Source organism: Squalius cephalus (genome assembly GCF_949319135.1).
Source record: "Squalius cephalus genome assembly, chromosome: 22".
Lineage (NCBI taxonomy): Eukaryota > Metazoa > Chordata > Actinopteri > Cypriniformes > Leuciscidae > Squalius > Squalius cephalus.
The window spans coordinates 7,204,655-7,276,743 of NC_137143.1; the positions used below are offsets into that span (position 1 = coordinate 7,204,655).

The 72,089-nt window shown below is 38.3% G+C and overlaps 4 protein-coding genes across 6 annotated transcripts; 2 read left to right on the top strand and 2 right to left on the bottom strand.

Annotated features, from left to right (window-relative positions):
- Nucleotides 1-14,994: 14,994 nt before the first annotated feature.
- Nucleotides 14,995-16,924, bottom strand: ndufa11 (NADH:ubiquinone oxidoreductase subunit A11). Its single transcript, XM_079858113.1, has 4 exons — nucleotides 16,622-16,924; nucleotides 16,216-16,308; nucleotides 15,287-15,409; nucleotides 14,995-15,192 (listed from the first exon to the last, which is right to left on the bottom strand). Exons 1-4 carry the CDS (start codon nucleotides 16,698-16,700, stop codon nucleotides 15,080-15,082), a joined length of 408 nt encoding a protein of 135 aa, XP_079714239.1. The 5' UTR covers nucleotides 16,701-16,924; the 3' UTR covers nucleotides 14,995-15,079.
- A 707-nt stretch (nucleotides 16,925-17,631) lies between these two features.
- On the top strand, nucleotides 17,632-21,501 carry vmac (vimentin type intermediate filament associated coiled-coil protein; the record flags this gene model as incomplete). 2 transcript variants are annotated; one of them, XR_013819765.1, is made up of 3 exons in its annotated part: nucleotides 17,632-18,201; nucleotides 19,803-20,685; nucleotides 21,386-21,501. XR_013819765.1 is itself a non-coding variant. In XM_079858112.1 (2 exons), 2 exons carry the CDS (start codon nucleotides 18,011-18,013, stop codon nucleotides 20,155-20,157), a joined length of 546 nt encoding a protein of 181 aa, XP_079714238.1. In that variant the 3' UTR covers nucleotides 20,158-21,501. The 2 variants fall into 2 exon arrangements, 1 of the variants encoding a protein (XP_079714238.1); XM_079858112.1 differs by having other exon boundaries at nucleotides 18,011-18,201; nucleotides 19,803-21,501.
- A 2,534-nt stretch (nucleotides 21,502-24,035) lies between these two features.
- larp6b (La ribonucleoprotein 6, translational regulator b) lies at nucleotides 24,036-27,454 on the bottom strand. 2 transcript variants are annotated; one of them, XM_079858115.1, is made up of 4 exons: nucleotides 27,292-27,454; nucleotides 27,098-27,205; nucleotides 25,326-25,539; nucleotides 24,036-25,246 (listed from the first exon to the last, which is right to left on the bottom strand). In XM_079858115.1, the coding sequence occupies exons 2-4, from the start codon at nucleotides 27,202-27,204 to the stop codon at nucleotides 24,143-24,145; spliced, it is 1,425 nt and encodes a 474-aa protein (XP_079714241.1). In that variant the 5' UTR covers nucleotide 27,205; nucleotides 27,292-27,454; the 3' UTR covers nucleotides 24,036-24,142. The 2 variants fall into 2 exon arrangements, with proteins under 2 accessions (XP_079714241.1, XP_079714240.1); XM_079858114.1 differs by having other exon boundaries at nucleotides 27,098-27,218.
- Nucleotides 27,455-29,664: 2,210 nt separating this feature from the next.
- gadd45ba (growth arrest and DNA-damage-inducible, beta a) lies at nucleotides 29,665-32,289 on the top strand. Its single transcript, XM_079858116.1, has 4 exons — nucleotides 29,665-30,862; nucleotides 30,974-31,075; nucleotides 31,179-31,398; nucleotides 31,501-32,289. The coding sequence occupies exons 1-4, from the start codon at nucleotides 30,819-30,821 to the stop codon at nucleotides 31,612-31,614; spliced, it is 480 nt and encodes a 159-aa protein (XP_079714242.1). The 5' UTR covers nucleotides 29,665-30,818; the 3' UTR covers nucleotides 31,615-32,289.
- The last annotated feature ends 39,800 nt before the right edge of the window (nucleotides 32,290-72,089 follow it).

A 72,089-nucleotide genomic window follows, 5' to 3' on the forward strand; every position in this document is an offset into this window, starting at 1 on the left:
TTAAGAGTGAAGTAAAAACTAAAAAGGTATTTTTTATTATATTACAATAAGAAATAAAGTCACATTGTGAGATATAAAGTCGCAACAGTTATGAAAAATAAAATCACGTTGTGTGATATAAAGTTGCAATTATGAGAAACACACAACACAAAGTCAAAATTACAAAAATCAGTGTTGCCATTTTGAGATATAAATTCACAATTGTCTTTTATTTATTTTTTTACTCTGAGGCAGAAACTGGTTTGAATTTGAATCTAATGGAACTGTGTTGAACCTAATTATATAGAAGAATTAAAACATGAATACATTTCATGTTTTAATTCATGAAAAGTGAAATGTATATCTATTTTTATTTAAATTTAAACTTTAATATTATCAAATATTATAAACTTTTAATTTAATATTCAATAATAATATTGATGTGCCTGCATTGACACCATTATATGAGAACTGAATTGAGCTGGACGATGACATCATGTTTTCTCCAAAGCGGCTATATATAAATGAACTAAATTAATAACTTTTTTACAACAAAAATGAAACATCACTGAACTTACTTAATCTGGACTGTGACGCTATTTTCTTCTGGAAACAAACTTTGTTGCATTATTTTCCTGTTATCTCTGTAAAGCTGCTTTGAAACAATCTGAAGGCCTATTGTAAAAAGCGCTATAAATAAATGTGGCTTGACTTGACATATATATATAATATGCATATAACATAAACATATCCAAAACAAATAAGTGGGACATGATATACCACTTGGTGCTTTATCATACAAAACCATGAGAACTTTCTAGGGAAATCCTGATTATATCTAAAGATGTTCTTTAGCTATTTTTCTTCAACAGACGTGAGGCGTCTTCAGAGATAAAGTCAGATTGATAGTGATATTGTGTTGCACAAAGGGTCAAATGGTCTGTGTTAGTCCTATTATGAACAGCATGAAACAGATGTTTTTGCTATCATTGTGGAATCGCTTTATCACATGAGAATATGATGACAGATTTATAATTATCTTAACGCAAGCCGTTTTATTAAGACATTTCTTCAGACCGAATGAATCTTTTAAACCATTTTTGGACACCAATGTAGCGAGGATAAAGAATAATTCAAATCGAACATCTGCTCTGCTTTCTGCTTTTTTTGTACCATATTCCCGCTCCTGTTAATTGACAAATATTCTGAGATTTATACTTTGTTTCTCAATTCACAGTAATATTTACATACACAGAAAAGCTCCTCTTGGCATTTTCAAAGTAAACACAAGTTTATGCTGCCAAGCAGCCAAAAGAGAGTCCAATTATATCAAACTGGCCTAGAAAACCACCCTACAGATTGAATAGGTGAGTTCCCTGCATTGAAAATCTAAATAAGCATTTTGCTCGCTTAAATGAATTTGCAGAAAGGTTAAAGTACAGATAGCGTGACTCTCCAGGGATTACAAACTGATATGAGGGGTTTTGGAGAAGAAGCTTTCCGGACTCAATATCTGCAAAATGTCCCATGTTTTTGGTCAGGAAAAGAACCCGTAATCTCACCCGTGGGGACTTATGCCTCATCATTTTCTGCAGACGTTGCATCCCAGATGTTTGTGTGTGAGGATATGTGTGTTCAGGAGGGTGGGGATTGCGAGTGGTCAAATTTGAGAAGTTTGGTTTCAGTGTATTGGATTCCCTCCACTCAGCACACAGTAAATTATTCAGCTGTGGGACTGGCTTGGTTTAGATTTTTATTAGCTAAAGACCAACTTCATATATTTCTCACTCTGAGTTTATCTCACACTAAACAAACTCATCTTTTATACTGAGATGAGGATGATTTTGGTTCTTTAGACAGATAGTGTAATTAAAAGCATAATAAATCAATGGTAGCATAACACCAAAACCCAAAACTAAGTAAAACAAGACAACACAGGCTGTACTAAATCCACAAATGCACAAGTATGCTAATGTTTACTACAGTTTGAAAACTCTGGGCACGAATGGCTGAAATTCCATCAAACAGAATCATTGGGTTTCTAACCGAGGTTGTTTTAAAGTCAACAGCACAATCTAAATTTAAAGAATGGTCATTTCTTAACAGAGCTTTCTTTTCTTATCCTAGCTTGCTCACACTGCTGCCCACTGAGTCATTCAAAACACCTCAGTGATTGTCAAAATTAAATCTTACAATGAATATGGGTCAATGGCACAACAGTATTCACGATTCTGAAAAGAATAAATAAATGAATAAATGAATCAGTTTAAATGTGCCACATTTTTAGAAACCAAAATTTTTTATTTATGTTGGTTTCATATGGTTCTGAAAAATCAAACAAAAAGCATATAAACATACTGTATACATTTTTTTTTTTTGCCTTACACCTTGAATACGGTCATGTTGTGTGGCTGTAATGAGCGCACAATGATAAAGGATTAAAAACACACAGTCTTTTAATAATAATTCCAAGAGGATACAAGCAGGAGAACAGAACAACACAACCACATTTAACTAAAATGACATCGAACAATGAACAGAGGAAACGTCTGGTTTAAATACACAGACACAGAATAATCAACAGAACTAAGAACAGGTGAGGAACAGATGAGATGTCGGCGGGAGAAGCCAGGGCGGTGATGACGATGGGAGGAGCTAGGGAGGCGGTGAGAGCAGCAACAGCCAGGTCGAGAGCCAGAGCACAGCTGAAGGCCCGGAAGTCCGTGGCGCAGGCAGAGAGGGGACTAACCAAGGAGCTGGAGGTATAAGGAAGCCCGGTTGAGCCGTAAGGATGGCGGCCCCAGTTGGAGCTGAGGTACTGAGGAGCCAAGGTGGAGCCGCCTGGTCGGTGAGCCGAGGTGGAGTGATGGGCTCTGTGGCTGGAGGCAGAGCCAGGGGATCCTCTACCAAGGCGGAACTGAAGACCGGAAGACCCGAAGCAGATCCACGCAGCAGAGTGGAGTCAACAGAGGGGGAGCTGAAGGACTGAAGGGAGGCAGCGGAGGTGGGGCTGAAGGACTGGCTGTCTTTGGTAGAGGAGGTGGGAGAGGGAGGCTGGGTGCGACCATTGGAGACGCAGGAGACTTGGAGCTGTGCGGTCCCTGCGGGGACGGGAGACCATGGGGATTTTCCTTTACCAAATCCTCATTACATTTCCCAGAGGCCATATGCTGCTCTGCCTCAGAGGCGGGAGAGTGGGCGGGGCTCCATTCCATTCCCTCGAAATCCACCAACACATTCACTGGGACGGATGATGTTGGCTCTGGGTCCGGAGTGGGGCTGGTGATATCCTTCTCAGCGGGGTAGATGGTGAAGGGAGATCCGTTGTTCACCAGCACCCACTCCACGAACGGTGTGAAATTCCCCCTAGGTCCATCACCGGGTAGGAGTGCCTTGGATTGCTCGTTGAGGCTGGTGTAATAGAAGACGCAAAGCGAGTGATCTGGGTTGTGGGTGAGGTACGCCAGATCAAAAAAGGTCCTTGGTGTTGTTCTTCGAGGTTACGCTGCTCCTGCTCTAAGCAGAGCAATCGGCCTTCTGGTTAGTCCATTTTTAAAATCTTTTCTTAGGTTCCGTGTTCTGTCATGCTGTGTGGCTGTAATGAGCGCACAATGATGAAGGATTACAAACAATCTTTTAATAATAACTCCAAGTGGATACATGCAGGAAAACAGAATAACACAACCACATTTAAATAAGATGACTTGGAACAATGAACAGAGAAAACTAAGGGTTTAAATAGACAGACAGAGTAATCAACTAAGAACAGGTGAGTAACTATGGAAACTATAATGACCAGGAACACAGGCAAGACAGGGAAAATGAAACCAAAACACAATGAAACTAAACAAACTTAGACATAACCCTGGCAAATATATGTGAGTGTACACATATTCATTTTATTTTTCAAAAACAACTGTAAAAATATTTTCAATTAAGGAAAACATATTTTTCCCTAATTATCCTGGATTATCAACTCATAAATATATACTTGTTGTAAAGTTGCATCACATGACATTTTACAACCTGAATTAAATATGAACACAGCATGGACCAAAGACATGTAAACAAATCAAAAACAGGACATGATGTCACAAGATGCATTACAGCATACCTGTTTTTTCTCGTCATAGTCGAGATGTTGCCCATAACAGTTCTGTATAGGCATCAGAAACGCGTCTCCTCGCAGCAGATCTTAGTTTGTGTGTGTCAGTGTATGTGATGGAGGGATTCCTGTCGCTGTTTTAACTCCTTTACACATTTAATAAGCTCTTCACAAGTTGTCAGCTCCATCACATTTAGTTCAGAACACAGTATTGTTTTGGATGTTCGACAAGTTCTGTGTTCAGTGTTTAAAATGACAGTGTGAATGCTTAGCGTGAACCAGGACTAAATGTATCATTTTCTTTTATGGTCCTGACCAAAAGAACCAAGAGACCTGAACTACAACTGTGAACACACCCTTAAACTCTATGGGCAGCTTGCTGTTAATTACCACAAAACATATTTTTTTAGTTACTAAGTTTGTAAAAACAAACAAAATGTTACAGTAATGCACTTACAATGGAAGTCTAAGCGGCAAGTTATTCTGTCCCAAATAAAAAACATTTATATACTTCAAAATTGTCGTTATAAGCAGTGGTGGAAATGGCTGATATTCCCTGGAGCGACCCAAGTTAGGAACATACCGTATTTTATATTTTTAAAACATAGATGCAGAAAAGCCCACTATATTTATTTATGAAATTTCCAAAGCTATCTCACGAGTCACAACCAATTCGTACGAATTCGTACAAGTGAGTAAAAGGTGGCTAATTCATCTAATTTGTCTAAACCCCAGTGATGGGTAGGTTTAGGGGCGGGGTCAGGGTTAGGTCATTCGTACGAATTCATATTAATTTGCCATTAAAATATGTACAATTTAGCAAAAATCGTACGAATTCGTACAAGTGAGGTCGAATGAATTCGTATGAATTAGTCACCTCTTAAAACTCGTACGAATTGCTGTGAGATGGGGTTGCAAATTTCCAAAGCGTTTAGAGGTTATTATGTGGATTACAGAAGGAAATCCTCTACATTTTGAACTGGAACTCCATCCCCCCTTGAGATTCAATACCTGGACTCCCCAAGTCAGAACAAATGAAAACGATTAGTTCATGGTTTCAGTAAATGTACACTCTGGACATCATTTCATTGGGCATCTAGTTCATAATGTCCATTAGGTTAAGTAGATAGAGGACGTCAATAGCGCTGTCCATCACACACCCACTCTAAACCATCACCAGCAGATATAAGCATCTATAAATCTTCATTATTTATCAACACAGATTTCATTAATGTCACATCTTGGGGCCGGTTTCACAAAGATAGACTTTGACTATGGCTTAGATATAGTAGATAGTCAGACTTCAGATAGACATCTAAATCAGACCGTTGCACAAAGCACTTAAGACTCTGACTATCTTAAGTAGGACTACACTGCAATGCATTCTTGGTAAAATAAGACACTTTTCAAAACAAAAAACATGGCGGATCGAGTAAGCGCATTCAACCACTCAGTGCAGTTTACCCCAGCGGAAAATATGTGTTTGTTGGAGGAGTATAAATGAAGGAGTATGTTTTTATGTTTCCACTGTTCGATCGCGCCCGTGCCTCTCTCTCTCTGACACACACACATTCCAGCATTGCAATCTTGACATCGCAGCCTGTTATTATGCAGCATTCACACCAAATGCGAATAGAGCGTCAAATCCGCGTCTATCGCGTCTAGTTCGACGCTTGGACATTTTGAATCCATTCGCGCGTCCAAAGCGAGCGTTTGAAGCGAAATAGACTGGTGTTCAGAGCTATGACTCCACTATGGCTCTACTACTCCCTGTTGCGTAGTGAGCGGTGCTTGCGTCCACTGTTTAGACTATGAAAGGGAGCGCGTCGATCGTTGCTCGCGTTGACTATGTAACGGCCCTAACAGTTACAAGGACATTTTACTTGGGAATGTAGTAACAAGAAGAAATGTTTAAATTATGAGCCATTTTCCCTTTTCTTCTTGCTGTTTGTAATGTAGGCTAACTGATTGTTACTGCTGGTTGCCAAGGTAACATAGAGTCTAACCTAAGTTAGCCTGGGGGTAAGGTGTCTAATTTTTTTAGTCTAAATTAAGTCAGTCTTTATTTTTGTGAAACAGTCTAACTTGCATTAGACTAGTCTATGAGCAAATTTTAGACTAGTCTAACACTATAGACCAGTCTAAAATAGCTTTGTGAAACCGGCCCTTGGACTTTGGAGAACCAGCTGAATAAAAGTCCCACAGTCACTTTCATTATAACTAAGGATGTGCTGTCCTACAGGCCCTTGAGCGGCTTATCAAACTGCCAGCTATAATGGAGAGAGGCTTTTAACATGCTCTGATATCAGAAACATTTCTAAAAGATCACATCCATTAAAGCCGACTGCATATATCTCAGGTCAGAGTTGAAGAGATTGTCAGCTGGTTTATGAAGAAAACAGCTCCACGAGAGCCACTCTCTCCCTTCTGATCTGTACATTTATCACAGAGTAGTTTGTTGCATCAGGAACTGCAGAATCGGACTCTTGACACAGAAGAATGATGCCCCTGACGCACAAGAGCTCTGGGTCGATGCTAACTGTTTTTGGGCTTCCGCTGAGACTGAAGCGTTTCTACATTTAAAACTCTGAGCGAGCTGCTCTCTCAAATCTCCTAATGCAGTGAACACACCAGGATATGGATACCATCTTTAGAAATTGTTTTTTTCTTTAATCTGCCAAACCAAGTTGCATTTTGATTTGAAATTCAGCACTTCTGACAAAGATGAACCTGTATTCCAACTTATGCGTTCAATCGTAAGGAAATCGAGCCAGCGAGTTAATCAATAAAAGCAGAGTGGCAAAAGAAAGCTCATGTCAGCTTCTTTTTCCAGCAAACTCATTAGAAAGAAAGAGGCCACAAGAAACTGCAGAACAGATACTTCATATTACAATCCTCCGCTTGTTTTAGAGGTAAACTGATCATTATTGTGCTGATAACTGATTTTTTCTTGTTTAAAGATCTTACAAAATACTTCTATAACTTTAGTGGGACAAGGGATCAGGGTTTGCCTGGTCAGCACAAGAGTTTTCCAACTGGGGTCCAGGAACCCTCATTGAGGCAAGGGGATGTTTATGGAAAATTTGAGCAATTTTTACCAAATGTTAGGTAACACTTTATTTGGAAACACTCTACAATACGTGTGCAGTGCACTAATAAGTAAGGGATAATGTACATCCAGCCGGTTGTTGTCCTCCGCTTCACGTCAGGGTCCTCATCACCCTGTCGGGGGTTTATTCTGAGATAACAACCGGCTGGGTGTACATTATCCAGCTTATTACACGGCTACTTGCCACCACTGATGGGCAGTAACACGTTAGAAGTAACGCGTTACTGTAATCCGATTACTTTTTTCAAGTAACGAGTAAAGTAAGGGATTACAATTGCAAAAACAGTAATTAGATTACTGTTACTTCCCCGTAAGCAGGCTGCGTTACTGCGTTATACTGCGAGACTGTCTCGCGACGTGAGCCGTGACTCGTGAGTGACAATGACATGAGCGCCGCGAAGTCAGTGGTAAACACTATGGCAAGCGATCGCGTTCAAAAGTCTTTAAACGAAACGCGCAAATTTTGACGCGTCAACACAAACCGTTTGTCCGTGTTCAGACGTCATGTTTATTCATGAACGATGTCGTAATGGTAAACTGCATGCATGTGCAAACATCAGACGTTATATTTGTTCATGAGGGATAATGCATTGGTACGTTGTGAGTGATGTCAGTCTTATGTCATGATTTGTCATGCCTTTTTAAGTTGTTCGTTTAACGTTCTTTCCCAAGGTAGAAAAGTCAACAGCTCTTAGAATGGGTCTTTTATTTTAGCAAACTGCCAAAAAAACTTTTCAGACTGTGTGCAGCTGAACCAAGAAAAACGTAAGATTGCATGGAGCTAATAAGCATGAATGGCAGAAGAAAAAGACTGCAATTAAAAAACAAAACAAGAGAAAATTATTTTAATGCAAGCAATAAAAAACTGCACACATCAGCTGTGGAATAAAAGAAAAGAAATGCATGGTCAACTAGATTAAGGCAAACTCCTGTCTTAATGTAAACCCTGTCCACCACCCCCAAAGGTTTCACAAAGTTATTCTTGCCACTGTAACTTATGGCTTCCTAAAGACAGGTTTATGGGTAAATAAATGAATAATAATAAAAAATATATACCAGGGTTCAACATTTAAGCCTTTTCATTTGTCCTTCGTTCGGTCATTCACTTGTCTGAGTAAAAACATTTGTTAGAACAGGAAAAAAAAATAGATTTTTTTGTGTGTGTGTTGTAAATATAATTTATTCCGAATCAGTATTCTCATCAGTTCAGTCAGCTTTAACATATATAAATCGGCATATTTATGATATTTTAACCTTTATAAAGGGCATTTTTCCCTAATCGTTTGCTTCATCTGTGATTTAAAATTCTTAAATTTGATCAATAAATTACAATAGAATAATAAGATGCTAAAGGGCTGTTACCAATCAAATAAACTGCATTAAATAATGTAATGAGATTATTTAAAATATTTTTTGAATATACAAATAAGAAATATTATTTGTGCATAGAAATAATATTTATAAACCGCCAGTAGGAGGCGGCAGGCGACCATCTTAATGAGTGAGTCATTGATGCAAAGTGCATAAAGTTAAAATACTGAAACTAATAAAACAAGTTTAAAAAAAGAATGTTTCATTTGATTCAATTTTAGATGATGGAATATGCAGAAAGAATAGAATTAAACAGAAAGGTCTATTGCTTTATAGCGTATTCATTTCGTGCATCATGTTTTTGAAAAGTAACTAGTAAAGTAACTAGTAAAGTAACTAATTACTTTTGAAAATAAGTAATCAGTAAAGTAACTGGATTACTTTCTTGGAGAAGTAATCAGTAATCAGTAACTAATTACTTTTTCCAAGTAACTTGACCAACACTGCTTGCCACGCAAGTAAATAATTAGACACAAAATATTGATCTGAGTTGAAATATTTTCATGGTATCCAAAGCTTTCGTGGAGAGTGCAGTTGCTAGCGCGGCAAGTTCAAACTAGACGGACATTTAAGAGATACGGTATACAGTCATACCACTTATTACACAGAATTTCGCCACATAAATCATTATGGGGATAAGAGACATTGATCTGAGATGAAACTGTTTTAAAATCGTACCTGTTTGTATCTTATAATCCAACAGTGTATAAAACAATAGTCACAAAAGGCCATGATACTGGATGGCATAATTAAATAACTGTACACAAAATACTCATTCGACTGAGTTTTAATATTTTATTAGCTCAGCAAAAGCAAAACTTCTCTGAAGAAAAAAACGTTCCTAGCAAGCGTACAGCGCTGCTGACTTCAGTAACCCGGATGAGCCTGTGTTGTCTGTTTTCAGCGGTTGTTATCGAGGAATAACACACCACTGGATGGCACGATTGACCAATCAGAATCATGTGTCATGTATTAATTCCTTAACAGTATATAGCAGGGATGGCCAACTTCGGTCCTGGAGGGCCACTGTCCTACAGAGTTTAGCTTCAACCCTAATCAAACACACCTGAACAAGCTAATCAAGGTCCTCAGGATTACTAGAAAGTTACAGGCAGGTGATTTTTTCAGGGTTGGAGCTAAACTCTATAGGACAGTGGCCCTCCAGGACCGAAGTTGCCCATCCCTGGTATATAGTATAAACTAATAGTGTAAATTAATGTGTTGATTACCACAAAGGGTCAAAGCTGTGGAATTCAACTTCCAGTTGTCTGCTTTAATGAATCATTAGCTAATGATTTGCAAAGATATCATTATATCATGACTTTACTTGTTGAGGCACATGACTATTAACTCATTATTAATTAATATGCAATTTTGGTTTTGCCATGCACTCTAAGCATGGATTTCAATTTACAACCGGGATTCCACTGTATGGCACATCCAGTGTCTTCTTGTTCACGGCACAGGAACATGCCTGGCTGAAGCTTGAGGTCTAGGATTCAAAAGTACCAGTTATAATCAGTGATGCTGTCTACACTGTGTGTGGCGTGATTCCCCAAAGTAAACTTATATAACATAATAATATCTTTGCAAATCATTAGCTAATCATTAATTAAAGCAGACAACCGGAAGTTGAATTCCACAGCTAATTAACACATTCATTTACAGTATTAGATAATACTGTGTTGTTAAGGAATAAGACATGATGACACATTTAATTAATAGCAATTCATATATTACATTAATCAGATAGAATCTTTATAGTCATTAATGAATGGTTTAGTTCTCCATGAACCATACATTAACTCATGATTATCTGTGCTTTAATGATTATTATACCATGGTCTGGGTGAATACACAATTCTGATTGGCTGCAGGGTGTCCATTAAAAAGTGATAATGTACACCTAGGAAAGGCGTCCCGTCAATTTGCCTGATGACAGTTCTAAATGATTGCGCTGGCTCAAACTCACTGATCAACTGCTGCGGTCGGGTCGCTGTGGCCACGTTGCTTGGCAACGCCTGTATACGGGAGATATTAAATAGTGCGCTCGACTTAATAAACAAAAACCCTCACGATTTTTACTCTAAAACACATTAAATTATTATTAATTGATTAAATATTTCTTTCTTTCGTAAGTGACCATGGTATAAGCGGGATAATGCCCTTCGAGGTGTCCATTAACAGAAATTAATTTCTGTTAATGGACACCTCGTCGGGCATTATCCCTTACTTAGTGCATCCGTATTGTAAAGTGTCATCAAAACTTTATTTTGATGGTCCCCTTTAGACATTCTGTTAAGTAATGATGCACTTACATGTCAACTAACTCTGTTATTTCTAACTGAGGTCCAGGAACCCTCGGCTGAGTTCTGCAAGGAGATGCTAGGGCTATTGGAAAATTTAAGAAAAATCCCACAAATTTTACAAAATATCTGCTAACACTTTATTGTGAAAATCCCCCAACAGTCATTCTACTGTACTGACTATAAGTAACTTTTCAAGTAAATGTCAACTTACTCTGCTAACCCCTAACAGTCTACTAATACTCTAATGAGAGTTAGTTGACATATAGTTGTAAAGTTACATAGTTAAAATTTCTAAAGAAGACTTCATCAAAATAAAATCTAACTAAATGTTACAAAACATAATCTTAAGTATAATCAAATATGCTTAACACAACATGTTTTAACATATTTACCAAATTTTATATTAATTCTGCGTTCTGAAGACTGGTTGGAAATAATGATGATTAATTGTGATTATAATTTTATTGTATAAACATTATTATTTTACAAGTCTCAAAAATTAAAAAAAATTAAATCTTCATGTAGTTTTGTAAAAATGTATTTATAATATATTTATTTATTATTTGTTTATTCTACTCTTTTTACTCTTTTTAAGGAGCGTTCCTCATTTGTTTTAGCTTCGGAAGAATATAAATGGTAATTACTTTATCACACTTACTATTTTTCCTCAAACGGGTCTATATTCAAAGCTGCCTTTATATTTAAAGTCCCCATGAAATCTATGAATATGTTAGTCTATAGGTAGTGTGTTTCAAAACTTAGGGCCCTATTTTAACGATCTAAGCGCATGATCTAAAACACACGGCTCAAGTGCACTTAGAGCGTGTCCGAATCCACTTTTGCTAGTATAACAACGGGAAAAATGGTCGGCGCGCACGGCACATGGTCTAAAAGGGTTGTCCCTATTCTCTTAATGAGTAATGGGTGTGTTTTGGGATTTACGTGCGTTAAACCAATCAGAGTCTCATCTCCCATTCCCTTTAAATGCCAGTTGCGCAAAAAAAAAAAAAAAAATAGAAATAAAAAAGAAGCAGCATAATCTCACCCCTAAACATAAACATTACTGGGGCATAAGCAGATTCTACGAAAACGAATGAATGAAATAATATGAATTCATACGTATTTGCAACTCGCTAAAATGTAAAGTAGTTATGAACTGCAATTAGAGTGTGCTGAAAAGGTGTTGCTCACAAGGGATCATCATATTTGGGGATCATCATCATCATCATCAACTTTGGGGATCATCATCATCATCATACTTTTTTGATTTTACTTGACATCAAAAAGTTTAAAACCCCTGCTGGTAGATGCTGTAGCTACACCATATAGCTTCAAAAGCATCTTGGGAGAAAGTATTTTAATGTAAAACATTAAGCACTTCACCTTTAAAATCCGGATTTCTACTCTTGTAATCAACTTCAATGAATTCTGTAAGGCACTGCCAGTGCTGTTGGAGCTGTAATCCGTTAAATAAAAAATTCGAACTCTATAGTTTCCAGCTCATTATTACAGTCACATGATGCCACCATGAGCCAAATTTCACATAACAACCATAATTAATCCCACGAGTGGAGACATTAACAGAGAGAGGCTGGTTTGACAGGCTTCTCAACACTTTCTTTTGTGTTTTTTCTTTAATTTCATGCTTTCATTTATTGTCACCATATTTCAGAATAGGAAATTACTAAGAACGCCCAAATTTAAAATTCAGGAAATGTGTTAAGTGTTTCCAACTGGGCATTATTATTTGATGAAATATATAAAAACCTGTACAGGGTAGCTTATCTTTACAGAAGAAGTTGTTTTGCAACTTCAATATCATGATCAAATTATTAGCAGATTGAGAAGGCCCAGATGAGGACGTGTCTGCTAATTACAGTTTGGCTTTTAGCCTCATGGATATAATTGACAATTTTTTTTGTTTCTGTGGTTGTCAACAGAGTAAATGCCAAAGCAAACACATCAATCTCCCAGATTCTTGTGTTTTCCCTGCTTGTTCCAGCTGCCGAGACCAAATAAACTGCAAACAGCTGTTTCTCACATCTCATTAATGATTTAAAAGCCTCCCAGTAACCGCTGTGCTAATCACCTGTAAATACGGTCCAGTGAACTCAGCGGGTCTCTAATAAAACTGCAACACCTTGGCACAGTCTTCATTCTGGTGATAATAGAGCTGTGCTGGTTTTAACACACACATACATGAGGAGACACTCAGGCACTACTGTTTGATTTCCAGCTCTGAGTTTGCCACACACACACACCTCTACTTTGTGCCAGACAAGACCACCCCAGATACCAGTAATTACATATTCTCCCTGAATAGAACAAATGGAAACTGCTCAAACAAATCTATATGAGGCCCAGACCCCTAATATCAACTCAACTACTTCAACAAATTAAACTTGGGGTCCCAGTATTAAGCTTTACAGGAATATAGTTTTTTATATAAAATACGAATATATTTTGGCATTTGAAATGGTGAATGATTCATGTAATCATAATCATTTGACGTGAGTCATTTGAATTATATTGGGCTTATTTTCCCTCCAAAAATAGAGCAGTGGTTTAACGCCGCCATCTTGTGGCTACAATAAGAACTCACCACAACGTTCGTCATGTGCTATACTTGTGCGTTCAACAAACATCTTGCACTATATATAGCACTAAAGCTTCAAATACCCTTCAGTACATCCAGAATATACTTTGATAATTGCTAAAGGATTTTAATTGTTTGCGATGTAGCTACCATATTGATCTAGTGTACTGAACATGTTGTAGCCTGAGCTGTCACAATGGAACTTAACTTTAAAAAGCCTGTAACAGGGTTTTCACTTAAATTAAATCATTCAAAACAGTTTCGAAACAGAACAATACTTAAAACAGCAAGCAAATGTATTAAATGTGTCATTAAAATATCACTGTCTTGGCCAACAAATAGGCTCATTTGTCATTATTTATTTTGCTGATACTCCACTGATAATTTCAAAGCAGCTTAACAGTGATAATAGGATATTAAAGTTACAGAGATTGTTTTGGCTTCAGCAGCTCTAGAATAAAGTTATTGTCCAGCTAAAGTTAGTTTTGATCGATTCACTTCCGTTGCAAAGAACATTAGTAGGCCTATTAACTTACCGCACAACAACAGTGCCTGGTGGCTCGAGAACACAAACCTTGAAATAGGTTCCAATGTGCAAGCGTTGAATAATTATAAAAAATAATAGGCTAATAATAAAAAAGAATCTCCGCGCAACCATTGCAAATAATAACAAGCAGTTCAAAACTATTTTGTAAATAAAACTATTTAACAATTATTTTAACATTTTACACTTGTATTTAATATTTTCATTTCCACAAGATAGCCTACTTCATACAGCAATTACAACTTTTTAACTTCAATGATGCGTTTCGTTTGTGCTTGAAAATTACTCTTAGGCTACTACCATTAATTGGGCTTGCTATTTTCCTTTTTAGGTTTATTTTAAGCAGAAAGTAGCCTGTGTGTATTCTGCAAATGTATTTGTTGCTAGTGTAATTGTTTAGTAGCTGTTTACTTTGTGAACTTTTGGGGACGTTTATTGCAAAACAATCCCGCACCCTGTTGAGGCTTTTTATTACTTTAACATAAATAGTCAGTATGTTACTACCTTGAAAGCGATAAGGATGTTTGTTTTGATATTTGACGATTGCGGATCTCTGCTCTCGTGGAGTCAGCGTAGCTCGCAGCGCCCCCTGTTGGTGAGAATCATCACTACACGATTGATCCTATAAACCAGCAGGCTGCTGTGTGTTGGTCTGGCTGTTTTGCAATGTATTAATGTTTCATGTGGCAACTTTGAAACATTAATGGTCGATTTCACAGACAAGGCTTAAGACTAGTCCCATACTAAAATGCATGTTTGAGCTTTTTTAACTGAAAGCAACTAGGACATTTCTTAAAATATGTCAGTGTCATTGTTTTGTCTGAAGATGCACACCAGTAAAGGCATGTTTGTAAAAACTACTTGAACTAAAGCCTAATCCTGGCTTTATCTAAGACCTGTCTGTGAAACCAGGCCAAAGACACATTGTAATAAATGCAGTCAAAGCAGAAAATACTCTGTGTCAAACACATTAAGAGTACATCCAGAGATTGTTTCATTTTTAATCTTAATACATTTATGAGAGCAATATACAATATGAACATCAAATACTAGGGGACATATCAGGTCACAGCTTTGGGGGTCCTGTTATTCTCCAGCCTTCCGTTTTTCCAACCTTGGTGAGCATAGCCACAGTTCCCAGACCAAAACACGCTGCCGTACCTGTGACAGCACTGTGTGCTAAACATTAAAAACACCAGCAAAACCATGTTAGATTATTCTGTCTCAAAAAAGGAAAATATTAAAAAAAGCATGTGAATCCTCCTGTACTTACTCCGTGCCCCGAGGAAAATGCCCGAAGCACATCCACCAATGAAATAGTTAGTTGGGGCCTCAGGTGCATCTCTAGCCTGTGCACTTAGACAAGTGGCCATTCCAAAGATGGCACCCATGGCAGCTGAAAGGGTAGCAAACAGGAAATTAATTATTACAGCAAGTGTGTGTGTGTCATCTAATACACCCAATCTAAACTGAAAACATTCTATTAATGTATCTACTGTTCTGACAGCGTACAATTGTATATGTAACTATTCGTTGATGGATAAAAAGTTCACAAGAACAGCATTTATTCAAAACAGAAATCTTTTCTAACAACATATCTTTACTATCACTTTTGATCAATTTAACACATTATTGCTGAATAAAAGTTTTAATTTCTTTATAACATTTTTTGCTGAGGCCAAACTTTTGAACGGTAGTGTATATTGTTACAAAATACTTCTTTTTTTAAAATAAATGCTGTTTTTTTTTTCTTTTTTTTTTTTTATTAAATCAAAGAATCCTGGAAAAAGAAAAATTAAGCAGCACAACTGTGTCCAACATGATTTCTGAAGGATCATGTGACACTGAAGACTGGAGTAATGACTACATGTGTGTTAAATATGTTAAAGTATATTCAAATAGAAAAACAATATTTGAAATTATAATAATATTTCACAATATTACTGTTTTTTCTGTATTTTTTTAAGAGACTTAACGTATTTAAAAACATTAAAAATAGTAATGTTTCCAAACTTTTGACCGGTACTGTATAAATACATCTGCATTTAAGTAATGAGAATGGGGAGGTAGGTAGGTAACTGCTATGAACCACTACACTCATTTGAATAATTTCGATATAATTGAAGGAAATGTCTCTGTTGTTAACACTTCTGCTCGGCACACAGTGTGCATGAATCGGAGCACAGCTTATTTGTGTCTTACCCATGGTGGCAGTGGCTGATGTTGCTCTGGTCAAAGCCTCGACAGCTGTTTCAGGCTGATAAGCAACAATGTGGTAGGCAGAACCCACCAGCCCTGCAGAACAACAACAGTTTTAAAGGACGTTAGGTTTTGTGTTATAAAGCAGGCCATAGTGACCATCTCGATATCCACTTTACTAGTCATTTTGAGAGCCATAAAAAAAAAAAAAAATCGTTTGTATGAAACAAATAAATAACTGTCAGAAAAATATGAATATGAGCAAATAGTGCGCTTGTATTCACTACTGGACTAACGAGTGTACATGCTAACAGCTTAGCCTTTATGGCGCATTACCAATGCACAGGTTTAAAACTACGCTCAAAGGGTCCTTTAGAAACCCTACAGAGCAGACGTCCATCAGACTAACCCATGGCTGTGGCTACTTTCGTGGTGATCCATGTTTTGGAAACGCAGTCTTTGCCCTCTTCTAGATCCCAGTAGCCCATTTCTGTCTCTGCATCAAGGACACACTGAGATATCGCGAGAGTTTCTTCTCAGCCTCTTCTTCTAGCGCTGTTACGATGTGGTCTAGTTCAAGAAGTGTTTCTTTGCCTCCCCCGTCGGCGTGGTGTGGAACTGCAACACCTTGCTGGTTTATTTATTTACTGTACTTGACAGAAAGCATGTTATGCATAAAAACTACAGACAGTACCTGAGAAACTTCAAGTTCAATTTACTGGCTTTATTTTGCGATTCGGTTGTAACAACTTATAAAACAAACAGGAGAAAATCAGCTATACCTGAAAAATGTATTTGTCACCCTCCAAAAACAACTAAAATATACACTATAATCTGCATACATATAGTTTTATATCTCAGATCTAGATGTGATAAAAATGAACGATATCGCATTGCCATCATTAAATCTTGAAAAGCTAATTAAATAAATCATAGCATCTTGTTGGGCTAAGGTTTTTATTATCTTTAAAGTCACAATTGGGGTATAACTACGTAATTTATGTAAACATCGCTTTAAATAATCGGAACCACAGACTGTATTTTACTCATAAATCCAAGACTAACGACTCATGTCAGAGACTTGCTGGTTTATTTGATGAGGTAAGTGTTGGTGGGAAATCACTGATAGTAATTATTTACGTATTTTAATCACTGGTACACTCATATAAATATCTAATAAATTGAGGTTTTACCTAATTAGCCTAAGTATATTTTAAAACATGAGTTATGAGCACATTACAAAAGTAATTTAAAAAGAAAACAAAGTGTCAGTCTTGACATAATATTGTAATAAATGCACAGTCCCAAAAGATAACCAGTCCGCTTATTTAGTTCCTCGCAGGGAAAGTGCAGTTTGTAATCATTGTTGGCTCTTCTGTTCTGCTACTCTGATTGGCTAGAGGCTGTAAAATCATTTCCGGGTCAGCAGCTACAGGTTGCTATGAAGTTGGTGGAGATGACACGTCAGCTGCCTGGAAAAACAAAAACACAAACTGCAATGCCTGCTTATATAGGACAATGTTATAAATCTCTGCGCTGCATTTAACTGCGCATTGCCGATTGCAACTGTGTTACAGACGCGACGATTTCCTGAAGACACGCACGGCGCTGCGCTGCTTATGCATCACGCATGCTGAGATTGAGAGATAGTTCAGCTTCATTCAATCTGGATCTGGACCCGTCCGAGACCCGCAGAAGATGATCAGCCCGGCAGCGTGGCGTTCTCGTGGATGAGAGCGGAGACCGGACCGGTGCTTTTGTCTTCCGCATCCCGAGCAGCAGCAGCACGTCCAGGGACATGTCGTCCCCGTCGCCGGTGCAGATCCGAGAGGCGAACGCGCACCTGGCCGCGCTGCACAGGCGGGTCTCCGAGCTGGAGCACAGGCTGGAGGAGGCGGAGAACACCGTGCGGGAGCAGGCGGAGAGTCTCATCCGCAAAGACGAGCAACTGAGAGCGGCCACGCAACAAATCACGGAGGCCAAGGACAAGTAGGGGAACACACAATCGTGTTGTATTGTAGACGCAGAATAGTTTTTTTTATTATTATTATTTGACACGAAAACCATGCATTTGTAAAAATCAGTTTGTGCTAAATCAAAAAGCTCCATCAAAGCTGCTTTAAGGGTATTTAGTTTTTTCGTATGTAGCAGCCAGGCATGTGACGGTATCATATTTTCATGTTTCGATAATTGCTGAAGCTTTTATCACGGTATACGGTATTATCACGGTATTTAAAGTTGTCAAGTCAAATTCATTTATATAGCGCTTTTAACAATGTAGATTGTTTCAAAGCAGCTTTACAGAGATAAACGTATAATTTAAGGTAACAGAGATTGTTTTGGCTTTATAGCGGTTCTTTAATAAAGTTATTTTACAGCTAAAGTTAGTTTTGATTGATTCGCTTCCGTCGCAACGATCATTTGTTATTAAATTAGGGGCTGCTAAGACGACACCATTCTCTCTACACAGACTTTAAACGTGAACCTGTGAGAAACGCTGATGGCGTTCACATGCGCATTAAGAATTGGTTCTATAGTTATGTGCGTAGGTTTGTAATTCCCTACAAACCAAGCCTAAACAAAGTACTAGTCTTTCCTTATACATTTTGATACAGAATTTTATTTTATTTTATCACTTCGGGGTAGGTACGCGAAACGAATTTCCCGAAAACGCTTGTAAAGTGTAAATAAAGTGTTGTAATACTATAGCAGGTTTAATAACTTTTTTCTTATAGCAAAAATAACTGAACATTTAAATACAATAAAGAAATTGTATGAATGTAAACAAATGTTTGAAATAGATTCAAGTGCAAAAGAATTATTAAGAACAATAGGTAGGCGGACACTACAAAAAGGTCTCATTAGGTAATGCATTAACTAACATAAACGACGAGCAATAGCTACATTGGTTACAGAAGTTATTACTTTTTGTTAATGTTAGTTAAAAAAAATACAGGGTTTGTTCATGTTAGCTCAGGTCCATTAGGTCTTACCCTCGAGTTGTTTCAAACCTGTATGAATTTCCTGAAGACAAAGGAAGATATTTTGAAGAATGTTGGTAACCAGACAGTTGATGGACCCCATTGACTTCCATAGTAGGAAAACAAATACCATCAACTGTTTGGTTACCAACATTCTTCAAAATATACTTTTGTGTTCGGCAGAAGAAAGAAATGTATACAGGTTTGAAACAACTTGAGGGTGAGTAAATGATGACAGAATTATCATTATGAAGTGACTGACGAATCGGACAAGCGTTGTAGTCCTTACATAGCAACTTGTATTTTTAAAACACAGTACACTTTCATATTTTCTATTTGCGGTTTCACTGTGATGTGAACAAGACATGAAAATATTTTCAAGTAATATTAACCAAAGACCGTAATTAAATTGACAACTGCTTCTCAAAAAAATAAAAATAAAAAATGAACAATTTCCTGAAAGTAATTAGCTGTTGGCCTACAAATTGACGTTATGGCTGAACAGCACTATCCCGATTGGTGCAGTTAGTTGCATGCAAATTGCATCCAACAGATTTAATTAATAGGATGATTTGCTGACTGAAAATGCTATCTTTATTTTTCATGTAGAGAGATTTTCTTCCTCCACGAGAAACTTTGTCAATCAGAGGAGTCCATCCATAAACTCAACCAAACGATTAAGGAAAAAGATTCTCTAATTGGACAGTTACAACACCGATGTCAGCTGCTGGACAACATTTGCAAAAACCGTCCTTTGCTGGACAGCATGCTGTCCCAGATGGCCGAGGCAGAGAGAATGGGGCCTGTCAGAGATTTGGGGAAGCCCACGACCAACAGCTCTCTCACAGACGGAGAGTCCAACTGCAGTCCCAGCCGCCTCTCCAACCACAAAGACTTCTCACTCAGCGAGGACGACTCTGACGATCAGGAATTAGACGGGGTCGTGTTCGGGACCACTGTATGAGAGCCTCGGTTACACTGGTCCTCGTCTCAGGTTTAGCAGCCTGTGTGTTTTGATGGTTACAGTTGATTCAGTGTCTGGTCATCATTTGATAAAATAGCCATTGTATCGTAATACAGGTTACTGCATTGTGAATGGGATTCCACTGTAAAGAAAGAATGCCTGGTCAATTCTGGCTGAATAGTGATACAAGTATGCCTCCTATCATTTTGATTTGTCCCTTGGACCAGTTTTAATTAGGGTCGGTTTAATACGGAGTCCCGCATAAAAAACAACAACATGCATATCGTTGACACAAATGAAGAATTCTTACGTCAGCACATTTTACCTCGTTTTAAGTAAATTGTGCGCGCTATATAATAATTGGTTCCCTCGATTTACTAAATTGTGTCTACATTGTTATAATTTGCTTCCTTGTTTTTGTTACATCAATTCAAAGCAAGGGAACAAATTAGTTCAACATGGCCACGATTTACTAAAACGAGAATGAATTCCACAGTTTTCAATAGGCTACCTAGTTGTTTTCTTTGAGTTGTTAAAGGAGAACTCCGGTCAATTTTAACATTGAGCTCATTTTTTTGTACATTTGGAGTGCTGTCAATACAGAGAACAACGACAAAAATCGGTGTTGCCTACACCGAGTTATCCTCTTTTTAAAATTTGCACCCTGTTGACTTCAATGGGGCAAGTTTTAAACCTGCTTTTAGCCTCTTAACATCCTTGATGTGTCATTACAAGTGCACAGGTCATGTGAGTGATTCCTTCGGAGTGAACGCGGGTCAATCTGACTGCAGTAGATGTGAAAGATATGAATAAAAATGATGTTTATTCAGACAGCGCACATACCTGTATTTACATCCTGTTTTCGGTCGAAGTCCATAGTAATCGATTGTCGAGTTCACGCGCGTGATCATAGGTACTAAACCAATGCGCGTGAACTCGACAATCGATTACTATGGACTTCGACCAAAAACAGGATGTAAATACAGGTATGTGCGCTGGCTGAATTATTATCATTTTTATTCTCTTTAATTCTCTTTTATTCTCTTAACATCAAGGATGTTAAGAGGCTAAAAGCAGGTTTAAAACTTGCCCCATTGAAATCAACAGGGTGCAAATTTTAAAAAGAGGATAACACGGTGTAGGCAACACCGATTTTTGTCGTTGTTCTCTGTACTGACAGCACTCCAAATTTACAAAAAAATGAGCTCAATGTTAAAATTGACCGGAGTTCTCATTTAACTTGTTTTTCCTTCCCTTTTTAGGTGCAAATTTTCATATACTGTGATATTTTGCTCAACTATTTATACCTGGATTTATTAGGTCACGCTAATATCAGAGTAGAACGTTTTTTGTTTTTAATTTACGTACAAATTACTTGAAATTTCCTGTTACATGCAGTTCATCTGCAGTTTTATTTTTTTAAAAGGGTATCCTGTTTTTGATATTGCTCCATTTGTGGATATCACCTAGATGTAATATGCTGTTTTGTTGGAGGCTCTCAGTGAACAATTTCATCAGTCACTGACGATGTACAGATGGTGGATTCTGGTATAGGTTAGATTTGCTGTCATGTTCAAGATAGTTGATTCAACGTGTTCGTAGAGCCTTAGTAGTTGAATTTAGGCCCTGTTTACACCTGGTATTAAGATGCGTTTTGATGACGCTAAATACAGGTGGAAACGGGGTCTTAAACATTTTGAGCTTATCCACTTTCGACCACTCTCAGCATTTCTGTTTTTAACACACACTCGCAGCGTTCGGCGTGATCTTGCGGCTGTCAAAGCAGAAATGAAAGCTGCTGCTCTCCATGTTTTTCCGTCATCTCTGGGCGTGATTATATGTAAATTGCGCAAGCTTATTTTTGTCCATTAGATCGAAAGATCTGAAAATCCATGTACATTTACCCGCCCATAATCCCTCCCCTCGAAGAAATCAGGACAGAAGTGGTTGAAAGTGGAAAAAAGAGATTAAAACACCAGGTGTAAACGGGAATGAGTCTCCCTCATCTACTTGTGATCCGATCGACCAAAGCGCATCTTCATACAGGTGTAAACGGAGCCTTAGATTCAGAGTCATCGGTTGTATGCCATGCATTGTTTACAAGTAGACCTAGTTTTACATTATAAATTTGCCCCTTGGCCACAAATTCACATTGAATTACAATGCAATATTTGCATAACTATGCTGGAAAGCAAACTTAAAGGAATAGTTCACCCAGTATTTTATGTTTTGTCATCATTTACTCACCTTCATGTCACGAGAAGTTCTTCTTCTGCAGGACACAAAATATATTTAGCAGAATGTTGGAGTTGAGTGAACAAAAAATAGCCGTCTTTTGTGTCCTACAGATTTGGAATAGAGTGAATTTTCAATGTTTCATTACATTTTTCTCTACATATGAAGTAAAAGATTTCCTAAAAGAAGCATTGGTTGCCTGTTTTAATGGAATTATTTATTCAGAAAAATTATAATTTTATTCCTGAGTGCTAAATATCTAAATTGTGAGCTTGTATATATTAAAAGGGTTTAAATATCTTAAATTTTAGGTTGGGTGAACTGTCCCTTTAACTTCCTTTTTTACACTTGCACGTCAAATTTGTTTTTGTACAATGATAGTTTACAATAAGTTTTGTTAACATTAGTTAATTCAAATGCATCATGGACTTACAGCATGTATTAATATGTTGTTATATAAATATATTACTGTTAATTATTAGTTCATTTTAATTATAGAAATTGTTAAAAATATATACAATTTGGAAGAAGTAACAGTAACATTAATAAATCCTGTAAAAGTATTGATCATTATTTCATGTTAGCTGCTGCATAGACAAATGCTGCTTGCTGAAAAACTGAAAATGTTTTCCTCCAATGAAGTGAGTGGTGGTTATTTCATATTTAAAGATATGTGTTACAGGATTGAACCATCAGTTTTTGAGAGACCCTTCCACCATTGTGATGGTGAGCAAAGTGCTGAAGTGACGGTGTGACATCGCCATAGTGGTGCTCACTGTAATTTAAAGCGTTATATATATAATTAAGTGATCTTTGCAGTGAAGTTGTCTCTGAGAGCCTCTCTTAATAAAACAGCTAGCTCTTAAAAGAGTGCGCCACCACATAAACGGAGCAATTCCAAGCAAGCTAGAGCTGTTGCTTACACAATTACAGGTTTATGTTTGAGAAAGTGTAAAAGCAATTGCTTTCATGGTTGAATATCTTCTGTAATCTTTTACAACTGTCCGTACATTTGCTATTATTTCAGCTAATGCATATAGACCTTTCTCCAAATGAATTGAGTTATTCTTGAACATTTAATTTGGCCTTGCAAAATGAAATCTATGCAAGCCTGTTACATTTTGCCATATTTATTCAGTCAATCTGTGGAAAGCCAGATGGAGGGGAGCCACATATAGTAGTGAATGAGTGTACTGATGATGGGGCATTATTCATGTACAGCGTGTCATTTGTCCTGTTACGATGTGATGGTTACACAATATTTTCATGTTCGTTCTAAGAGTTACATGTGGTACTGGACTACAGCATGGTAATTTTACATATTGGGGCATGTCATATTTGTCTTGTTAGTGCCCTGTACAGAAGTGTGTTTGCTAACATTTTTCTCAGAAGTAAAACAGTGCCTAAAAGACTCATGGTTACTTGTTAAATGGGATTATTTATTCTGAAAAATTCTAATAAATTATTTTGTTATTCTTGAGTGCTAAATATCTAAATTGTGTACTTACTCGGAAATACGGTATATACAGGAAATACAAATATTAAATGAATAAATTCAGGAAAATTGGAATACAAATTCATCTTTATTGAATATTTAATTTTACACTTTTTTTTTTATATATACATGACATTTTTCCCCATTGATAGGAGAAATAAAGTTGTCAGTAATTGTGTTGCATTAAAAGTGCTTCTGTTGCACTGCACAAATACAGGCTCAGTGAAAAGACTTCATAATGCATCTTTGACAGGGTCAGTGGGGCAACAGCACCTTCCCTCTACCAATGCAGTTGTGAAAACCCTTGGTCCCGTCCGGGCCGACAGGCTGGCGCACAACCAGCAGACCCGAAGACCTCACAATCTGATCGGGTGACAGCAAGCTTCCCACCTCAGGCTGAATGACCTGGGCGGCATTTTTCCGTCTCTGGACCCACGGGCTGCCAGTGAACCCCGTGTCATCCGGAGAGAGCTCGTCCGAGCCCTTGCCGAAGGAGGACGTCCCGGCTCCAGTGGGCGTGCTGCTGAACGGATGTGTGGCCAGAGGAGAGGTCACGTGACTGCAAGGGAAAAGCTTGCGAGGCAGGAGGGGGCTTCCTACGGGACTGCCAAGAGGATTCCTGTAAGGGTCCGAGCGGAAAGAGGATATCTGCGGGATGGCGAGGGGACTGCCGTAGAGGGCCTGAGGGCGGGACACCCTGCGGTTGGGTCGGGGTGAGGCGGGGGCAAAATCGGACTCTGAAGAGCTGCAAACAGCCGAATCCTCCAAAGAGTAAAGGGACCGCCTGGCTTTTCTGGTGGGCTTTTTTAAGCTGTCGTTGTCAATACCTTCTTCTGACTCTTCCTCCACTAGGTTTTGGCTCCATCCCGGCTTACGAGTCCCACGGCTGCCCAAGAGGACCACACAAACGCCCCTTCCTCCCTGTTGCTGCTCTTCTGTCCTCAGGGTGTCGTACGCCTTGCGCGCGCCCTCTAGATACTCGTACTCCACCACAACACACACTTTGCGCCCCAGTTCCAGGTGTTTCTTTGTGTAGCGTTTCAACTCTGCAGGGATCTCTTTTCCTGGGCGCAGAATGCGAAGAGATGAAATGGTGCCGTAGGGGGAAAACATCCGCATTGCGGCTTCCATGATGCCTAGCTGCTCCCCACCCGGTGACCCATTTAACTCATCCTTGACTGGGCCGACACCGTCCAGGAAGTTCCAGGCCAGAAGCAGCTTGCTAGTGGGAATGCACAGGAGCCAATCGGGCACTGGAGTGCGTCGTCGCACCTTGGTTCCCATCTCATTGACCTCCAGCTGCGGAGAGGTTCTTGAAGCAGCCAGTGTGGTGCGCCAGTCACGCGTCAGATCTCGAATCTGTGACGAGACATTGAAAAGAACATTTCCCGATGACGACACTTCTACTCGGATCGGGGTGTGGGTTTTTTGATCTCACCTTTTTGAAAGATGTCAGCAGCTTCAGACTAACGTAACCCATCTTGTTTCTTTGGACATGTTTAAGCAGGAAAGCATCTTCTGATAGATTCTCATCTGATAGGTAGTTCTCGAGCTGGGCTGCAATTTTTTGTGTCAGATCGTCGTTCGGAGGAATCCAGAGTTCACCCTCACAGAATTCCTCTTCAAAAACATCAATCAGTTCAGTCGAACTCCTGAAAAACAGTTATTTCTTTATTGAAATGGATTTGGAATTAGCCATTAGAAAAACACTTCAAATTGGATCATTCCTGGGATTCGGTAATATTTCAATGGATTTTTAAATACTTCACATCATTAGGCACATATCAGGCCTCCAACAAATCAAATTTTCCCACCACAGGCATTAAAGCCCTTTTATTATTTTCAGGTTTTTTTTCTTTTATAAACAACTTTTATTCTAAACCCTGTAACGGACAAAATGGAATTGGTTTAAAAAGGATTTTACACAAATAAAAACGTTCTACCTACTGCTCGTGTCCCTCTAAACAATTTAATAACTACAAAAGTAACATTTATGATAATTTTCCCATTTTTGTGGGACTGAAGTTAAATAAAATAAAAAAGTCTGTGGTGCATGTCATTTTTGTAAAAATTGTTTTGCATTTAGATGTTTAATTAAAACCACAATTTTATTGTGTTAGTCATTAACATGTCAGGTGGTATAATAAATGCCTTCATTTTTTATCGTCTTCCCTATTTTTTCCCCAAAAGAATTGTTGAGAATAGTGTGACGGGATTGAAGACTGTAACAGGTCTGAAGAGGGACATTGACTTCACTTTTAAATACTTTTAATTTGGTCTCCCTCTCATATTGTGCCCTTCTTTCTGCTGCTGATGTGACTGCCATTTCTGACATAGGATGCTTGTCAAAGTTGGGCATTACCTCAAATATTCTATTTATAACAAAATTATTTTGACATATTGAAACCATGTCTATTTTAAATATTAATTAATTAGACGCTTACCCAGCACACCTGCAGGTAATAGATGGGTGCAAAGGAGAAAAGACCAAAAAATTTAAATCAAGAACAAAAGAAAGTCCCGCACACTATCAGTACTTGCAAAAGTATCAACAAAAATGGACCTTCGGCAGCAATGAAAAAAGTACATTGTATATACTTATGGATTAAAAAAAAAAAATTGAAGAAAAAAACCAAACATTTTTTTAAAGTCTTCATTTTATGTGATGGGGTTTAGTTAAGTTTGACAATACCCTCCCCCCTGACTAATACGCCTCAAAAATATGAATAAAAAGTAGGATACTACTTTATCTCCTGCACCACTGTTAAAGAGACCTGAATGATGTCATTTCTGGTGAATGATGTCACATATGGGTGGAGCTTAAATTATTATAGGCAGAGAATTGTTGGTATGAAGTATTGAGTTTAAAACTAAGGGACATAACTCTAGTCTTATATATATATATATATATATATATATATTGCACAAGAAAGTAAATAAATACCTACAATACTGCCAAATTATAGACACTGTACACATTTTGTTAAATATTTTCTAAGTAGAAAAACAAATTCAGTGAAGTGCCTTAGGAGCATGACAAAATGCTTAGTGTATGATAGAAATAAGACAATTGTGATAAAATCATTTAAGCGCAATTTCAGTCCAGAATATTGTGAAGAGTTCTTAACGTTTCATTTTGGTGAACCACTGAAATATTACCAAATTACCCAGAAATGACCCAACTCATCAATTATCTAACAAGTGTCTTACCCGTCCAAACTATCATTTAGCAGCCCATCATCAGTGAATGAGAAGTGTCCCTTTGACTGCTGAGTGTCCTCACAGTGGAAGATGTCAGTAAAACCAGGCGAGGACATGCTGTTGACAAAGGCTGAAATGTACTAAACATTTAAAAACATACATAATTAAACATCAGTTGTTAAACTGCGTTGTAAACAGCCTACCTGTCTGCTTCCTCGTTTCCCGCCACACATCTCCTGAAAACAGGTGATCCCTTTTTAGAATACTAATTTAAACGTCCATACGTCACAATTGAAAAAAGATGTCTATTGGGCGACGTCGTGCTTGTTCTGTAGGCTATAAGCAAATCACAAATAAATCCTCGGGAAGAAATTAAAAACATTTTTTTTTTAAAAGACATTTGTCAATCCTCCAGTCTTTTAAAGAAAGACATATATATATATATATATATATATATATATATATATATATATATATTTTTTTTTTTATTTTTTTTTTTTTTTTGGTGATAATCATGAACATTCGGAAAAGGTTACTTGATATTAAATAGGCTAATGAACATGCGCACTGAACGCAAAGCATAAATAATTCTGCCTGATATTTTTCTCGTAGACCCTGCCAATACTTATTTACACTTAATCTCTCTTAATTACTCAATTACACGCAGCCTCTGTTCCCGAGACTTTACTAATGGGTGTGTTAGTTACTTAGCGAACCACGGACTTTTGGAGACCCTGTAGACGTTATGCAAACCCACCATGGACCCGACTGGTGTGTGTACTGTGAGGGGTGAGGTGTCAAGATTAAGTGTAAAGTGTATTCCAAATGAAAAGGTGCCACGGGGGATCCGTGAGACGGTAGAAGCCTACGTGCAGGAGTCAGGACTACTGCCAACCCCCTTACTCGGCTTCCTGTATATTACAACTGTTAAACATCCCCGGACAAGTTATTCCTCCTCACTTATGTGGCATTCTTCAAAGAGCACGATGGAGGTAGTCTGAAGTCCTGCTAATTAACTAACACGATTCACAGCCAATAAACACACTCAGGATAATGTGGGCTCAACCATATTATAATTACAGTAACGGTTGCTTTTGTAAACGTGCGACCGGAATTTGCCAAATGACGATCACCGAATAAAAACATTTTCGCGTTTTCTGAACGATAGATCAGATCAAAAAAGAGTAAATCCAAGAAGCTTACTTAAATGTATAAGGGTGAATCTTCAGTTATAGGGATATTTTTGAATATTTGAAGAAGAACAAAAAATAATGGAATGAAGATGAGAACATGGCCTTGATCAGTCTCCGAATGGGTAAATATAGATATCATGTGTGAAGGAATCATTTTGTATAATAGTAAATGGTGAGTGGTGGCAATGGGATTTCTCACTTTCTGGAGAAAAAAAATTGATAAGCCTTGGGCTTGCTATAGTTGAACAATGTGGATTTACTTTTAAATTGTAATATGTGCTGGACGGTGATGCATCAGCCAATGTATAGGAAATACATAGAAACAATTGCTAATTTAGTTGTTATAGCACGGACTGTCAAATATTAAAAGTTGGCCTATACCTGGGATACACTTTTACAGAATATATAAATACATTTTAGTATAATTATATTAAAATGTATTTAAACATTCTGTAAAAGTTTATCCAGGTATCAATTATGTACAATACTAAATAAACTATTGTATTTACATTTTTATTTTGACAATTTAGAACATGTCAGACAAAGCAAAATAGGCCAACCAGTAAAATAGATTCATCTGAAAGGTTAAAATATGATATTCTATATAGAGGCATGTGAATGTTTACGTATTTAATTGCCCATATTTTAATTGAAGATATGTCATAATAGCTTTCGATTCCACTCGATTTCACTCAACTAACCTAAAGGTTTTCATAAAAGCAAAGATGTCTGAAATCTAATTCATGGAAATACTTAATATTAACCCCATTAATTGCAATAATTATTCAATTTAAAAATAATAACACTAGTAGCAGCATCTTACCCCAACCCATCACAATGCAACAATCTTACACTTAGTAACATTTATGATTTCACTGTCACTTTTGCCTTTACAGAGTGGTCACCTGATGCTTTTCAATTCCACGGTAACAGAATCTAGCAAATCTAACATTTTAAAACTCTTAAAAATTAGGCATAAACAATCTATTTTAAAACTAGAATGATTTAAAGCATTTTTTATTTAACTTTAAAATCACCCTAGAGGACAGACAAGTAACGCAAGAATGTACCCGTTTATGAGATTTAATATTACAATTAATTTGTAGTGACATATCATAACCAGTAGGGGACACTCGTTGATAGAAGATCATTCTGCTGAAGGACTGATTGCTGAAATGCTTGGCTTGAACCAGTAGCACTCTTTATCATATTTAAGATTATAGCATTTCTTTACTGTTAATTCCAATTTATGTCATGCAAAAGTACAGTTATTAAGTGACATTGTGATAACTTCGGCTACATCAGTTTATGATCATCTAACAGCAGATGGCGCATTAGAACAGTTAATTGATTCAATCCAGTTATTGAGTTATTGATTGATTTGAAAAATCCCTTGAGATTCATTAGAAGCACAGGAATGCACTTCAACGTACAAGCCATAACTGAAAGTGTTGCTGCAGCAGGGACATGCACGTAATGTGCTGATGATATTATGACAGTCATATTATTATGACCCTGAAGGCATGTCTATCGAGGAATGGAAATCGATCAAACTATGAAGTGCAAGATGTTGACCCCAGTGTTTATGCAGTCCGGCGGCGGGTTTCGTAACTCGAGCACAACAAGGTCCCATGATAACATCAACAGCTCTGATCCTGTGACTGTACCGTCTATAATTAGCCGGTGGAACTGGAACAGCTTGGGTAATGAAAGTTCCAGGTAAGAAGGAGACAGAAACTCAACTACATAGAGCCAGTTCAGACGACTTGCGTTTTGCAAAACAAAACAATGTCTCCTGCAAAGATAGCCCGAATAAACAACGCCGTCGATTTTAATGCATCATTTTCGTCTCTAACTGTGCACAGGATGCCAGGAGTCACGAGTCATCATCATAGGCCTATATAAGGGATTTTCGACAAACCAGCTCGTGCAATTTCAGGACGTGGCAAAATGTTATAGATTCAATAAACATATGATACAATGACTATTCTTTTCCCACATATGTAATATAGGCTACTTGCAATTCAAAAATGAAATTCTGGCTTCGTTACGTTCTGTAGCCTACATGATGCAAAGGTTTCAGATATAACTGCAACATGCACATCGAAAGCAACTGGGAAACTCCATCATTTCCATAAGGAAATTCCATCGGTCTCAGTCAGTACAAACAAATTGAAAGCTGCTAGGTTCGTGTTGTATTGGTAGTTTGGGGAGATGTTCCGCGAATCAGCCCACGTGGGGTGAAAGCAGGAGTTTCCCCCACGACCAATAGTTGCGCGAGCGCAAGACGCTTGTGGAACATTTCTAACCAATCAGAAAGACGAGCGTTTTGCTAAGCCGCGCCCAACTCGAAAGCGGTATATATGCGTGCGTTTCGCTCGAAGTCGGCAGAAACTAATTCGGAGACACAGCGAAGCGAGCAAAGGAATACTACAACTCCAAGTGATAGGCTATCTGGATTATACTTTTGGACAGCACACTTTGACTGGATTTTACGATCTCCTGGAGACTTGTGGATTACTATTATTTGAAGCAAAATGACCCTGGAAGAACTCGTTGGATGCAACATAACTGATAAAAAGTAAGTTATTTATTGCATGCATGAATATCAACTGCGAATCTCAATATGTGTTTTTTCTCTATATAGAGAACTATCCGACTGTCGCTTACCATAGTCGCATTTTTTTTACAGAATGGACACAGCGAGCCAAGCATTGGAAGAGCTGCTGGTAGCAGCACAGAGACAAGACTGTCTAACAGTCGGCGTTTACGAGTCTGCAAAACTAATGAATGTGTAAGTATATATATTTATGCCTGACTTTGCATATTAGACTGATGTTGCTATATTGCGTTATCGCCACAAACAGGAGTCTAATTGCATTTGATTTGATTTACAGAGACCCAGATTGTGTCGTACTGTGCGTTCTGGCCACCGATGAGGAGGACCAGGACGATATTGCGCTGCAGATTCACTTCACGCTCATTCAGGCGTTCTGCTGCGACAACGACATCAACATCCTGCGCGTGTCTGGTCTGAGGCGCCTCGCGCAGGTGCTCGACGAGCCAGCCGCCGTGGACAACAGCGAGCCGAGAGACTTCCACTGCATCCTAGTCACTGTAAGTACACTTTTATTCGCACACTGCTTAGCGAAGGCAAATCATTTCGAATCTTAATATCACATGACGTTGACTTACGTTGCATTTTATGCTTTTTCACAGAACTCTCAATGCCAACCACTCAAATGCCAGGCGTTGAAGGACGTGGGCAACTACTGTGAAGAGAGCCGTTGCAAAAACCAATGGATTCCTTATCTGTCCCTGCAAGAACGTTGAACGAGTCGCGATGCTATTGCTGCAAGGAAAGGATGAAAGGGTCATTCTCTGCGAATGAAAGCAAATGGGCTCTGCACTAGCCGCCGTTGACTGCTCTGCTGCGTCATGTGAAGGGGCTGTGAGAGAGAAAGCGGAGCTCATGGAACTGTGCGCTCGGTACATGATTCCCCCCTGCCCCTCCAGCTTGTCGTGTCCTCCGTGGGAAAAGGAAAAAGTGGTCGTTTTGGTAGCGGAGGAACAAGTTGTGGGAAAATGAACTGTGAAAGCCTGCCTGTCGGCACAAGCTGTACTGGAGAACTTGCACGCAGGCGGCGTGGGCGCGCGCGCGCCCCCGGCTTCATATGTGCAATGGGTTGGAAAGAGATGAGTGTACGTCACTATCGCTGACTGCGGGACGAACATTTTGAAATGTTGAGTGAATCATCTGTGTATTAGCCGGACACGATTAACTGCAGTAGCATTTATGTCAAGCTACAAATGGACTGCAATCGCTTAGACTGCACTGAGAAGGACCGTGTTTGTGGAACAACATGAATAATGCTGAGTTGCATACATGCATACATACTATGAATTGTTGTTGGTTAAGTTATTGCCAGTAATTTAAACAGAGTAATATATGCATTGCTTCTCTTGTCAAATGCAACATTGTTTCAATAAATTATTGTTTGAGACTTACTCCTCTGTCTGATGTTTTGCTTTGGGGGGTTTAGGGGTGGTAGACAATTCAATAGATTTCTTATAGGGGCACTAGTATATAATTGTAAATGGGCCATGCAGATACACTTACCTTGGTCAATGTTTAAAATAACAAAGAATTTCCTGGTTAACTTCCTTGCAAATCCCAGTGTCTTCCCAAAATTAGCCTGGACTGTACAGCAAGGAGTGGGAGGGATTGGCCACACTGAGGTGTGAATGCATTCAGTGGAAATGTTAGGAAAGAACAAGAGCCCTAAGTGACGTGCAAACAAATCGCACAGTTTGCCAAAGGATAGTCTTTGTATCCTCTTGTCCTGGAATCAACGTCATATCCTTACTGACACAGTTAATTACAACACTGCGCTGACAGGAATGCAGACATATGAGATATTTATGCCGAGTTCCGTCTGCTTTCACAAGCTCCACTCCTCTATAAAGAGACTGCACAGGGCTTAGATAACCTCCAGAAAATAATCTATAAAAGCACTTTTCAGTAAGTCATTACGTAGAGGTTATCACACTGGTTACACTTCTCTTATTATTTCTGGAACAACCTACAATAGTTGTGTAGCAGAGAACTTGTTACAGTACACAGCTGCCTTTTGCTATGTTTAACGGGCCTCACAACAGAAGGGGCCTCCGCTTGCACTCGAAAAAGAGCCCTGTCTCCTGTTATCACAGAAATGGATGGGGGCTAGGGGCAAAAATGCCACCAAAATTCAAGATATATGGGTCAAAAATGTCCTTGTTTGATCTCTTGTTTTTAATATTTATTACAGGCCATAGAGTGCCATTGATTGCAAATGTGATAGCCTATTGATTTCATACAACAGTTCAATAAACAATAAGTTAATGTTAGGTGACTCATTTTAGTCTTAGAACATTGTCTGTTCTTGCACTATTACCAACAAAAATATTTCCATACAAATCCAGAGCCGTCTCTGAGCAACACAGAGATGTTTCGTTACTAAATGAATTTCGTTGTGTGTTTTTAACAAATCGTTTGACTGAATTATGGGGGCCTGCAACTGCTTCTTTGAAACGGGCCTCCGAATTGCAAAGGCCGCCTCACATATTACAGCAGCATCCTGGGATCGTGTCTTCCTCAAGGGCACAAAATGCTAGTTCATGCTTTATCCTTTGACGGCTTGAATCTAAAAGGTCTGGGTTACTAGTGCGTAGCATTAAGTTACCACCACCACCACCTTTCTGTAAAACTCTGGCACACACTTCTTTGTGAGCTTTGTTTTTCCAGCTCAGTTGCTGTTCAGGTCAATGTTGTGAACTCTGAGAGGTGAAGAACATACATGCTAACACCTGCTGATAAAACAAACAGTGCATCCTATGAGAGATTCATCCAACAAAACACCTTCGTCCTGCTGTTCATTTGATGATATGATGTCTATATGATGTATTATGGTTATTCAGAATCACACGCACGTTGTTGTGATATCCTTTTTGTGCTCTCATATTGGGCATAAATGCTAATAGCAACAAATGCACTAGTAGGCTGTTGTACAGTCAATGTAAAAATTAACTCGATATTAAAGATAGATTTATCAAGGGATAATAATAGAATTGAAGAATCAGAGTTTCCAGAATTAGTCTCCTTTGAGATGAAAGGCATCAAGTATTTTTCTCGGGCATTCCCTGAGAGATTGTGCGTCTGACGTAAGCCGTCGCTGATTACGCAGTGGAACCCCGGAAACGTCATTGACCATTTAAGGGCAAATCTGAAAACGCCAAGCATGTTGAGTCTTATCAAACACTAGAGCGAAATATAAAGATTCTAGTTTAAAGTATCACAATATTCGTGTTTGTTTGGATAGGGCATCTCCTAACTGCTCGCCGGGCGAGTCGTGCCCAGCTTCTGCCGTCGGTATGTGAGGAATGCGGAAATAGTGGCTCTGTTTGCACAGAAGTGCCGCGTGAGTGCATTAGCTGTTTCCCACAAGGTGCGAGAATGAATCAGGGTGTTTTTCTTTTTTAATCTTATCGTGATCACGGGAAAGAGTCCAGAATAATTGGAAACAGTCATTTCAATATGACATTGCTCCAAAACGGATGGATGGCAATTTAGTTTATTGTCATTGCACTCCAGCGATTATTTCTCAGGAAAGGTTATTTTTGTAAATAGGTTTTTTTATAGACACTTGGATATAAAAAGCTTCTGAACAAAACATGCACCTCATTGAATGTTGTCACAATGGGAACCTGACGCTGGTTTGAGGAGCAATAGGCTACTTTTCTGAAATATGAAATACAATAGGCTATGACATTGTTTTTAAACGTACATCTTCCTCAACTCATTTTTGTGTTTGACATGATCAGCAATCATTTAAAGCAAGTATACATCAATTCATAGGCTATAGCAAACATGGAACAGGTTTTAATTCAAATTATAACATAAAACCCATGTCTTCTTGCCTCAGTTGTGACCATACAGGTCCTATCAAATCAAACAAAAAGTTTCAATTGGTCGGCAAGGCAAATTACAGATAATACATGTATACACACTGTACAAAATAAAAAGATAAACAATGAATAAAATCAATGCAAATTGCAATGACCGTAAAAGATACATTGATATGCACAGAAATACGTTTGTGTTTCTAAATCACAAGCTCAAAACTCATCTCAAAACTCCTTTTATAAAAAGCATGACCAAGGCAGAAGTAATACACCTACACAAACTGACTCGAAATAGAAAGACAGGGAAACCAGTTTTCAGTTTTTTTAAAGCACATATAGGCAGAAACTCGGCGGGCCCCTGCTGAATTTTCCCTTCCCATAAAGCCTTGATCTGTGCGCGCTGTAATGACTCTGTGCCACCCAGTCTGTTTCTGTTTGACTCTGGTCTCCGAGGTCGTCAGGTACATTCAGGCTGGCAGCAGCGCTTCTTTCCACTCACACCCAAAGACGTGAAGGCCAAGTTTATGGCCCATCCTGCAGAGCAGACCAAATGAAATAGACAATAAAATCATAGCTTGTGAATGCTCTCATTTTCATTGCACTGTAAGAGTCTTTAATCAGCATTTTATCTCGCCACTATAAACACATTGCTCACGCTTAATTAAAACTGCCAACTATAGGTTCCAGCAGATGTTGACAGTCTTTTAAGAGAGAGGGGCTCTTAGGCTCGCCAGCGTACAAGGAGCAAGAATATTGCTCAAAGCTCTCAGGAAATTATTGTCTTAAGATCAATGACAAATAAGTGTGTCCAATATGACCATTTAACAGTGTAATTTTTAGTCTAACATTGAGACCAGTCTAACATTGCACACAGTTATGAGGGTTTACACGGATCCTTTGTGTGATTTTATTTGAAGTTTTATGGTTTTGCATTTGCATTTTGCATTATAACAAAATGGCTTTATGCAATGGCATGACATATTTTCATATGATTTATATATATATATATATATATAAAATATATTTACTTAGTCCCCCCCTCCCCAAAAAAAGTGCATCTTAAAGGGATAGTTCACCAAAAAATGAAAATATTTTCATACTTTACTCATGTTGTTCCAGTCCTGTAAGAATTTCTTTCTTCTTTTGAACACAATATATTATATATTTTAAGATAAGAATGTTGGTATTTAAACAGTTGACGGTAGCCATTGACTTCCATTGTATTTTTTTCCCTGTGGATGTCAATGTCTACCGCCAACTGTTTAAATACCAACATTCTTTAAAATATCTTCTTTTGTGTTCAGAAGAAGAAAGAAACTCATACAGATTTGGAACAACTTGAGTTGAACATTGTATTCCTCTTCATTTCAAGTTCAGAACAGTTAATTCACCTTCCACCTTCACATCTTTAAAAGTCACTAAAAGTTTAAAATTAAAGTGAAAACATAAAATATGTGACCCTGGATCACAAAACCTATCACAAGTATAGCACATTTTTGGCAATAGCCAACAATATATTGTATGGGTCAAAAATATTGATTTTTCTTTTATGCCAAAAATCATTAGGATATTAAGTAAAGATCATGTTCCATGAGGATATTTTGTAAATTTCCTACCGTAAATATATAAAACATTTATTTTTGTGAGTGAATGCTGCACAATCGCAAACATAAACGATCAACTTTAAAGGCGATTTTCTCAATCGGTTTTCTCAGATTCCAGATATTCAAATATAGTTGTATCTCGGCCAAATATTGTCCTATCCTAACAGACCATACACCAATGGAAAGCTTATTTATACAGCTTTTATATGATGTTAAAAAAAAATGACCCATGTGACTAGTTTTGTGGTCCAGGGTCACAAATATATATATATATATATATATATAAATCTATTTCAAAATATTAACAAAAAATATAATATTATATGAGTGATACTAAAATAACACTGTCTCGTCATTGGCCTGTTATATGTTGCCAGAACAGTAATGTGGCACTGCTTTCATGAAACCCATCCTGAGGTTCTCTGAGGCCTGGTGCAGCTCATGACTGGCTAAGCGGTGAATTTAAGGTCTAGTCTGTCACTTGTTGCAGTCACGGTGGAAACAAAGAGTGGGTGAGCTCTAAGAATACATGCTATTGTACGGCACACTCGCTGTGCATCTGACCAGACAATAGCTAGCTGTGTGTTCCTCTCCAGACTGCTGGAAAAAGCGTGCACGCGTGCTCAGCCCTAGAGGCGTCACACTGCAGCACAATGGCAGCACCCGTGAGTGGCTTAAAAGTCCAGACTGGTGACTGGAGTCAAAAGTGCTGGGGAGGGCTGACGTCAAGCCAGAAAGGGTGCGAGAGAGGAAGGGGGGGAGCCGGGAACAGAAACAGAGAGCCTTTTCTTCTCCTTGGCAAAAGCCCTGGCTGATTTAAAGTTGCTGACAGTATTTAGTTCAGACGGCAAGGCTATTAATAGAAAGGCTTGCCGGGGTATTTTTAGCATACAGGGCTATATTTATATCTCAGGGAGTGGTGGCCTTGGAGATAAAATAAGGGGCTTCTTGATTCAGGACATAAAAAACCCAAAACAGATTCTCTTGCCCCTCCTGTGGTTCTCTTGAATTGGCCCGCAACTTTTTTTTTTTTTTGCATTGATTGAGAGCGCAACAGAGCTTCTCTTTTTCAAATGGTGTGCAGTGCTGGCCGGTTGCAGGAGTGGTCGGGACACACAGTTGCCGTGCATCTTAGCCATAATTATAGAGTTGTTTTAAGCCCCCCTACCACGTAATTTACCTCGATCTGTAACCAACCGGTCCATCCACACCCCCCCCCCCCCCCCCCGCTCACCATATGAACGCATATGTCAGTGATTCCCTGCAAAACTTGTCTTTAATTAAATAAAACCACACCTATTTCAATTACCTCTATGTTTTAGGGTCAAGGACAAATAAGAGTGTCCAATATGAGCAGAAAGAAAAATCTTTAAAAAATCTAGCCAAGTTATAATGCCAAGTTCTTAAAACAGCCTCAGTGTTCAATTTGGTTTACATTTTTGAAAAACTTTTAAACCGTTTTCAAGAACAGTTTTAGTTCAATCACTCTAAAAATAACTGTTTAGTAAAGAGTAAAAGAATATTTTCCTTTTATCTTGAATACTCATGAGCATGTTAATCTAAAGCATTGTGTATTTTTTCAATAGTAATGCGTTTAATATTTTTTTTAACAAGTAACAGACTACAGATGTATTTTCACAGTTATTCATTAGTATAGGGGAAAGTTACTTTTAAAAGTAATGCATTACAATATTGCGTTACTCCCTAAAAAAGTAACTAGTTGCATTACTTAGTTACTTTTTATGGATACGTTACTTTTACTTTACTTTTTTTCACCTGGGCCGGGCTTGCTTGTTTGTTTTTTACATAAAAAATGTACACTCACCTAAAGGATTATTAGGAACACCTGTTCAATTTCTCATTAATGCAATTGTCTAATCAACCAATCACATGGCAGTTGCTTCAATGCATTTAGGGGTGTGGTCCTGGTCAAGACAATCTCCTGAACTCCAAACTGAATGTCAGAATGGGAAAGAAAGGTGATTTAAGCAATTTTGAGCGTGGCATGGTTGTTGGTGCCAGACGGGCCGGTCTGAGTATTTCACAATTTGCTCAGTTACTGGGATTTTCGCACACAACCATTTCTAGGGTTTACAAAGAATGGTGTGAAAAGGGAAAAACATCCAGTATGCAGCAGTCCTGTGGGCAAAAATGCCTTGTTGATGCTAGAGGTCAGAGGAGAATGGGCCGACTGATTCAAGCTGATAGAAGAGCAACTTTGACTGAAATAACCACTCGTTACAACCGAGGTATGCAGCAAAGCATTTGTGAAGCCACAACACGCACAACCTTGAGGCGGATGGGCTACAACAGCAGAAGACCCCACCGGGTACCACTCATCTCCACTACAAATAGGAAAAAGAGGCTACAATTTGCACGAGCTCACCAAAATTGGACAGTTGAAGACTGGAAAAATGTTGCCTGGTCTGATGAGTCTCGATTTCTGTTGAGACCTTCAGATGGTAGAGTCAGAATTTGGCGTAAACAGAATGAGAACATGGATCCATCATGCCTTGTTACCACTGTGCAGGCTGGTGGTGGTGGTGTAATGGTGTGGGGGATGTTTTCTTGGCACACTTTAGGCCCCTTAGTGCCAATTGGGCATCGTTTTAATGCCACGGCCTACCTGAGCATTGTTTCTGACCATGTCCATCCCTTTATGACCACCATGTACCCATCCTCTGATGGCTACTTCCAGCAGGATAATGCACCATGTCACAAAGCTCGAATCATTTCAAATTGGTTTCTTGAACATGACAATGAGTTCACTGTACTAAAATGGCCCCCACAGTCACCAGATCTCAACCCAATAGAGCATCTTTGGGATGTGGTGGAACGGGAGCTTCGTGCCCTGGATGTGCATCCCACAAATCTCCATCAACTGCAAGATGCTATCCTATCAATATGGGCCAACATTTCTAAAGAATGCTTTCAGCACCTTGTTGAATCAATGCCACGTAGAATTAAGGCAGTTCTGAAGGCGAAAGGGGGTCAAACACAGTATTAGTATGGTGTTCCTAATAATCCTTTAGGTGAGTGTATATTGTTGGCAAACGTGAAGACATTTTAAAAGTGAAATGAATAAGCCTCAGGCTGAAGGAAATGCAAATTCACTCCTGTACAGAGCTCTAACCTTTCAGCTGTGCTGACATTCTGGATCGCGGAAGAATAGGACACGGGAGAAGAAAGTTCAACACTCTTACTTTACCAATGAAAGTAAAAAAAGAAAGAAAGAAAGATGTCATTTTTGCTTATGTTTGAATTGGATCATCAAAGGTCAGCAGCAAAGACATTGGTTAATAAAGTGAGATAAAATACATAAAGTATATTTGTATTATTTAACATATTTAACCATTGCAGGTTAATATTCTGATATGAAATGATGATATGATATGTCGATGATTTAACATGTTATGTGTGTTTCCTCTCGAGGGCCAATAAAAAATCTAGGTTACACTTTATTTTAAGGTGCCTTTGTCACACTGTAATTATATATTTAAGTACTGAGTGATATTAAGTAACTACATGTACTTACTATAGTTTTAGGATTAGGGTTGATTTGGTTTAGGGTTAGTTGCATCTATCTATCTGTCTGTCTGTTTGTCTGTCTATAAAATTAGGCTGCATAGATTAGGTCAGCCGGAACCGGGGACACTTCCTATAACACCGATGTACTTGATACATCATAAGAAGAATGGCATCTACGCTAATGTTAGTCTTTCTGTTTATTCCGAGGTTTACTGAAGTCAGCCGGATCTGGGCCGTATCCAGATCAGATGGTGGACCTGCGCCTAGACATGACCACAACGCATCCCTGAAGTGCCAGCCTCATCAGCCCTGTGAAGGCCTCATGGACACTCATGGAACTGGATAAATATTGTGAATGTTCTGATCCAATCTGACTTCTGACCTGTAATGTTGCCTGAATCATAATCATACACTGTTCGCTCGTTGGCCAGAGGAGAACTGACCCCCGACTGAGCCTGGGTTCTCCCAAGGTTTTTTTCTCCATTCTGTCACCTGATGGAGTTTTGGTTCCTTGCCACTTTTTCCTTTGCTTTTGGCTTGCTTAGTTGGGGACATTTAATATTCAACAATATTATTGATCTGCCTTACTTCAGGTGGATGATGATGCAATTTTCTTCTAGAAACAAACTTTGTTGTATTATTTTCATGTTATCAATGTGAAGCTTCTTTGATACTGTATTGTAAAAAGCGCTATATAAATAAAGGTGACTTGACTTAAATCCGGCCCTGTTTGCCACTATATAATTTTTCCTCAACTATGACAACTTCCACTTCTAAGGTAGCCGAAAATGTGAGAAGGCAGTACACATCCGGAACCGAAACTTTCTGCTATATAAAATTTATTTGAAAAACAGAGATTTGAGCAGTTCTAATTTTGCTCTCTATTTCTGTTGACTGTGGTCTCAATACTCCTGGCTGAATCTGGCCAGCTATAATCTTTGTTCTTTTGCATTGAAAGCGCTGTAAAGCCTGTTACTCTAAGCCGGCACGTCTGATGTCTTAGCTTTTGAGAGATCTGCTGCTAATTTGGTCTTCGATCCAGAAGCATCGGCAGACTTCTGACTATGAGCACTGCCCTTTCTTCTTATGAGTCATGACCTCCTCCAGAGCTCAATAGACTCAGCCTTCACTGAAGTGTCAGACCATCCGCAGTGATGCTTCAGGAGAACATGTGTTGCGTAAGATGTGTAGTTTAAAATGTCCTTTTCCAGATCACTTTTAGAGAGTGAAATTGCATCCAGCTGAGATATTTATAAGATAAGAAACTAAATTGGATCTTGGTCAGAACTGCATGTGCTGATTCAGAAGAGACACCATAAGTGTAAAGTCTGGCACAATCATGCATGCGAGTGTGAATCAGAGAGCGATGTCATGGTAACAATTAAATGATCTTTGGATCATGGGTGGTCTCATTTAGTGTTATGGGCAAGTTCTACCCGAGAAAAAAAAAAATGTTCTGTTTAAAGTCATTTACAGTGGGGAGATCAAGGGCAATTGCTCGCTCCTGGTGGAGATTTTATTTAAAGCCTTAACAAGCACAACATGGCAGGGTTTTCTACTGTTAATTTAAATGCCTTTTATGACTCTACACTTAACCCAGTCTTAAATATTCAGTATGAGGCTGCAGTATTGCTATAATTTCAGCTTTTAAGTATTTGCAAGTTTTTTCATGTGCATGCATTTCATTTAGTAAGGGTTTGCAGTTTTGCTATACAGTAGTATACATAATACAGCTTTGATGTATTTCCAAGTGATGAGCTTTGTCCATGCTGACAGACAACATCCTGCATGCACTATACTTTTCACGCCTTGCAATAAATTTGTATGCTGTTTTGAATGCATTGCACACATTCATTTCCTTCAGTAAAGGGTTCCAGCATTGCTATATTTGGGAGTTTTTGAGTGCTTTTATGAGTGTTTGATGGAATTTTTCTCATGCTGTTAAAAATTATTTATTGTATGCATGCATTATGTTTACTAAGGGCTTGCAGCATTGTTATAGTTTGAGCTTCATGTATTTCCAAGTCAAGAGCTTTGTTCATTCTGACAAAGACAACAAACAAGAAGTTCGTATATACTGTTTTTTTTTTTTGGTTACACTTTATTTTAAGGTGTCATTGTTACAATATAATTATACATTTAAGTACTGAGTAATATTAACGAACTACGGTAGGATTAGGATTTGGTTGAGGGTTAGTTGCATGTTATTATGCATAATTTACTGTTATTACTATGGTAAGTACATGTATATGTAACAAGGATGCTGTAAAATAGTGTTACTGTTTTTTATGTAATTCATGCATGTACTTAATTCAGTTTGGGGTTGCAATATTACTATAGTTTGCACTTTAAAGTGTTAGCAAGAGATAGTCTTTGTATATGCTGAGAAAGGCAACTAAAACATACCGTATCCTTGTCGTCTTTTGCAAAAAGTCTGCATTCTATTTTTAATGCACCACATGCTGTTTTTAGCGCAATTTTCCTACGGACAAAATTGCGATTGTTAACTCATGATTTCTGTTCTGTCTGTGCGCACCAATCTTGCACTTCTATCTCCTCCTCAACCAGACCACCTAGAGACTTCGGGTTTTCGGCATTATGTTAAGGAAGGTCTAATCTCGGGAACGCACACAAAAAACAAAAAAACAAAAAAACAAAAAAAACCTAAAAAGATTTACTATCTCTTAGTGTTGTGATCCCATGACGTCAGAAAATTGCGCTAAAACACTCACAGAGTTTTTATTACTTGTTTCTTTTAGTATGGGGTTGCAATATTGCAATATTTAGAAATTTTTTGAATATTTTCAACATTACATGGATTTCACACATGTAAAATATATGATTTTCCTTTTGAAGTCTTTGTAAGCACAGCATGCCTTTCACATAACCGACACAAACGTTGTGCACTTAAAGCGTCCTCTGTGTTTTGTAGTCTGCCGAGGTCTTTCAAAGTTAACTCAAATTAACCAACAGTGGAATTTCACCTCAGGCTTCACTGACACAAGAGGAGCCATTGTTTGACCTCATGTGCATGTGCCTTTGTTTGAGGTGGCAGTTAATTGAAAGGTACGTGCAAAAGCGGCAGGAAGCCTTTAATGACACAAGGCCTTCATGTGATGTGGACGTTCCAGAGTGAGGTTTGCACTCACGCCAACAGGTCTGACTGACCCACTGAGTTGAAAGGAATCTTTAAGTGCAACCCATTTGAACTTCACCCGTCCCGAGCCCCAGCCACAGTGGATAGGTGGTTGGAGGGGTTGGGTGGGCTGTGGGATGGGGTGAGAGAGCGAGAGTGGAAGTTGCAGGGTGTGGTGACTGAAGTTAAACTGCTGAAATGGGTGAAGGGAGGATACATGGGACAGTTTCAGTTAGCCATTCCTCTTAATGTCACAGTGGTATTCCCAGTGGAAGAATCTTGGCTACAAGAGAGATTGAACTTCACTGAATGGAAAATGGAAGATAAAAGATATTTGGTGAATTTTATCCACAAAAAGTTACTATTTGCATTGATTTCTTGCTTTATTTCTTGCAAAATTCAATACAATGTGCGTTTATACAACATAAGATTATGGGGCAAGCCCTTCCAGAAGAATTGTGAAGCGCTTATAGTATTAATTCTGCAGCCCTTTACAGTAGAGGTCTATACATTAAAATGACTTAATGCAATAGCTTACGTGAAATAACAATGAACAATATGCTTAATTAACATCACTAATCTTAGGGAATGCTATCATTTTCTAATGCATTTTAACATAGCAATTTAAAATTAAACATATATAATAATAAAATAAAAACACTGTTTAATGTCTTATGAACCAACATGAATTAGATTGTTCAATAGTACATGTATAAATTCACATTAACCTACTTTAACAATGCTGTAAAGTATTGTTGTTCATTGATCATGGTACCTAATGCATTAAATAATGTTAACAAATTGAACCTTATTGTAAAATGTAACCATTGTTTCTGTTATACAAAAATATAATGTTTGGTCCAAGTCCGCCTTTGTCAAGTCCGAGTCGATTCCATGTCCTTAACCAATCAAGTCCGAGTCCAAAGGGGGCTGAGTCGGACTTGAGTCCAGAAAGATTTAAATGATGTGAAATTGACCTTTCACAAAGACCTGCCCCTCTTAGTTACTGTTGCTACGTCTGACAAGCCTTTCCGCTCTCACCCATGCACACATCATGTTCTCACACATTGAAAAATATATTGCGGAGCAAAGAGGACACTGACAATGCGCCAACAGACAAGACAGAGCAGGTTACTTTTGCTATGAAATAAAGTCTCAGCTTTCAAATTTTGTCAGTTTTAAGAAATCCAAACAATAAATACCATTTGGTGGAGGTATATTCGAGTTCGAGTTTGAGTAACCCAACTCTACAAAAATACATGTCACCTGAGTGGACTATCTCATTCTTTTAGCCACTGAACTGTTATGTGTCATAATCGTTACGAAGTCATTGCCTCTACATAAACTGTATGTTTCTGTTATGCTTGAGCACATCTTAAAAATGACAAAGTTTACTAACTTTACATGGTCATGAAGAGATGTGCACTAGTAAGCAATTTTATGACACAAGTTTTGAGGCTATACTTTTGAATGCATTAACATGTATTCTGCTGCAATGCCTTACACACTAGACTTCCATGGAAAGTGAGTTACTACAAACACAAAACAAGTCAACTTTCTCACACCACAACAAAGGCACAAATTATTGTAAGTTTGTGTCATTCTACCTAACAAAACCCGAATAGTTAGATTCATGTGCTCTGTATATTTTTCTTAACTTGTAGTTAAATGCAAAGTAGTGCAACACAAAATGCAGGATAGGCTTAAAAATGTCAAGATGATAAAATTGCCCCAAAGACATTTTATATTTTGCTTTTGAATTGGTAGCTATGTGTCCAGAGTTTGTGAGTCATAATTACGATCAAAGAGATTGAGCCCCCGACCTCAAGCGCAGGGCTGACTCAATGCGACTTACCGACACTAAAAATAGAAACGACCCCATTGCCATGCACACACACCCTCTTTTTATCCCTATTTTCTGACCAACAAAAAGAAGATGGGAGGGGCAGTGTGTGTATATGGTTTTGTATGGGGGGTATGGAAGAGTAGCACTGGAAAGTTGACTCATTCAATTGTCCCACAATTGCTGCTGCCTGAAACTCCGGCATCCAGAAACCAGAATCCTTTTCAAGGATATATTTAGCATTTCCAATGGCTCCCGATGGAGAGTTGCTCTCTGAAAGGTGAGGAAGAATGTGTAAAACAGAAAGGCCAGAACATTCCAGACAGGTGGCTACGACTGGGAAACATGTTAATCTGCTTATTTATGGACACTCACACAACACAGAAAGGTCCCTGGCTGACTCACTCATGCCACAGGCTGGGAAAAACGTCTGGACAGAAAGTGCTTCCACCCGACCATCACAGGAGTAATAACCACCTAACTACTGGAACTAAATAAACTTCACACATACACACAGTGGCTTGAAATGGAAATGGGTGCTTTGGTAGAATAACCACAACAACACAACCCTCCCCTCAGTGGTTGAAATGGAGAAATGTGGCGAGAAGCTCCGTATTTAAATCATTTTGTTCGTCTACAGACTTTGGCTAAACCCAAGTCACCCTAATACGCCTATTTGGCCTATACACAATTAAACCCTCCTCGGAACGGCGCCGATCTGAATGCGGGAACATGCATGAGTCTGACCAGACAGCTTCTCCCTCATTATCCATATAAAAATATATGTCTATTCCTAAACGCTGATCCCACATAAATGTCACAGCCTTCTAAAATTAGTACTGAGCTGCACACTGAAACAATCACTTCTGATATTGTGTTAACTGGGATATTTCTGGCCATAACAGCACAGGGTGCGTGTGTACAACTCAAAAAAAGAAACAGTAATGAAAGCTATTTCTTTATTTTTATTCACACATCAATTTAAAGGCGCTCTAAGTGTTTTAATCTTGGAGTTTAAACCTGTTTGACACCTGTTTGTGTGGATGAAGAAGCATGAACGCAAACATTTATGGGTACTGTTGACAAATGTTCTGTTTCCTTCTGCATTTGTCTCTAATGATTCATTTATTCCAGAACCAAGCATCCAATTGTAGTGAGGTAAAGTGAGTAGCACTTGGCAGGTTGGCACCATGAGTGGGACCCCGCTTTTTCTAGACTGCTATTTCTACACGGTGTAGCCAATCTTGTGAGTGTAGCATTTTAAACAGATTTGTCATAAGTATTTTTTTTTTTACATATATTTAAGTGTGGGAAAAGTTACTTTTTGTGCTCTCTTAAAAGCCATTTGAGCTCAGCTGTGGGTTCAAGGCAAATTAAACTCTCCGAAAGTGAAAAAGTCAAGTTTAAACAAAGATGGGAACAAAAATGCACCACATGATGTCTTTCGAATCGAAAGCACCAAACTGCATTTTGTAGAATCAGTGGAAATAACTGAGTTTTCTCTTTAATCAGTTTCTCTTGACTTCCATAGAAAACAGAACTGAGACAGAGAAATGCCCTAAACATCTGTGGCAGGTCTATACTGAAGGAAAGTTAGAACTTAGAAAGGGTCATGAAACTAAAACACATTTTTGAGGTATTATTAGATATATATGTGGTGCACATGATGAAAGATATTTCTCCTTATTTTAACTGTTCATCATAATTGGTTAATTTAGGGATTTCTTTTTTGGTGTGTCATAATTATTCACGAGACTGCGTGGCCTTGTATGAGAAGGCAATGCTTTCATGACATTACTTGACATTTTCCACAGACAGATGCTTAACTTGCATTAGCTTTGCATGAGGATCAGTACATCTGCTACAAATAAGTACTGTCATTATTTATGACTTTAATACAGACAGATTCATATAAAACACAAATGTGTGGTGAAAACCTTTTGGCAAGCTGACATGACATACTACTCTTCATCTAAAACTAACAAAAAATAATTTGCTTGTCTACTAGCAAAGGATGATTAAATATACACTCAATTGACATGTTGTGCATCTTTTTAAAAATATAAGAACACCAAATTAACTTTTGAGTAGTGAGCCAAACTGTTTAAAAAAAGGCAAAACAGCAATAGAAAATCATTACAAATTGTTGACCCCTTGAAAGTCTTTGTATAATTTGAACACTTTCCATAGTTGTGATGATGTGTTTAGGAAAATGAGGAGGTAAAGAGGTCAAGTCATGGAGTAACTGTTTAGTTAGAAACAGGACAACCAGGTGTGACTGAATCTGGTACCTCCCAATTTTAAAGAAGACATGCAGCTGTTGTCATTTAACAGCGTCACTCTGCGAACACACCTGCTGCTGACCACACACACACACACACACACACACACACACACACACACACAGCAGAAACTCAGTAGACATCAGCTTTCTCACAGCCTGCAGCACATTTACCGCTGCAACAACATGCGTCATTTCAGAATAAAATGTTTGATGATGCCGTGACATTTTACATAGTAACTTTCATTGACTACCATGGAAGGAAAGTTACTCAGTTTCCCTTCCTGCCAGAGTTCTGCATTAATTACATTTATGTGTGCTTTTAACATATAGCCTATGTTTCCTGACTTTGATATGCACAACCATATGCACAGGTTAATGTTGTGATTTAAAAACGGTCTATGAACACTTCAGTTCTGTTGATTGGAGAGACAGTTCTGTTTTTTTGTTGTTGTTGTCTACTGTCTACATAGGCAGTTACCTTAAGGCTACATCCTAAACCTCATGATAGATTTGAAACATAGCAGTTCTGCATGCTACACAAATGATACTCTTTATATAAAGCACAAATATGGGAGATTCAGAATTGACATTAGCATGTTGCTAAGCTAATGACATGAATGTGATAGGCCTACTCTGCTAAGCATATACAGTAGTGAAAAAGCAGAAGCATTTAGCAAATATTGTGATATTCTAAGCCTAAAACAAATTGAACATCAAGAGAGATTTGAAACATTCAACATAAGCAGCTCTGTGTGCCACCAAAAACAGTATTGACCAGGACAGTTCAGTCGTATTCTTATGAATAGGAGAAACTGCAATGTTCAGTATGATGGCTCTATTAAAGGGGTAATAAAAGATATTTTAAATAAAAGAGCGACTAGACCATCACCGCAGCTAGACCAACCTGACAAAAACACAATTTTTAACACTGTTTATGAAAAGAAAATTGCGATTTCAGATGGAGCTCTGCAGTTATCACACAAATAGTGCTCCTCACATGAAGTATGGGAGACTCAAGCTGAATTCAAAGTAGCATGTTCGCCTACTGATCTTATTATTTGTGCCATAAGAGTAGTTTATGCTGTTCCGAATGCAGCCTCACAATTGATTTAATTTTGACATTAGCATGTAGCATTAGCATGTAATAGCAAGTCTATTCGCATAAAGTACATAATAAATAGTGTATTTTTAATTAGATTACATTTTTTTTTTTTACTTCAGTGAATGTTGTTGCATTACATTCTGGGATTGACATCTTTATGAAGGCTAGCCTTAGGTTTTGACCAAATTGAGGTAACTTATAAAGCAGGATAATCCTGCTGCCTACTATTTAGAGTAGTTTTTGTGTCAGGAGCACGTCTATGATGCCTAAAAATACTAACTAGTCAGCTCACTAGTTTTTTTCCCACAAGCTTATTTTAGTGTGTAAAGTGCAGTGTGAAATAGAGATTCAACTTTAAATACAGTGTAACTAAAAAGTGTATTCTGCTGTGGGATCAGTTTACAGATTACACTAGTACATTTCATTACAAATCAGCTATTCAAGGAAAATCTTCTCATAGGTAATTAAATCATTATGGCGGGGCAGATATTCATCAGAAACACAGTGTTCCCACTGAATGATGCACAAACATTCTGTTCTAGCTCAATAGCGTTGTATGCAGTAAGGCATTTGTGAAGTACACTGACTGCTTTTACACCATCTACACAAATATACAAATTTACAAACCCAAACCCTGCAAACCCAGACGGGTGTGTATAAGTGTGCAGGGTGTTCCAGGCATGATGATAAAGAGTGAAACATATTCAGATGTGCAAACGACAACTGATTAACTGAAATCTAAGGGAAGTCAATGTAGCTTTTAAACCTCTGACTCAGCTAACCAGTTTTAAGTTTTGAATAAGCCGCAAAAGTTGCATTCACAAGAAAAGCCATTTGCAAAATATCTGCATGTGTTTGCACGGCGTGAGACAGTCAGAGGGAAGCCCTGCCCTGTGTGTAATTTTGTCTGTCTGTCTCCTCCCAGTCTCCCAGACTGTAGCTCAGCCCTATACGACTCACAACGTCTCTGTGTCTTCCTTGTCGGCACACCCGGTCTGCTGAGAGAGTGAGTGAGAGAAAAGTGAAAGAAGTAGCGGGGTCGAGGGGAGAGAGAAAGTTTATCAGTCAGCAGTGACTCACTGAGGGAAAACCCTGGCTTGTGTGCCAAGACGACTGAGGGGCAAGACTTTCCAGATGATATAAACAGAACTCAGACTGTCCTGGTTAAAAAAGGACCTTGTTTAGCGCTAACGCTAATGGCTGTCTGATCTTTCTTCCTTATGGTCTCAACACTACAGACAGACTGTTAATGACTTTCAGACATGACTTCCTATGCTACAGACATCAGATCTGCTCTCTTGCTTTTACAAGCTGAAAAATCATCTTAAACAAGCCTAAACTGGTTTGCAGGTCTTAGATTGGTCTTAGGTTGGTCTGTTGGCTAGTTTTAAAGGGGTTTTGAGCGCTTTTCCCCCCGGCTGCCTATCTAAGGCTCTGTTTACACCTGGTATTAAGATGCGTTTGGTCGATCGGATCACAAGTGGACGACGCTAAATACAGGTGTAAACAGGGTCTAAAATGTTTTGAGCTTGTCCACTTTGGACCACTTCCAGAGGTAGTCGAAAACGCATTCGACCGGATTGCTTTCATAGTGTTCAATAGTGTTTCAACAGCCACAAAAGACCGTCCACTCTCAATGCATAAACATTATGGGAAGCACGCTAGCCAGGCTGGATTTAAACTTTGTTGGCTGACCCAAGTCTAGTTTAGAGACGAAAAAAGGTCCCAAGCACAATGTTGTCTCACCATTCCTGACACACACACTGCGTTGGTCTTGCGGCTGTCAGAGCAGAAATGAAAGCTGCTGCTCTCCGTATGTGTTTTCCGGGTGCGTTCAAATGTGAATTATATCCATTAGATCGAAAGATCTGGAACCCCCCCCCCCCCACACACATTTACCCGCCCATAGACCCTACCCTCAAAGAAATCAGGACAGAAGTGGTTGAAAGTGGACAAAATAAAACACCTCGTCTACTTGTGGTCCGATCGATCAAAACGCATGTTACCAGGAGTAAACAGGGCCTAAAACAGCTATGCAAGCCAGGGAGATCAGTTTAAACCACCGAAGACCAGCTTAAACTAAGGCTCGAAAACCATTTTAGGTTGATTTAAGCATGTTTTTGCAGGGAAGATAAGGAGTTGTGCTGTATCAATTGCGTCTAGCACCATTTTTTGGAAATGTTTGCCGTTATCTGATTTGCATAATTCTTTCAGCAAAGTGGTAAAACAACACAGATTGCCTGTGCAAATAAATCGCTCTATTAGAGACCACATTTGTTGTGAAGTCCTCCGTTAGGTAACACCTAAGGTAAAGATGATCTTGTCTAGCTAAAGTCTGGAATTTGTTCAGTAATTTTGTATGGTAACTGGCTGCAGCAGAGAAGAGAGAATACATTGCATATCACGAGAGATTCATCACCTCCCACAATCAGCCCCAGCAGCTCTGCTCTGACTAATGATTCATCAGCTTTTATTGGAGCTATTTTCATCAAAGAAACACGCATGCTTTTGGCTGCTATCCCATATTATATACACATTGCACTCCAAGAATAGAAGTGTTGATCACGTATGCTCTGGTAAATGGCAAAGCAAACTGTTACAAACAAGAAAGAGAGATAATTCAAAAGCTTACTGGTTGTAATGACTGTTCAAATTATAACCTTAATTATTCACATATTACACAACCACAAAGTGAACTGAAGTTCGATTTCTTCAGAGCTTTATGATTTCATAAAGGGGTTATGAGACAGTCAATCCTCACATGACACCCAGTGATTTAATCTTTTCCTAATGGAATTCATTCAGTTTGATGGAGGAAAATGTGTATGAATGTCTTTACCACAGACTTAAATCATTTTATTCCATTTTCATGCATGTTCCTTCTCTCTTTTAGGATTCTAATTTGTGAGGATCTTCAGGAAGAGTGGATAAGTAGTAAATATTGCCAATTTTCAATCAGTCATTCTCTGTCAGACCATTAATTCATGCTAATGCTAGTGTGTTTCTTCATCTATCCATCCATCCAATTTGGTGAGGTGGTAAAAGACAAGGCAGTCTAAGCTTAGGACTTATACAGGAGGTTCATGGTTGTCCCCTGGTTGAGCAAACATTGTGCCTTGGATAAAAGCATCCTCTACACATTTAATTGGTTGCAATCCATCACTCTGGCCTTTATGACAGCATGGTCTCCAAAGAGTGATTAACAATCAAAACTCTCTCTTCCACTGAGACATTGGGAGCTTTTCTTATGATCTGTAAGCGATAAGTGAAAAATGAGTTATCTGGTCACGGTTATTTCTTTGCACTATGGTAATAAACAGTTCCCCAGGAGAATTCTGTTCCTCCTGTTAACACACTCCAACTCAAAGATGTTGCAAATTTAAGCCTTTGTTCATCGCCACAGCCTCTTTCCAAACATAAGTTATAGAACTGATACCAACAAACAGCTGTGAGAACTTGCAAACCCTCTCAAGGCTTCTTAAGATAGCAATTCATAAATTAGTCATTGAACTAGCTTGAGAAAATTGCTCCTTCCATCATCTGAATTATGAAATTATCTGACTAATGAAGTACACAGGGGGGTCGTAGATTCTTATCAAACTCAATCTGACTGTGTGCTGGTAACACCCAGCCTTGATGTGCAGCCAGGACCCTCAATGATGAATCACTACTGCAAAATACTTACCAGCATGGACTGGTTTGTTGGAAAATAATGAAGAAGAAAAAGTCATATTCTCAGTCAGGTCCCTACGTACAGATCACAGAAACCCTTTGAAATTAAAGAAGTGTCAGATAGAAGTTGTCACTGAGTCATGTTTGTGAATATACAGAATGCAGCTGGTGTGTGAGTAATTCAGTGTGCAAGACTTTGTGCATGAAGAGAATATGTTCAAAGAAGCATGAAAGGGAGACCCCGGTAAGTTTCCCTCTGGCTTCCTGTAAGCACCAGGTGTGAGTCACGTGAGAGTCACACATCTGATTTTGGTTTGGACAGTCTTGCTGGTTAAATCAAGGCAGAATAACGGTTTACAAGACATGAAAGAGTTTAACTTTTGCACAAGTCTATTCTGACATGGAAATGTAAATGGTGCAGTGTCCTGGGTGGTTGCCAGGTTTTTGCCATGTTGTTGTTAATGTGTTCTGCATTTTTACATGTTTTCTGGTGTGTTTTATGTGCTTGCCAGGTCATTGCTATACAGTTGTTCTGGGTGGTTGTTGCTAGGGCGTTGCTAAGTGATTGCTTGCTTGCTCAAGTCAAAAGGGCTCACCCCTAAGTCAACATTTAATATTCAGGTTTAGGGGCTTGTTTGTATCCTACTATGGTCATTGGTAGGGTATGATACATTTGATTTCACGATAACAGTATATATCACGATGTAGCTATTTTGTGTCATTTTTATCTCATTTCTGTTATTAAAAATAAGAAAAAAAGAAGCAAATTACAAACAATAGGACAAATACAATATAACGAAAATATGAATTAAACAAATTAAGTTTTTCAGGTAAAATAGGTTTATTTAACATGTAGATGGATTTAACAATCAAATGTAAAAATAAAATATTGCAGTCTTCACTGTATGAATTTAATATAAATGTATTCTTAATAAAGCTAAAAAAATGTTAGTCAGTTAAGAGAAGCAAGTTTTTTTCTCTTTTGTCTGATTCACATTAATGACACAGAGCAGCAGGGAGGTATATTAGGCTGCTGTTACTTTAAGACTTCCATTACTTTCACTTGAGACATAACCAGCTGTGTGGACATGAATACTCCACACACCATGGGTATTTTGACATAATTGCGTGTGTATTCGACCATTTAAGCGCAATAAGACGTAAAAGAGAACTGATTTTGCGATCGCATGCTGAGAGATGCTTGCGCTGTGTGTAAGTCAGCACATGCACCTCATTGAGTTCTCTCTTACTGCTTATTGTGCTTAATAGCACTTTTTAACATTGAGCACGTCCAAAATTCGCGATCGCCTTCTGAGAGAGGCAGCTTTCTGTGCGCACTACACTTTGGTAGTGTGCCAGTCACCGCACCAAGTTCACTTTCAGGATAAATTGCACTTGTAACTCTTTTTAACATATTCTCATTCATGCATTTCATCACTCTAAAGTGTCAATAGTGCTATATATTTACATACCGCGCTATACACGATATAGCAAAATCTCTAACGATAGACATTTTATACTGAACCATGGTAACGATATACATCGCCATACCACCCAGCCCTAGTCACTGGCATTTCTTGGCTTAGCAAACACTACTATTTAATCTTTATCTGATAAAATGATTTCAAACGTGACTGAGATGAATACTATAATAACTGTTATTTTGTCATTATGACTAGTGTCTCATTTATTTGTGTTAAAGTTCAAACTAAGATCCTGAATTCCGCAGCACATGCTGTCCTTTACAGTTCCTAGTTGATGTGTATTCGTGACAGTTTACAGGTATTCAGGTGTGGTAGGAGGGAGTGTTTGGGTGAGGTAGATTCGCGCATCCATATCTAGAAACCTACACAGATAGAGGCACACCAAAGCCCAGACAATCCAGAAAATTCTTGTGATGTTACTATAATGTGTGCAGTAATAGAGAAGTTTGTGGATATATTCATGTTGTGCAAGTGCTCTCTCAGAAAACCTGTCCTTAGAATCACACCACGGATTCTAAACTTTCAAGGACAGCTGCTGGTCACAAAGGGTGAAAGGTGAAAGGTCACCCTGAAGACAAAGCTGCTGTTTCCTGTCATCTCCTTTGCGAAGCAACTGCAGCAGAAGAGCAGAGCAAAGACTTTCTAAGGAACATTTCTTAGTATAAAGCCCAGCAAGCAATTTTGCCTTTAAAATACATCTAATAGCCGTCCAAACACAGCCCTGACGTCTAGGCTAAAACAAGGGAAAATTTGGGCTGTCAGTGGAAATTTAATAGACGTCTAATCATACCCCAAGAATAGACGCACAGGCTACGCATAGAACATGTCAAAGAAATGAAACCAAACACCTTGTAATCACTGTTGACTTTGTTTACATAGTCAACATGGAATATCATACATTTCGCAAGTTATTTTGGCTAAAATGTCATGTTACCAAATCCAAGGTTATTTTGGCTAGAAGTGGGTTACTCACAGCCGGACTATATCGGGTCTATAGTTAACCGAGACGGTGAAATGACGACTATTGCTTCACCGAAACCTGTTTGCGTATAAAGAAAGGCACATTCCTGTTCACAATTTCAGGATCCTGGTACAGATGTGAGTCACCGATATCTCTTGGTACACCTGTGGGTGGTATTTTTAGGTAGATCCTGAGAACATATTGGCCAAACCTGGACGCACAAAGAGAAGAGTTCGTCTTTCACACACTCATTCATTTATAACTGATCTGTGCAGTCATCTGCCAAGAATGCTGAGCGTGCGATCTGTGTTTAGATCCAAAGCCTTTAATATGCCTGATGAGCCAGCGGTAACACAATGTGTTTAAACAAACAATCCCACCACAGGTGTCTTATGAATACTAGTCCACCTGTAAACACCTTTCGCACACTTCAAGAGATCCTCTGACTCATTTTGTACTCACAGGCTAAGTTCAACTCAAACATTCTAACATCTTAAAATCCGGATCAGAGGGTCTGCACACTGCACACACATTTCTCAGAAGTGGTCAGGCGAGATAGACAGCCTTCAAATGTTTTTCTTTGAGATAGGATGGCTGGATATTATTTCCAGATGTAGTTGTTGTTTTTAAAACGATTACCTTGGATATTACCTTGGTTCTCAGCAGTGCTCGAAGTGGGCCGTACCCTCACTTTTTCTTTCGCACCGGCACTTCTCACATGTTGCCGGCACTCTGACCGGCCACACCACACCGGAACGTGTCCCGAGGGGGTCCCCGTTCAAGCACTGGTTCTCAACCTTTCACACAGTTTCCTAGTCTGGGATCAGAAGTTTATGTGGGTGGTGCAGAGTTTTCCCAACCCAGAACCAACTTTTCTTTGGTGCAAACATGATCTACTGGCTCCAGCACAACAGTGGACAGCTGAGAGCAAGTTAACATGCACTATATCTGCAGCAACAACATGTGTTTGTGTGTGTGTGTGTGAATATAACCTGAAGGACAGGAAGGACAGACACACAGGAACAAGGCTGGGGGATTGGATTCTCTCTCCTCTGATCTGTTCTCCTCCTACTCGCACTCTCCTCCACGTCCTGTGCTTTAATGAGCAGGAACAGGAAGACAGTGGTGACACTGGGGCCTGCGAGGGTCACAGAGCAGAGCTGCTCACCTCATCCTGACCCCCGAAGACATTCACCATACTGCAGAAATCTAGGGACAGCAGGCGCTGCAGACTAAATCCTGCCATTTGAACAACTTTTTATTTAAGGACAATCAAATAAACCCATTTGAACTGGACTGCAGTCGATAATGCATCAGGATACCTGAAAAACCTCCTAGTATGACGAAGATTTATATCTCAAGGGTATGTAGGTCAAAGCATCCACCCAGCTCCTGCATGAGACAAGTGCGAAACACAGTAATGATCAAAGGCATGCCAAGGAGACATAGAACGATATCAATTACAGCACAACATTCCCAATGCAAAAAATAATTTTCCAATAGGGCAAAAACAACAGGGTGTGGGAGTCGCATGCTGTAGGGAGAGGCTGGAATCTGCACATACTTTCCTCACGAGTATCACATGCTGATCTATGTACACTCGGGGCATGTGATTTCGGCATGATCTGTACAGAGAGGTTTTCATTATGTGAACAACGAGCACTAAATGTACAGATCACCCACTTTCCCACTGCACATGCCATTCATTTCAGTAGACACACACAGGACTCCCACTCTGTTTCACACACACTTTTCCAGCTGCTGCAAGTAGGGTAATAGAGAGGACGAGAAAGGAAGGGTTTCCCAGAGCTGTCAGCAGTTTTTTTTTTCTCAGCTGATATAAATCACTATCCCCAACTACAACCACAAGACACACAAACAGGCACGTGAGAAAGTATGGGAGAAGAAGTAATGCAGGATACACTCACTTATTGGTATTGGCAGCAATAGAGGGAAATCCAAGGTACATTTTGTAGGCAATAAATTATACAAGGCTGATAAGATAAGCTAGAATTTGAGATTTTCTGAGGAAAAGAATTGATTCCATGTGCTTGGTAGAATGTTGTGGATGATTGCCAGGGCTATGAAGGTTGCAAAGTGGTTCTAGCAAATTGCTAGTAAGGCATTTCTAAGGCGTTTTGGGTTATTTCCAGGGTGTTCCTATGTGGTTGCTAAGGTGGTCTGGGTAGGGAATTTCATGGATGTTTGCTGGGTGCTTCCTAGGGTGTTCTCGGGTGGTTACTAGAATAAGGTGTTCTTCGTGGTTAATAATGTTGTCCAGGTGAACAATAATGTACTCTGACTGTGTGGCTTAAGATCCTTAAATGTCTTGCATGTCAGTCATTCACTAAAATACCACCGCGACAGGCCTTCTGCTAAAAATAAAAAGGGAGGGATTCCCTAAAAGCGTAAGAAGTGTGCACAAAATGATGCCTTGTTCCGCTCCCACGTTGGCTGAGAGCGATGACTTACGTAGTGCATTAACGCAGGTAGCAGCTCAATGGCAGACACTTACCTTAAACAAACAGGGCGTTAGTAGTGTAGAAACAGAGTGATAGGACACCGCTACCATAGAAATGATTAATACACATCAACAATCCTTCTTGACTCATCAGTGGAAATATTTGAAGAATTTAAAAACGGTTGCAGCAGCAGAGCCAATGACATCCAATGAGACTGATGAAAGTATCTAAAGAATGAAACTATTTTATGTTATGGAATGTTCCTTGAAAACATTGTTTTATTACTCCAGATTCTGTAGAATTCTGCTGAGAGTAATGCACTCTTACTGTTATTTACAGGGACAATCATATAAGAAAACAAAACTGAATTATGAGGACAAGTTCTGTGGAGTTTCTGCGGAACTTTCTGCAGGTGGATATACCACATGGGCCTGCTTACAGCCAATGTGATCTGTTTAGTTTCAATTCAGCTAGTTTTATTGGCATTTGTGTTTTCTTGGCATGCAGACAGAGCTCAGATCTCAGAGTTTAGAAAAATCCCAGTGGAAATCTTGGGTTTTCAGAAGGGCTTGTTTGTCCGCTCCTCCCTTTCAGGCCTGCAGCTCTCCCCATCCGAAGTCTCCGAAACATTTTTCTCCTTTTCTTCTGCATTCTTTGTCTTCATTCTCATACTCTTTTCCTTTCATGTCTTATACGCCCTTATTCCCCACACTTTTCCCACACAACCCTACAGACGGTGAATCCACAGTGTTGGCTGAGAGACACCAGAGTTGGGATGTTCAAACGCTATTTTAAAACAAGTTCAAGGAAAAATTCCCACGGATGAGTTCTGACACATCAGCAGTGAACTTACTAAAGGTCATATCTTATAAACAGTTACACCCTCTTGACCAACACCCCACACATGCAAAAAGCTGAGTATGCCTGCTTGCTTTGATGATTTGGCAGTACTGAGTGCTAACTGTGCATCAGAAAATTGCCCAGATCTGATGTTTGACTTTGATAGCTATTCTCAAAAGTGCTTTCAGGAGCATAAAAACGCCCTGTCTTTATTAAACAAGAGAACCATTTTCAGTTTGTTTATGTTTTTTCAGCTGAAATGATCTAGATTGCTATAGGACATGGAGGAGAAGCTCTTTCATGGATATATTTGACTAATACCACAGTAAAATGAATAATTTAGATCAGATAACAGAGATGATTGTTCAAAAAGCTCCACTCCACTTTCTATCTGAACTCATATTGCAGCAGTGCTGAGGTCTGGATTCTAATTGGTTGACTTTGAAATCCATAAAATTATCTAATAATGGGAACCCCTAAAAGGTTCTTCTAGATATGAAGCACCTGACAGGACCCTATAAGGTTCTATATAGAAAAATTAATCAATAATGCAAGAGTATGCAACTGATTGAAAATTGCCTTACTGAAGTTGAAACCAAAGTATTTGCTTGCATGTTCACATTACTAAATATGTCGAGAATACATGTCGAGAAGTATACTTTATTAAAATGATAAAAAATCATGTAGTTCTCCTGCATGCAATGACATTCACAGATGTGCTCGGAAGATCTTAGATTAGTCAAATCAGCACATGTGTCCGTCACGAGGAGCTGTAAACATGCCCTTATCTTTCTCTAAACAGGATCCCAGTCTCTCTCTAAACACAGTGTTCTGAGTGAAATAGCAAAGTGCCAACTGACCCTGATTTCCTGGAAGACAAGTAGAGAAGGGACATGAGAGCAGCACAAGGTCTTTGAGTTCATTTAGATAAACCAACCCCAAACCTTACTTTGAAACATGATCTGGTCCTAGATGGAGATTAATCTAATGCAGTAGGAGTTTTCTTTTGGACCCAGAGTAAGTCAAAGTGCATGAGTGATGATGACCCCATGGCTTCTTGGTAGCAAGAACAATAATACAGACCTGAAAAATGCGTCAGAGTCAAGAAAACCAGGCTGATTGGTGTTCACACTGACAGTGATTTTCAGTGACAGAATGGCCAAAAGTTATTCATTTGCAATGGAATTTGGAAATGTGAATATGTGAATAGAATTTAACTTTATTGTAAGTGAGCAGCAACACACATCCTGATTTTGCAGAGTAGACGCGTTCCTGGGACAGCATATTTTGTTGACCCAAGAACAACATTCCTGTCCGAAAATTTAGACCTAACCATATCCCTACCCCTAAACCTAACCCTGCTCATAACTTATCCCTGAAATCAGAGGGAAATGATTCACTGATGTAGAAGCATCAAACCCTGAGAGTAGGCATAAACTAAACTTTTCCTTCATATCTTATTGGTTGATTGGAATGTTGTTCCAGGATCAACATCAATGTTAACCCAGGAACATGTTGTACTTGGTGAAATCAGGTTCTGTGAGCGAACTGAATCTGAATCAATGACACAACACTCATTGTATGTTTTTTGGCTGGATCTGTCAAACATACATGAACATGTGATTCATTATATAAAAAGGCACAGGCAAAGTAAAAGTGTCCTTATTTTGTGCCATAATGGTCTTGCCAAAAATGTAAGAATATTAACAATTCAGGAAAAAAAAACAAAAAAAACATTTAGCTTGAATTGTAAAACTTTTGAAAATAAAAAATGATTAGTTGTTTACTAAAGAAAAATATGTAATTACTGTTAATACTGTAATCATATTTTGACCTCGACACAGCTGTTTTGATGGTAATTTGGCATTTGGCAGAGAAAGTGTTCTCATATAAATTTCAGCGACGCATGTCGTATCATGAACAAAAATAACAATTATTACTGCATGAACCAAATTTACTTAGAATGGTGACAATTTCTGGCAGTTTTCCAAAAAAAAAAACATTTTTATTAACCGTGTTCGTTCGTTGACCAGAGAAGAACTGACCCCTCGACTGAGCCTAGTCGTTTTATCACAGCACATCATTGTGTGTGTGAATGGTTACGAGAAACGCTCTGTGATGTCATATGTTCAACTAAAAAAGACAGTAAAAAAAATCCCCATGCACTAATCTATTGTGTGCACTTCAGATCCATTTTAACACCATTGTTAAGGGGAGGCTGCATGATATTTTTCACTTGGGAATCATTTGTCTCTGCTCTTGTCCTACAGTGAGGGCAGTGGGACAGGAAGTGAACATGGCTCAAATGACAAAGGCACATTGTCCCAGTAGCGAGCCCACAGCAGAGGGCAAGACCTGAGAACAAACCGGCTGTCCAGGACTCAGCATTGACCGGCATGACAATGAGCCTCACAGAACCCACAGAGGCAAGATAAAGAATGGGGAGCGGAGGCATAGCCAAGGCTAGCACACAACCTCTCTCCACTTCATTATGATCTCCTCATCCTACAGGAAAGAGGCACTGGCTGTTCTCAGAGACACAAACGAGGGAGGAAGGAGAGATAGTGCTCCCTCAGAAGCTGATCTAGAAGACAGACGGCCATAAATATCAGAGCATAAAGGAGCTTTGAGGTGTGAAAGACCTCCCCACAAGATCTTGTCAATGACCTTGAGTTTAGTTTCGAATGAGAATTAAAGCATTAAAAGAATAGTCATTTCAAAATGGAAATTCTGTCATCCTTTACTCACCCTCAAGTTGTTTCAAACCTGTATGAATGTCTTCTGCTGAACACAAAAGAAGATATTTTGAAGAATGTCGGTAACCAAACATTTGATGGACCCCATTGACTTCCATAGTATTTTTTTTCAATTTAAGTCAATGGGGTATACATCAACTACAGACGTTCTTCAGAATACCTTCCTTTGTGTTCAGCAGAAGAAAGAAATTCATACAAGTTTTTCATTGTCACACTGAAGCAAGAAACATTGTCAGGACATGATTTAATATATATATATATATATATAAGCAAATTAATTGGAGGCTGACATTTACCACTTTAAATAAATAAATAAACAAATAGTACATAAATAAATAACACTTAAAAGCTATGCATGTATATGTCACTGTATCTCCAACTAGAGAAACTAATGATAATTATTATAAAATGACAATTACAAATAAGAATTTGGGGTGAAATGTGCTTAATTGCCATGAAATGAATAATGTCACAATCTTTTTATTTTATTTTATTATTATTTTGGGCTGAGATATGGCCCGGTCTATGGGGCAAGGCAGGAATGAGTAGCCTAAATTCTGCAGATCTACAGAGATTAATTCATTGCCTGGTTCACATCCAATGTCCAAAGTTAAATTTGATTTTAAGGTGGAGCTATTCTTAAACCCAGAGCATGCCTTATATAACCGAGTTCTGGTAGCATGCCATGACTTTACAGAGAGAAAGAATTTCAACCTCTGTACTAATTGGAAGAGTGTGTCTCTGCCATCAAGCTGGCACATGACATGCTAAAAGCAGAAGTGACCTCTAGCTGAACACACATAATCCTTTACACCCAGTCATGCACACTATTATCACATTTATATTGTACAGTTTTAACGTTTAAAAATAGCTCAAATGAAAATGCAAATAAATGCATTTATTTTGTTTCCCAAGTTTAGGTTTTTATTCAAAAAGTTGCAATGCAAACAAATGAAACCTGCATGATTATTAATAGTTTAAGTTTAACTCCCTCTTTTAAGGAGTGTTATCTGTCGCTCAGGAGGGACATGTGGGAAATGAAGATGTCCGGTCACGACTCGTAGGACGCATCACGATGTGCGTGTGTGTGTGTGTGTGTGTGTGTGTGTGTGTGGGAGTCTGTCTGATGATCCCAGACCAGCAGCGGGGACGCGCAATGATCAACCATGAATATCCTTCACATGACACACACTATCAGTAGCGCTCAAATGATTCTGAGGTCTAATTAAGACGGTCCTCGGGAACTGTGTCGAGATTATGCGTGGATTATTAGCAACGCTCTTTGCCCCCATCGCATTGGTGTTTTCTCGGTTAATTAGCTGTGAACGCGCTGCTCCACGCCGCAGACAGACAGATGGATGATCCCGCAGCGTTCCCATGATGCACCGCTTCAGCTGCTGTCACCACGAGACTCATTCTCACGCTGAACGCGTCCTGCAGCTTCATTACAAACAGCACAGAAACAGCCGTTTATTTCACTCTTTATCTCTATACATGCAGAGGATCCAAGAGCCTTCTGTAAACACGTCCAAGTCATATTTGATATTTCACCCCAAAATTAAAAGTGATGATGATGATGATATTTATTTATTTGATTTACTTACTCACTTACTTACCATTTAAGTGGTAAATTTCAACCTCAAAATTAATTGATCAAAATAACAAGAATACTTTTATTTGTAATGTAAGTCCTACTGACAATTGTTGACAATAAGCAGCCCTCTATTGTCATTACCGCAATAAATTGTCATTTTATATGTCATTGCAATTGATAATGCAAACAAACAATAAAAAATGTTAAAAATAATGTTTAAAATATATTTATAAACATCAGAGTGATAAAAACCAATGCATTTTCCTCTTCTTATATAAGATACAAGAATAGCCTACTTTATAAACACATCCAAGTCATATTTCACCCTAAAATTAAAAAACGAGAAAGATAGAATAAGTTAACAATAACAACAATAAAAAGCAACAATAATAATTCTTTATTTTGTTTGTTGTCCTTAGTATTAATTATTTATTCATTTACATTTTAATATACATTAGCCTATATTAACATGCCTATGTCATAGTTCACCCCAAAATTGAAAACAAAAAAACAAAAGAAAGTTTTATATATATATATATATATATATATATATATATATATATATATATATATATATATATATATATATATATATAAGCCTGTAATTAATTAATTTAAATGAATAACAACAATACATTTATTTAAAAACATACTGACAATTAAGCAAACCCTATTGTCATTACTGCAAGAAATATTACTTTAAATAAATAAATAAACAAACAAATAAATAAAGTGTGTACTCAATTGCCAAGCAAATGTCACAAATAATATTTTTTTTTGTAAATTTTTTTTTTTAGCCTTTCATTTTTTCTTCAGATTTTGGGTTGCAATATACATGTTTTCGTGAGATTATACAATTGTGTGCATTTTTGGAATCTGCAGCAGATGCAGTTGCATGTACATGAGATCATGTTCCTTATAAGAGCATGCTCATATGTGGTGTGCTGCCTACATATATCCATCAATATAGAAACTCTCTGTGCTTCTATTTTGAGGAGGATGACATGCTCCTGATCTCAGTCCTGTCTCTGCTACAGCGAGGTCCGACAGTCACGAGAGCAGTGGAATGCACTGACAGAGCAGCAGAGGAATGCAGGATTGTTGGAGCAAGTGATCTCATACTGACCAGCTGACTTCAGCATTCTGCGCTGGAAAGATCAATCTGGACTAAATCCCACACTGCCCTCTACACAATGTAAAGGGAAGACAGGTCATTGTGACTGCTCTGTACAGATTTCTCAGGCACATGCATGAAACACATTCAAGTAAATGTCGCAGTGACCTGGTATGCTAAAGCTTTTCATTCAAGGGCTTTTAACACACTGTACTGTTATAAATATAGCATGCACATTGTGTAACGATGACTGTACGTACAAGAGCCTGCAGTTTGCATGAAATACATTCCTCAAATGTTTTTATTTGAAGTATTACATTACCTGCAAAGCAGCAATGTATTGATTTTCATCTGGTATGAATGCATTTACACTGCATTGTGTTGCATGTCAGTATTCTTTAACATTCTTCCATGGGTCTTGCAAACACATTTTCTTCAGGAACATGTGTACATGCATGCTTTTACATTGTACTTACTGTACATACAAGTCCCTGCATGTAGTTACAGTTGTAATTCATTTCTGTAATTACATCTATAATTACACTGTTGACCCTTCTCTTACACCTTAACCCACACTTAAACCTACCCATACCACCAAACCTGTCACTAACCTTACCTGTATCCAGGTAAGTGATTTTGGTTGCACTTTATTTTACAGTACATGTACTTACAGTGAACTTTCATAAGAAAGTGCTGGGTAACTACATAGGTTACGTTTAGGTTTAGGGGTAGGATCAGGGTTCAGGGTTCTTATTTCTTTTTATGACTGCACAGTAGCTCAGATGAATCTATGCATACCATGTTTGAGTACATTTGTTCCATATTTGCATTTTCTTTGAACACTCATGAGTCATTTTCCAAATATACGTTGACATTCTATACGACCAGTCAGAGTGAACATTTTTTCTTCCGCATACTTGAATGTTGCATGTGCATCACACTGACTTATCAGCAGACCAACATACTGCACAAAAGCCCCTCCCCTTTTCTGATTAGCATAAAACCACACAGTCTGTGCACATACCGTCCCTAAAACTTACCGTATTAAATCTAGGCAATAAATCAGTTTTTTAAATAAGGGTGTGTGGAAGCAATTATAAGAAAGCATTGTCTAAGTACGAATGTGGAAATGTCAGAAGAGCAGAACACTTTGTATGTCTGGCGCCTGTGCAGAAAAACATCCAGATCATCTGGATAAAACACTGACTGGCTAAACTTCATCAGATGTGTGTCTGCAAAGCTGGCAAAAGAACAAGTCGCTCTTGCGAACAGTTCCCTCTCTCTGTCCTTTAACTTATATGCCTGCATGCCTCTCCACCCCTCGATCCAGCAAAGTTCTTAGTATCCTGGAACGTTCTGTCTTCTTCCTGTCTCTCTCTGTTCGCTTTTAAGGCTTGAGGTTATGTTTAGCCAGTCCCAGCCAGTAGCACGGCAGGCATCAGCCAAAATAACAGGGGAGGGAGGGCTTTCCGACCACCCTAGTCTGTGCATAGGCCACAGCTATTGTGAAATGTCCTCCAAGAGGAAAGAAAGTGTGCGCATTTTTTTTTGTGCATGTTGGCAAATTAAAATGTTTATTTAAATCATTATTTTTCATAATATTTTGTCATGCTTTAAAGATGAACACTTATTTTGGTGTTGAATAACATACTAAAGCACATTTAAAGTACTTGATTATAATCTTAATTGTAGTGTGTTTTAAATATGGAAACTTTATTATAACTTTATATTACAAATATATCTGAATGCATGACATACACATTTCAATAAAAATGACATTGAAATATATTTTATTTACCATAGATGCGTGCCAGTACATTCAGCAGTAATCATATTTCAAAGACGACAGAAATAATTATGAAATTATAAAGATGTACTTAGTCCTACTTAAGGTGGTTAAAAAAGCACTCTTAAATTCAACTTATTGCATTTAATTTAAACTACACTATAATTCATTTTCATTTAATTGCGAATACCATGCAATTAAGTGTCCAAAAATATTACATTCAGTTCACACTTAATTATATCCTTTTAAAGTATATTATTTCAGTAATGTGTAGCCTACTCTTTATAAAAGAATGCTAAAATAATTTTTCACAATGCACACTCAACTAACTTTTCACTTATTAAAAAGAAATGAATCAATGGAACTTCGAGAATTTTTAAAAGCATATACACTCACATAAGACAAGTTAGATTTTATTTGACATAAGTGTACAGTTTCGTACAGTTGCACTGAAAGTGACAGAAGTGCAAATGTTACAACTTACCCCATATGCGGGGTTACTTGTAACAGACAGAGGGGTTAGTTGTAACACTTGTGTGTAACACACATAATTCAGTACTATTATATCTGTATAATTACTTTGATATTGTTTGTGCAGCTGTATAGATAGATATCTATACACACATCCCTCATCCAATCATCCTTATTATGGATCAATATCATGGACAGAGATACAGGAAAGGGCTGCACAGTTTTGCAATAAATAAATAAAGAAAATCATCAAATATTGTAATTGCAATTGAATTATATTTGTGTGTGGCAGCTGCAAGCACAATTATTATTATTAATAATAATAACAGTAATAATAATAAAACCAGTTTGCATTTTATTGCATGAAAAACAGGCTATATTCTTAATAAATAAACAAGTGATCAATGCATAAACAAATGTGAAAAAAAATCATACTTTGATATTTAAATTCCAACATTGTTTGTGAAAGTCCAACAAAGTTAAATGTGGCAAAATAAATATATAAATAAATACTCAAAGCTGAAAAGTTGTGGCTCTCTGTTTTCATTTCATTATTGTTATACACTTGGCGGCTTAGTTGTAACACTGTGCTACCACTAACCCCGCTGTGTTAAAAATATTTTAAGCCTAGCTAACAGTTGCTAGGAGTTGCTGACATGTTTCAAAATGGTGCTATGTTTTAGCCAACAAGACAGTGATTAAGGTAATATAAAGTTAGATTTGGTGACGTACACACCCAACTCAGAAACCAGAAAATATTTCCTTGCATGGTGTCAAAACACTCTTTGTCCAGTATCTTCATGAAATCTTATCAAAACTTTCCACAAATCAGCGGGAGACCGTCTTCTGGCAGCGATAGAAAATAAGCGGAAACACAACCTGCTTGACCCTGACTAACTATGTAAAAGGTCCGTGTTACATTTAACCCCGCGTTAGGTTGTGCCCCGCGCTTACTTGGTGTTTAGCAGTTTACTTTTTACATGATGCTACATCCATGCCACTAGGTGTCAGTATAAAGTCAAAGGCAAACCGTGACAATATCAGCCACTGCAACATAAACAATAATGACTGTGTGCACTTTAAATTAAATAACTCAGATTCCAGTTTAAAATGCATAGTCAATTATATATAACATGCAAAAGTCTTTTGCAACACAACATGAACAGTATAAGCACATCATGCCTAACATTTTCTTTTCATGGTAGTTAAAGACACTCGATATAAAGTGGGACCCCAGATTTTATAACTGATTTGGAGATTTCTATCTTTCCCCTTTCAAGTAGCCTATTTAAGAGTTGTACCTGTACGCCTACTGCCTTCAGAAAATAGCTGCCTGAGGCATGACCAAGATGGCTGCCTAGTGAACTGACTTCCCTTGAAGGCACTTGTACTGTAAAAAAGGCAATTTATACATTGACTTCCTAAAAAATGTTATTGCTACAGGCCAGGGCTTCAGTGCTTTCAAAATCAAGCAAAAACCAATCACACGCATTTGGGGCGTGGCTATTTGTTTGTCCAACCAATGGAGAGAGGGGAGTGCTAGGTAAACCAGTTAGATTTTTTTTTTTTTTTTGCAGTTCTGTTTATCCAAATGGCAAAGAAATGATTCAGTTCGCCTTTAAGAAATGCCAGGAAATTGAGACTTGGCATAACAAAGTGTTCTGGGTGGAGCTTAATTAGCATGTACACACAACAGGGTCAGACCTCTTCTGAGAGAACATTGCCTGCAGAGAAAACTAGCACTGGTACATGAAGCTATGTGTGTCACTGTGTCATGTGTTGTTGATTTCACTTGCATTAGTTAATGCAAAATAAAGTAAAAAAATAAACAGGATTATTGCATGACTTTTTTTGTGCTTGCATTTATGCAGAGCATAGTCTATTAATAGCTAATGTTGACAGCAGTAGTGTGTGTGCAGAGTCCACAACAGCAATGAGGAAAGTATCAGTAACATATCAGAGCAAACAACACCAGCAAAAATAGGAGGGAGAGAGAGAGAGAGAGATATGGGGACAAAACAGGGAAGGAGGGGTTTGGGAACGGTTATTTTTCTTTTTCCGATTTTTTTTCCCCTCCCGGGATATGCTTTAGCATATTGGTCTTTGTTTTTGAAGCCTGTGAATGAAAAAAAAAACAAAAAAAAAACAGGACACAGTGTGTTTCTGCCTCTGGCAATCAAGTATGCATCTGACAGACATCTTCAAAGCACTCTCTGTGCTTCTTTGTGCTCTTGGTTCAAGTAATAATAGTACTCTGCAGAGGATCCTTGAGACATTCCATTCTGGTTTCAGTGCTTTCTTAGCATGCTTTATTGCTTAAATAGAACATGCTGCAGGCAGTCTCATAACTATGTTTGGCATCAATATGAATTCTTGATAATTTCACGTTTTAGGGTGTGGTAGGTGTCTTCCTGCAGGTGTGTACTATGACATTGAGATAATCAGTGAACTTGGATGTCCTGTACACATGTATCAAAGAATGTGTTCAAATGCATGGGCGAGAGGACAGAGTGTGCAAAACACTGTTTGATGTGTGTATAGACGTGAAAATGTTGGGAAAATTAAAGCAGCAGAAATGGATGCAATAAATTAATTCGGCTACACTTTATTTTAAGGTGTCATTGTTACAGAATAATTATACATTTAAGCACTGATTAACATTAATTAACTACATGCACTTACTGTACGGTTAGGGTAGGATTAGAATTTGGTTGAGGGTTAGTTGCATGTAATTATGCATAATTTACTGTTATTACTATGGTAAGTACATGTAACATATATGTAACAAGGGCACTGTATAATAAAGTGTTACCATTAATTCTTTATTGGAGAAAATGCTAAGTCATGCATTACAAAACCAATTATAATCATCAAGGGACGCCCAGAGAGAACAGATGCATCTAGCAACATCAAAACAAACACACCCTTTTCTAGAATAGCCCGCAACTCTTCTCTTGCCATTATGCTATTCTATTGCTTGATATTTATAGCCACTTCCTAATGGCAAGAAATACTGTACTAACTGTACTGTACAACACCGGCTTCTGGCTGCCACTCAAACAGCCTGTTGTCGATGGAACTTGTCCACTTGTTCTCTCATGTGCACAAACATTCCCTCTCACACACAGTGCTAAATATATCTGAATGCAGCTGGATGTTTGTTTTCTGGCGTAGTCTAATCTTTTGAACAATTTTAGCAGGGGAAGTTGTGCAAACTTGTGAATCTCTCAGATGTTCAAAGCTAATGCCATTCCCAACTCTGCTATATCAATTCCAAGATCAATCAATTGCCATTCCTATTATTCTTTGAATCTCCTGTGTGAAGAGTTTCATGTGAACACTGCCATTTGAGATCAGTAAGATTTTTTAATACTCTATTATTGTTAATTATGGAAGCTTGTTTCCACCAAAGAGTAAAAAATAAAAAAGGTAATTGTGAATTTTTATCCCGCAATTCTAACTTTTTTTTCCTCACAATTGCAATATAAACTCGCAATTGCGAGTTATAAAGTCTGAATTGCAAGATAAAATGTCACAATTACCTTTTTTATTTTGAATTCTATGGCGGAAACAAGCTTCCATAATAATAATAATAACAATTATTACAATGGAGTATTAAAAAATCTTACCGATCTGATCCGCATTTCTGAGAAAAAAGTCAGTCTTTTTTCCCCTCAGAATTGGACTTTATAACTCACAATTCTGAGAAAAGAATTGTGAGTTATAAAGTCCAAAGTCCCCCCGGGGCCTCATATAGGCAGTGCACAGACACATAGAGCCGTTGCGCTTCGGGCGACCCGAGTTCGAGTCCCGGCTCGCAGACCTTTCCCGATCACATCCCCCCCTCACTCTCACTTTCTTACTGTTCAATCTGAAAATTAAATCGTAAAAAAAAAACTAAACAAAGAATTGCGAGATATAAACTCACAATTGCGAGAAAAGAATTGGGAGATATTGTGACTTTATATTGCGCAATTCTGACTTTATAACATGCAATTGCTACTTTATATAGTGCAATTCTGAGTTTATAACACGCAATTGTGGCTTTATATCGAGCAATTGTGACTTTATATCGTTCAATAATAATATCACTGTATAATATCAGTCTTTAAATACAAGGTATCTAAAGTATACCTAGAGTATAAGCTGCAATAGTTCCAATTAAGCACAATCAAATATACTTAAGTATATCTTTAGTTGGACCTCAGAACTACTTCTAGATAACTAAATTGCATTTAGTACAAAATTAGTTGTTCCAATTTAGCAGACTTTAAGTATATAAATTTATTATACCAATAGTACAATTGCAGGGTATTTATATTAAAGGGAGTTTGGGGTGCATCACAGTTTTGGGAGTGAGTCATGTTCCACACACACATTGAGCGATAATTTAGGGGACTCACTCCCACATTTAAATGCAGTTGTCACTCCTGAAACTGTACAGTGTGTACGTGGCCTATACGTCATGCTTCAGGTCAGAGGTCACTCTCCGCCGGAACTATACTCTTGTACAGATGTTACAGGAAGCCAGTGATTATAGTTTATATAAAGTTATAAATATGGATAATTTTCTTAAAAAACGCAATCGCATAGCTTCGCTTCAGAAGGCCTTTATTAATTAGCATTATGAATTACTTTTATGATGGATGTGCTTTTTTGGGCTTCAAAATCTAAGGTACCATTCAGTCCCATTATAAAGCTGGGAAGAGCCAGGATATTTTTTTAATGCTTGAGGGGGAGTAAATTATGGGATCATTTTCACTTTTGGATGAACTACCCCTCGAAGAATATCAATATGTAAATGTATTTGTTTTTTAGCATAAAATACATGTATTTAAATACATTTTGGTATATTTATCTTTCAGTAGGGTTTTGATAATATTTCACAATTTTTACTGCATTTTTGATCAAATAAATGCAGTCTTGGTGAGCACAAGAGACTTCTTTCAAAAACATCTGAGAATCTTACTGAACTGTGGTGTCTCTTAAAAAAAACTGAACTTATTTATGTAATCTTTCTAGAACACAAAATACACACCACACTTCACTGGAACATTCTTGTCCTGAAGGAAGTTCATGTGATAAATTCATTCCAAGGAATTAGTGCAACCCTTAGTGGGGCCGTCGATAAGCAGGGGCAATAAGGAACTCTTGCGTCTTTCTCCATGGAAATATAATCATGAGAATGTCCTGTTTTTACTTCATAAATTGAATTTTAGAAATAGTTACTCAGTTATCCTATTCTTCTACACCAAGCTCTGTTTGTTATCAGATAGCCAGACTCAACGGTTTCCTGGTTGCTATGGGAGAGGGCCCTGGCAACTGTATTGTTTGGGGATGGCTGACTGAAGGAGGGGGCGGTTGGCTCAGCCTGACTGGGTTTGTTTTACAGCTGTGGGCTTCCCTCTTGGCACAGACTGGATATTATGGGTCATAGTTTCAGCAGTGGATTCACGTTTACTCTGGGGTGAGCGGGACTGTAAACTGTGAGTCAGCACTTTCCCCGGGACAGACCACTGCAGTCTCACCACCACGACTGTTGACTGGCCCAGTAACCACAGAAACCACACATTCAACAGAAAGTCACATAACAACCAAGATTAAGACACACGGTTTCCATGGAAACAGTCAAAATTAAAAAACTTTTTTTTAACCTTTTATTTTAATCCAGTGTCTTGTGATGGAACAACAGGGGGTTCATGGCATTTTGATAGAAATTATGTATTCAATGAATACATTTTTAAATTGTATTATTTACCAAATAAAGTAAAACATTTAGGTCAAGTAGGTATGGCAAAAAAAATAAATAAAAGAAATTGAAACAAATATATTTGCCCATGCAAATGTTACTATGGTGTTCACATTTTAAGGTGTTCTGTATGGTTTTTAGCGTGTTTCTATGTGGTTTCTAGGGGGTTCAAGCTGGTTGCTAGGTCATTGCTTGGGTGTTCTGGTTGTTGCCAGGGTGTTGCTACACATTTTAAGGTGATCTGCATGGGTTTTAGTGTGTTTCTATGTGGTTTTAGGGTGTTCAAGCTGGTTGCTAGGTCATTGCTAGGGTGCTTTGGTTGTTGCCAGGGTGTTGCTACACATTTTAAGGTTTTCAGCGTGATTTTTAAAATGTTTCCATGTGGTTGCTAGGGTGTTCAAACTGGTTGCTAGAACATTGCTAGGGTGTCCGGGTTGTTGCCAGGGTGTTGCTACACATTTTGAAGGTGTTCTGTATGGTTTGTAGCATGTTTCTATGTGGTTTCTAGGGTGTTCAAGCTGGTTGCAAAGTCATTGCTAGTAGTCCATGAGCCAGGGCCCCAAATTTGGTCCATCGGTATCAACGGGGGGGCAAATGCTATCATTGTTTTTTGGCAAGGTATACACCCCTAGTATTAGAAAAATCACGATAGCAGTGCAGCGGTGGTAGCGAAATCACTTTTTTGAGCTCATGAAGTTACTAACCCCCTAAGATTAATTCCGTTTTTGAAATCTGGTGTATATCTGGTTTAGGCTCATGCTAGTGATATTGTCAATATTCTATAATATGGTGCTTGGTATCGTTGGAAAGGGGACCTTTTAGACTTTCATTTAAGCCCAGTACTGAATCTGCCTGACAAACACAGAGGTCACATGACTTCTTTAAACCAGAAATAACACACATTTTTTCACAATTTCCGCCTAAACTGTATGCTTTCTTTTATCCCTGTGGCATGAAAGAACACCATGGACACACAACTCA

Bases quoted from the DNA above. Each gene is read 5' to 3' on its own strand.
- larp6b (XM_079858115.1), bottom strand. From the start codon at position 27,204: ATGTCCTCGCCTGGTTTTACTGACATCTTCCACTGTGAGGACACTCAG. The intron at 25,540-27,097 runs GTAAGACACTTG...ACTGTTTTTCAG, and splicing joins CTAAATGATAGTTTGGACGG to GAGTTCGACTGAACTGATTG. The intron at 25,247-25,325 runs GTGAGATCAAAA...GTCTCGTCACAG, and splicing joins TGCTGACATCTTTCAAAAAG to ATTCGAGATCTGACGCGTGA.
- ndufa11 (XM_079858113.1), bottom strand. From the start codon at position 16,700: ATGGGCTACTGGGATCTAGAAGAGGGCAAAGACTGCGTTTCCAAAACA. The intron at 15,410-16,215 runs GTAAGACACAAA...CTACCCTTTCAG, and splicing joins ATCAGCCACTGCCACCATGG to CTGCCATGGGTGCCATCTTT. The intron at 15,193-15,286 runs GTAAGTACAGGA...TTTAATGTTTAG, and splicing joins CATTTTCCTCGGGGCACGGA to CACACAGTGCTGTCACAGGT.
- gadd45ba (XM_079858116.1), top strand. From the start codon at position 30,819: ATGACCCTGGAAGAACTCGTTGGATGCAACATAACTGATAAAAA. The intron at 30,863-30,973 runs GTAAGTTATTTA...TTTTTTTTACAG, and splicing joins TGCAACATAACTGATAAAAA to AATGGACACAGCGAGCCAAG. The intron at 31,076-31,178 runs GTAAGTATATAT...TTTGATTTACAG, and splicing joins TCTGCAAAACTAATGAATGT to AGACCCAGATTGTGTCGTAC.